Source organism: Microplitis mediator, chromosome 11 (assembly GCF_029852145.1).
Source record: "Microplitis mediator isolate UGA2020A chromosome 11, iyMicMedi2.1, whole genome shotgun sequence".
Classification (NCBI taxonomy): domain Eukaryota; kingdom Metazoa; phylum Arthropoda; class Insecta; order Hymenoptera; family Braconidae; genus Microplitis; species Microplitis mediator.
The window spans coordinates 867,615-939,703 of NC_079979.1; the positions used below are offsets into that span (position 1 = coordinate 867,615).

Here is a 72,089-nt window from a genome sequence, read left to right on the forward strand (position 1 = left end):
AAAATTTAAATAATATTTTTGTTTAATGGCCACATTTTCAATAATAGAAAATTTGAGGTTACCCAGTAAATAAGCATTGACAATTAAATACATTTACTGTGAAAATCTTTAAAGTTTGAACACAGTAATTATTTACTACTTTAAGTATTATGATACCGAAATTTGTTCATATGCATATACATTAGGGTGGCGCAAAAAAACCGACTATTTTTTTTTTTTCAATCTCGCATGAAAATTTGTTGGTTTACGATGTTTTAAGAAGCCTCTCCACAAATCAGCTCGATAAAAAATTTTTAAGAGGTCGCTCACGAATTTTGAAAATATCGAAAATGATCGAAATTAGGATTTTTATTTAAAAAATTTTTTTTTTCTCGTGGCAGCAATAGTTTATATTTGTAAAATCATGACTATGCTGAAAATTTCAGCCCAATATTTAAATATTTAAACGGCGCTCAAGAATTTTGAATGTTTCCGAGCGCAGTCTCTTGGACATTTTTGAGCGACCCTTAAATATTAATAATAAAGCTTCTCGATTTTTTCACCATCAATTTGCATGACAATGAATGAAAATATAACCCGAGAAATAGAAATAATAAGTTATTTACATACTTTTTTATTTTTTAATCCAATTTGTAGGTTTTTTCGCTCATTCAAAACTGACCGAATTTCATTGTTTAAGACTGTTCTGTATATTTTTGGGTATGCAAAAGTTATATTTAAGTGAAATGACAACAATTGAGTTATAAAAACTAATTCAAACTATTAATTACATATTATCAGTAAATATTCGAAATTCTTGAGCGCCGTTTAAATATTTATATTTTGGGCTGAAATTTTCAGCATAGTCATGATTTTACAAATATAAACTATTGCTGCCACGAGAAAAAAAAAATTTTTTAAATAAAAACCCTAATTTCGATCATTTTCGATATTTTCAAAATTCGTGAGCGACCTCTTAAAAATTTTTTATCGAGCTGATTTGTGGAGAGGCTTCTTAAAACATCGTAAACCAACAAATTTTCATGCGAGATTGAAAAAAAAAAAATAGTCGGTTTTTTTGCGCCACCCTAAATATACATTAAACAAAAATAATTATCAACGGCGAGATTAATGTTTTGATGTTCAAATTGTGAACTTACAATTCAAAACTAACTACAACTGACCGAGAAAAACAAGCAAGTACGCTGTTCCCATCGAGGCGCCACCTGGCGTCAAAATGTTCACTTCACTCAAGTAAATCTGTTACTTGGTTTGAGAGTTAGATTTATTGTGTGAAAAAAAATATACTTTTGAACCAAGCATATACAAATCTTGATTTAAAAATCCTGAAACTTCTTGAGCCAAGAAATAAATTCTTGAAGCAAAAAAAATGGAATTTTTCAAACTAGTATCCTTGGTTCAAGAATATTTCACTTGAATCAAGTTAATTTTTTTTTCTGTGTACAAGATTGTCTTGTGTACGTCATCTTGGGCAAATCCTTGTAGTATCTTTCGAATGATTTTTGCAATCAGTGCCTTGACCAACTACTTGTGATAAAAATTTTTACAACAGTATTTTCTCTAAGACTTGTCCAAGACTAATGGTGCAGGCTTGCTGAAGTCTGAAGGTATGTTAGTATTTTCGTAAGGCTTATTTCTTAAGAATACTACTATCCTACTTCAGAGGTTCAATTTACGTCAAAAATAATCAAAACATAGTCAAATTAAATTCTCAGAGCCTTTATTTAATAACAATATTTTTGAAGTATTTTTGGAACGGAAAACAAAATTTTTTTCTTCGGTACAATTCCAACAGCATCGTGTGCCATCTTTGTATTATATAATTTTTTCCTTCCTAGATTACTTGCGGTAAGAAGAAGGTGGAGGATCATCCTGTAATAATAATAATCAAATATTAAAGTAATTAAAACATTAAAAAAAAAAATATCTAGAATTTTTTTTTCATCTAAAAATAAAAAATTTTTCCCTAATAACAATTTGGTTGCGAACTGACATGAAACTGCAAACAAGTTTTGTGACAAATTCTTGTTGCAAGTTGACATCGAACTGTTAGCATAATTTTCTTCCTGTCTGCCGTCAATTTTACTAACTGACAGCAACTTGTTGCTTTATCATTTTTTCGTTAAAATTGACATCCACTTGCGATTACAAATTGGCGTCAAACTGCTTCGCTATTTTACGTCAATCTGACAAAGAATTTTAAATTTTAATCTTTAAAGTCGAATTGACGTCTAAAGGATGGGAATTTTTGAATAGCAGCTATTCCTTCGCAACTCTGGTATTAGGGGTAATTTTATTTCATCAGAAAATGACGTTTAAATTATTATTTTTGTCAACTTACAGAACTATAACTGTATCGGCCTCCGTTCTGTAATAATAATTGAATTTTCAATAATAATAAAATGCATTTAAGAAAATAATTATCTTAAGAATATTTTTTTTTTACATTTTGGGAAGCAGATTCAGCGGCTGAAGGCTCATCCTTTAATAAGAAGAAAATAGTCATACTCATATATATTCTAATTATATAAAAAAAAAAAGTTTCCATTGAAATAATCTTTTTTACTTACGCTAGTAGGAGAAGTAAATGTTGACGAAATCTGTAAAAATAATAAAAAATACTCTTGAATATTTTTAATTTTACTTTAACAATATCCCTGATAGCCAGATTTTATGGTCAGAAACTTGATGTCAATTAGTCACGATCAATGATGACAACTTTGTCACTATTGACATCAAATTACCGTCATATGAACTTTCCCGGAAAGTTGGAACTAATTTGGAGCCACAATATGATGGTAAATTAAACCAAAATTGTGCCGCGACTCCGACAGCTTTTTGCGGTCAACTTGTGTGTTCAACATAGTGACAAAATTGCTGTCAACTGTTGCCCACACCGACAAGTTGAACAAATTTTTTTGTTAGTTGCAAGTTTACATCCATTAGCAGACGAAATGGCTATCAGGGAAAATGGCAGCTGAAATATTTTTATTAACTTACGTCAGCATAAGCCCTAGAGCTGGCAGCCTGTAATAATAATAATACATTAGTCACAAAAGAAAATACTCTTTGATATATTATTCCAATAGCAACTTGGTAATGAACTGGCATGTAAACGTGGACCAGTTTTGCGTAAATCTGATGGGGAAAGTTGACATCAGATAATTAGCAAAAACTGTGAAGCGAAATTTTCCGTCCCTCTATCGTCAATTTGGAAAATTGACAGCAAGTTTTGACTTTACAATTTTTGCTATCAAACTGATATCCACTTGCGACAGCAAATTAACATCAAATTGCCCTGCTGTTATACGTCAATCTGACAAAAACTATTTCAAGCTCAAGCTTTGAGATCAAATAGTTGTCAAAAGAACAGAAATTTTTGAATAGCAACTATTCCTTTGCAACTCTGGTTTTAGGGTCCAATTTATCCACAGAAAATCACTGATAGTCAGACTTTATGGTTAGAAAACTCAAACTGCCGTCATATCAACTTTCCCAGAAAGTTGGCATTATATTGCAGCTGCAATATGATGGCAAATTGAACAGAAAAGTTTCCCGCAACTTTCTGACGATTTGTTGCTAGGAAACTCGTGTGTTCATTTTGACCACAAAGTTGTCGTCAAATTCCTTAATGATCACAGGTTCTCTACAACTAATTAACGTAGATACAGTATCTGTTAATTTACTGTCAAATTGAGGGTAACATTTGACTATCTAACTATTGGTTACGAGTTTGTGTCAACTTTTCCAAAAAACTGCCGTTAACCCACAGCCTGAATGTCAACGCAACTTGACAGCGGAAATTTTAATCTAATTGTTGTCAACTTTTAGCCAACTAAACTTGACGATAAGCTGCCATCAACTGTTGCGCATATAAACGAGTCGCAAAAATTTTTTCGTCAAATTTTAGCTGCGAGTTTACGTCAATTTGCGAACGAAATGGCTGACAAGAATAATGGCCATTGAAAAATTTTCATCGACTTACGGAAGTAGCAGACGACTCCGCGGGTTCCTGTAATAATAATGAAACATTAATCACAAAAGAACATACTCTTTGAAATATTACCCATAGCAAACATTTCTCGACAGAACAATGGTATCAGTTACTTGCAGTCAACTTGACGACAACTGTACAATTTGTTACTATTGACTTCAAATGGCCTTCATATCAACTTCCCAAGAAAGATGGCGACAATAAACTGTCGCAATATGAATGCAATTATTGGTCGCAACTACAGTGGGCGGATGGCCTCCAGTTGTTGTCAACTTTTTGCTCACTCAACTGCTACTGAATTCGCTAAAGTTTCTGAACTTACGTCTTGAGACCGGACATTTTTAATTGACAACAGTCCAATTAACAGAATAAGAGACATCATTTTGAAGTCCATTGTTGAAGTTATGCTCGATAATGATCCGAAATTTTAAGTTATTGAAAATAAAAATTTATAAATATAAAAGCAATTAGAATTGGTATTGCGTTAGAATTTGAGAGTATACTTTAAAAATATTTTACTCTTATGGCTGTTTATAACTTGCGTATATATCTTCACTGCTCAAAATGCTTGAAATTTATATCCACTTTATTATCGATCTTACGAAAATAAAAGTAATTAAAATATTTATTTTCGCCAAAAAATAAATTATGTTTCGTTTTAACAAAATATTTGATTTCACTTAAAAATCCATATCACCTGAATAAACTTATCTTAAAACTTATCAGACATAAAAAAATTTATCGACATTAATAAGATGTTGTTTTTTTAAAAATTAATAATTTGAAAATAAATTTTATATAATACATGCTCAAAACCTTACTAGCATTCTTAAAGAAGTCTGACATATATCTGTACCTAGAGTCTTCAGCAAATCTGCACTATCAGTCTTGAACAAAGTTCAGGCAAAATATATCCGTAACCCGACTAGAATTTTTCATAAGGGCCTGACGAGGTCCTTATCGGGTTAACCTTATTTCAAATAAAGTCCCGATCAGGGTATCCTGACGAGGATCCTGATATGGATGTAACGCTTAAGACCCATGAGGTCCTTATCAGGATTGCCTTATCAGGACCTTACCAGGATATCCTCATCACGTCCTTATCAGGATTGCCTTATCAGGTCCTTACCAGGATATCCTCATCAAATCCTTATCAGGATTACCTTATTAGTAATTATTTTTTAAAAAATCGGTCTGTCAGTTGACCCTGCGGGCCAGCCCCAAAACTTCCCGCTGTTTTCGAGCTCGTTGAGCTCGAAAACATTATTGTGAATACATTTTCGAGCTCTTCGAGCTCGCAAATACTTTTGTATACCATTGTTTTGTAAAAAACCATTTTTTAGCATTTCATTCTCCCACGATATCTCTTGAACGAATGAACCGATTTTGATGGTTGAGGTGGCATTCGACGCGGCTTATAGAGTTTTAGAGCTGATAAGATTTTAGAATCAATCCATCGAGCAAATTAAAAGTTATCCAAATAAAACATTTTCGAAAAAATTTTATTTTTGAAATATCTCTAAACGCACCCTACCGATTAAGTTCAAATTTTTACGGCTTCAAGACATTAACAAGCCGCGTCGAATGACACCTCAACGATCAAAATCGGTTCATCCGTTCAAGAGTTATGAATATTTACATACATACATACATACGTACGTACGTACACACATACATACACTCGGACATCATCGTGAAATTAGTCAGGATGGCTTCCTAGGACCTCGAAATGTCGACATCTGATGGAAATTCGATTTTCGTAAATCGGACCGAAACCAATAACTTCCCTTTTTTTGAAAATTTGAAATTTTCATAGCGGGAAGTTAAAAATCCCACAAATTACGGTAAAATACCGTATTTTGCCGCAGTTTACCGTATATTACGGTAGTTCTGCTGGATAGCGAAAATTACGACAAATTACGGTAAATTCCGGTATTTACCGTAATTCGAATCTGCTAGGGCAGGAAAAATGCTCTTAGGTTATGTGTATATTTTCAATGGTTTTTTAAGTTAAATTGAACATAATCGATTGATCATCTTTAATTGGTACAGATTGATACATATTTGAACAATGTTAAAAAAAAACTTTACAATTATCACAACTCCTAGTCTCTAAACATGAACGAGTGAAACAGGTAAATGTTTACCAATTCTGAGTGCCAACCGAACCACTTTTTGAAATGAGTGGTTCGGTTTGCACTTCCCGTGTAAAAAAAACTCGTTCCAAAAAGATTCCAAAAAAGTTCCGCATATGGAACTTCTAAACATGAGACAGATTAGAACTTCGAATGGAACTTTTTTGGAACGTTAGTCATTTTGATGGTAAAAAAAAAGTTGTTATGAGCAAATTTAGAGTCAAAAAAGGACGTTCTTGGCACTTTTTTGGAATTTTTTATGGACGTTTTTTTTTAGTTCTATAAAAAATTCAAAAGTAGTGATTTTTGAACTATTTTGGCATATTTCTGGAACGTTTTTATTCTACAAAAGATGCAAAAGAAGTGATTTTTGAAAGTTTTTGGAACGCCTTCTTTAGTCCATAAAAAGTCAAAAGTGGTGATTCTGGAACTTTTTTGGAATGTTTTTGGAACATCTACTTTAGTTCTATAATAGGTTGTAAAGTAACGATTTTTGAACCATTTTTGAATGTTTTTGGAACGTCTTTTTTAGCTTTCGAAAAAGGCCAAAAGTGGTGATTATGGAACTTTTTTTGAATGTCCATTTAAAATTCCAAAAATTTCTAAGAACGTTCTTTTTTTACTCTAAATTCACTCATAAAAACTTTTTATTTACCATCAAAATGACTATCGTTCCAAAAAAGTTCCATTCGAAGTTCTAATCTGTCTCATGTTTAGAAGTTCCACATGCAGAACTTTTTTGGAATCTTTTTGGAACAAATTTTTTTCACACGGGTTGAAATTAGTGAATATTCATTCATTTTCACTAATTCATGTTTTTTAATAATTTTGATTTTCAAATTGGCAGACCAAACTCAGAATGATCTTTGCAAGTTCCTTCGGCGAAGAATGAAGAGCATTCATATCCCCTACAACATTGATAACCATTCGAAGGGTAACACTAAAAAAAAAACTTCATTAAAATCGAAAAAATTAATTTTATTTATATTCAGAGTGGAAGTTATTTTTTTCTAATATAAAAAAAATTATTTTATGACGATTACTTACCCAACCACCTTTGCAACCTTCAACTGCACTAGCATATAAGCCAATAATCAAAAAAATCGATAGCAGTAAAATGAATTTCGACATTTTTGTTTTTTTGAGTCTGAAAAAATGAAGTTTATGATTTAAAAGTTGCGCTAAATAATAAAATAAAAATATGATGGAATTACCAGTAATTAGATGAGTAATCTCAGATTCGTGTCTTATCTATGCAAGACTATAATTGATACTGAGCTCGAAATGAATTTCTATCATCAGATATTGCAAGTGAATTAATTGCGTCATCTATTTTTCCTCAGCTCGTAGATTTATGTTTATTTCAACTGAAATTGATTATCGGAATTTTTTATTTCCTTGACATTTTGATCTGCTGATATCAGTTAATTTCCTTGACATTTGGAAATCAAACGCAAGACCTATAAGCAAACTCAGTGATGCTCAATATATAAAGATTACCAAAAAGAATTCAAATTATTGAATCAGAATGGAAACTTTGAAAATTCACAACTTCTAGGATAATTTAGATTAAGGCTCGTTGTTGGGCTCAAATAAAAGGTAAAGCTGTAAGGAAAATTTTTTGTTCATGTTTGATCGTTTCGATTGATAGTTTTCGTGATGTCGATCTATATAGATAGCGGCTGATTTTTGGAAAAGTTAGTTTTAGAATCTGGAAATTTTTAAATTTATAACTTCTAACAAAATTAGAATTAAGGATCGAATTTCGATTAATTTGTTTTTGTCTGATAAGTTTTTACACGGAAAGAAAATTATGGGAAGTTTTCCTATGCATTATGGGAATGGTTCCCATAATGGTATGGGAACAGTACCTATACTACTATAGGGATGGTTCCCATATATTATGGGAATCATTCCCATATATTATGGGAATCATTCCCATACTATTATGGGAATGGTTCCCATATTGGTATAGGAACTATTTCTATAATATTATGGGAACTATTCCCATAATGTTATGGGAACCATCCCTATAATATCATAAAATTTTTTTTTTGCACAATAGTGTAGAAATTTCCCAAAATTTGAATTTTCTTGAATGTTTTGTGCTGACAAAAAATTCTTGTTAAAAATTTTAATGTTTTTTGCCAAATACGATTTTTTTTTCAATGTTTGAATTTTTGTTTTTATGTTTAATAATATTTCTGTGTATTGTAGAAGTGATTACCACACTATTCGTTAAATTAATTTTTTCATGATAATATGGGAACCATTCCCATAATATTATAGGAATGGTTCCCATAATGGTATGGGAACCATTCCAATTGCATTATGGGAATCATTCCCATAATATTATGGGAATAGTTCCCATACTACTATAGGAACCATTCCCATAATATTATGGGAATGGTTCCTATAATTTATGGGAATAGTTCCTATAAATTATAGGAACCATTCCCATAAATTATAGGAATGATTCCCATAATATTATAGAAAGTATTCCTGTAAATTATAGGAACCATTCCTATAATTATAGGAACCATTCCTATAGTGTTATGGGTATCATTCCCATAATTATAGGAACTATTCCTATAACTATTGGAAACATTCCTATAATTATAGAAACCGCTCCCATAATTTATGGTCGTAATTCCTATGATGGTATAGGAAAAAATTTCACAAAATTATGGGAACCGCTGCTATAATTTTCTTTCCGTGTAGATAAATTTACTCAGGTGGTATGGGTATTCAAGTGAAACCAAATATTTTGTTGAAACGAAACATTATTTATTATTCGGGAAAAATAAATATTTTGATTATTTTTATTTTCGTGAGATCGATAATAAAGTGGGTATAAATATCAAGTATTTTGATCAGTGGAGATAAATACGCAAGTTATAAACAGCCAATAGGGTGAATTATTTTTAAAGTATAATCTCAAATTTAACACAATGCCATTTCTAATTGCTTTTATATTTGAAAATTTTGATTATCAATAACATTAAATTTCAGATCATTATCGAGCATTTCTTCAACAATGGACTTTAAAATGATGTCTCTTATTCTGATAATTGGACTGTTGTTAATTGAAAATGTCCGGTCTGAAAACGTAAGTCCAGAAACTCTAGTGAATTCACACTGAGAGAAAAATGCATAGTAGCCTGAACTACGACGTCACAAATATTAAATATTAGTTCTGTAAACTAGTTTTCGTAGTCACTGGTACTACACAGTAGTGATCAAAACTAATACAAAATAGTAACACCAACTATTCTTTGAGAACCGTTTTTACCTGGTTATAACAATTATGAGCAAAATAGTCTTCGCTACTTAAGATGTAATAGCAATCATAACTACGTTTCATAGTCGCGTCAACAAATTAAAATAGTATTAGTAACTACACGGAAAGAAAATTATGGCAGCGGTTCCCATAATTTTGTGAAATTTTTTCCTATACCATCATAGGAATTACGACCATAAATTATGGGAGCGGTTCCTATAATTATAGGAATGTTTCCCATAATTATAGGAATAGTTCCTATCATTATGGGAATGATACCCATAATACTATAGGAATGATTCCTATAATTATAGGAATGGTTCCTATAATTTATAGAAATACTTTCTATAATATTATGGGAATAGTTCCTATAATTTATAGGAACCATTCCCATAAATTATAGGAATAATATAATGGGAATGGTTCCTTTAATAGTATGGGAACTATTCCCATAAAATTATGGGAACTATTCCCATAATATTATGGGAATGATTCCCATAATGCAATTGGAATGGTTCCTATACCATTATGGGAATCATTCCCATAATATGGGAATGGTTCCCATAACACTATAGGAATGATTCCTATAATTACAGGAATGGTTCCTATAATTTATAGGAAACATTCCTATAATTATAGGAATGGTTCCTATAATTTATAGAAATACTTTCTATAATATTATGGGAGTCATTCCTACAATTTATGGGAATGGTTCCTATAATATTATGGGAGTCATTCCGATAATTTATGGGAATGGTTCCTATAATTATAGGAATGGTTCCTATAATTATAGGAATGGTTCCTATAATTTATAGGAATACTTTCTATAATATTATGGGAGTCATTCCTACAATTTATGGGAATGGTTCCTATAATATTATGGGAGTCATTCCGATAATTTATGGGAATGGTTCCTATAATTATAGGAATGGTTCCTATAATTTATAGAAATACTTTCTATAATATTATGGGAGTCATTCCTACAATTTATGGGAATGGTTCCTATAATATTATGGGAGTCATTCCGATAATTTATGGGAATGGTTCCTATAATTATAGGAATGGTTCCTATAATTATAGGAATGGTTCCTATAATTTATAGGAATACTTTCTATAATATTATGGGAGTCATTCCGATAATTTATGGGAATGGTTCCTATACTTTATAGGAACCATTCCCATAAATTATAGGAACCATTCCCATAATATTATGGGAATGGTTCCCATATTATCATGAAAAAATTATTTTAAAGAAGTGTGGTAATCGCTTCTGCAATACACAGAAATATTATTAAACATAAAAACAAAAATTCAAACATTGAAAAAAAAAATCGTATTTGGCAAAAAAACATTAAAATTTTTAACAAGAATTTTTTGTCAGCACAAAACATTCAAGAAAATTCAAATTTTGGGAAATTTCTACACTATTGTGCAAAAAAAAAAATTTTATGATATTATAGGGATGGTTCCCATAACATTATGGGAATAGTTCCCATAATATTATAGGAATAGTTCCTATACCAATATATCTTCTCCCAACAAATTTTTCTCTCAAGTCTCTTACATTAAAAATCAAAGACAATAAAAAAAAAAAAATTGACAAAATGTGGTTACCACCAATCGTCAGCATTTTTTCCGAAACGAATTTCTATTGTATCATCTGAAGACCTTTTTTTTTTTTTTTTTAACTAAAGTTATAAACAAATGGCTTTTTTCAAAGTCCGGTTTGGTTTGAAAAAGGTCGATACCACCGATCGATAGCATTTTTTCTGAATCCAATTTCAATCGTATCGTCCAGACTTTTTTTTTTGTTGACTAATTATAAACAATCGAGGTTCTTGAGCTCGAAAACAGCGGGAAGTTTTAGGGCTGGCCCGCAGGGTCAACTGATTGACCGATTTTTTTTTAATGCCCTAGCGGATCCGAATTACGGTAAATACAGTGATTTACCGTAATTTACGGTGCCTAGGAGAATTACCGTAAATTACGGTAATCTACGGTAAATTACGCTAATCTACGGCAAATTACGCTAATCTACGGCAAATTACGCTAATCTACGGCAAATTACGGTGAATTGCCGTAATTTACGGTAATTCTGCTAGGCGCCGTAAAATTATGGCAATTTACCGTAAATTGCCGTAATTTACGGTAAATTACCGCAATTTACGGTAAATTACCGTAAATCACTGTATTTACCGTAATTCGGATCCGCTAGGGTGATCATCATATTAATTAAGTGTTTCATTCTCATTACAGTACGATTCTATGGGGTCTTCAGCTTCGGCTTCTATGGCCGCTGCAGCTGGTTCCAGCAGTGTAAAAAAAAATATTCTTAAGATTATCATTCTCTAAAAAATATTTTTTTTATTAAATATTCAATTATTATTACAGGGAGGGTCCCAATACGATTCTAATAGCGTAAGTTGATCAAAATAATCAAATAAATGCTGCTTATAATGAAATCCATTCCCCCTCAACGATAGAGTTACAAGGAAATAGTTGATAGTCAAGGATTGCTGTCGTTCCCTAGTGGATCCAAATTACCGTAACTTACCGCAAATTACGGTGTTCTCCCGCAAATTGCGGTAACGCCGTAAATTACGGTAAAATGACGCATCAAACGGTAATTTGCGGCAAAAATGTATTTTGACGGTAATCCTTCTGAATACCGTAAATTGAGGTAGAAAAACCGCAATTTTACGGTAAAATACCGCACTTTTGCCGCCAATTTTACGATGAATTGCCGCAATTTTACCGTAATTTGCCGCTGATTGCGGTAATTTACCATAATCTGCGGGAATTCTCCCGGATAGCGTAAATTACGGTCATTTACGGTAAAGTACGGAGATAAAAATTTTTCGTTGCAAGCGGATGTCGGTCTGACACCACAAATCGTAAAGTATAAAGTTGCTGTCAGTCGGTTAAATTGACGGCAGACAGGGAGGAAATTTCGCTTGACAATTTTTGCTAACAATCTGATGTCAACTTTCGGCAGCAGATTGATATTAAACTGGTCCGCATTTTCATGTCAATTTGCTCCTGAGTTACGATTGGGATAATATTAAAAAAATTATTTCTCTTAGTGATTAATGTTCCATTACTATTATAGGATTCCCCTCGAGAGTCTACTGATTCCGTAAGTCAATAAAAATAACTTATCAGTCATTATCCTTGATAGCCATTTCGTCTGTAAATTGACGTAGAGCTTTTATTTAAAAATGGCAACATTTGTGCCATCATGCAGGTGCAAATTAATGCAAACTTGTTGGGGAAGTTTATATGACGGCATCTTGAACTCAACTGCAGTGACAATGTGTAAAATCGTCGTCAAAATTGATCGCGTGACTGTTCGACTTTAATTTTATGACCGGAAAATCTGGCTATCAGGGATTTCCTCTAAATACATTTTAAATTATCTAAGAGAATTTTTCGTTATTTTGACAGGCTCCTGCTGCATTTCCTGCTACATCTTCCGTAAGTATAAAATGTTTTGATAGATATTTTTTAATAACAATTTAAAGTCAACTTTCGACAACAGATTGACACCAAATTGGTCCGCATTTTCTTGTCAGTTTGCTACTAAGTTGTTATTGGGATAATATTTAAAAAAGTTTTCATCCCTGGCAGACGTATACGGATTTTTACGTGCAGACGAAACTCAATCGGTTAATGATGCGCTTACGCGCTAGTGTCTAGTGGGCTGTGATGAGCTGTATACCCGGGAAAAAATGATCAGACCTGATCAGACATGAACAGGCATGAGTCTTCAGGCCTGATCAGACATGAAAAATGACCATGCCTGACCAGGCATGTTCAGGTCTGATCAGGTATGTTCATGTCTGTTCATGCCCATCCGGGTAAAAAAATTATATATAAAAAATGGCCCTATATAATTATATATAATTATGTATAACTATATTCAATTATACATGTATATAATTATTGCTATAAAAATAAAAAAAATAAAAAATTCGGGCGTGTGCAGGATTTGAACCGTGGACCTTGCGCTCGAAAGTGTAACTCGCTACTCACTGACCTAAGAGATTTAGTTGAAAAGTAAGTTTCGTATGAACTTCAACTAATAAAAATCTTATACGTGATAGATTCTTGGTCAACAAAATTTTAGATCTATGAGCAGACATGAACAGCCATGAACAGACATGAACATATATGACCAGGCATGAACAGGCATGGACAGGTATGATCAGGCATGAGCGTATTTAACGCTTCAGACATGACCAGGTATGAACAGGCATGATCAGACCTGACTGTATTTAACGCTTCAGACATGAACAGGCATGAACAGGCATGAACATATATGACCAGGCATGGACAGGTATGATCAGGCCTGAGTGTATTCAATGCTTCAGACATGAACAGACATGAACAGGCATGGACAGGTATGATCAGGCCTGATCATGTCTAATTTCAGGCCTGATCATACATGAACAGGCATGTTCAGGTCTGATCATTTTTTCCCGGGTATAGTCGAAGAGGAAGTTGCGCATGCGTGGACCAATGTTCATACAGTTGAGTAGCTCTGTTGTCAGCTGTAATTTCAAGAAGTTTGCCGGGCGCATGTTATGCAGAAGAGATATTACAAAATCAAAAGCAAATTCTGACGGTATTTCTTGGTTGGTTAATAAGAAATAAAGTTTTGAAAAATAGATTTGGATAATGATTATTCTGATAGCGAAAACTGCAACATTCCAATTAATCAAAAGTTATTATTTTATTTCTAATCATTAAATAGAATTACGATAGGTAACTTTGTTAAAGAATTTACTTGTCATTAATATATTAATGATTAATATATGTTGACGTTAGAATTTATTCTTATAAAAAGTAAGACCCATACGAAAAAAATATATATCCGGGCAAATCTGGAATATGTTACATATGTGCAACATATGTGTAATACATATTCCAGATTTGCCCGGATATATATTTTTTTCGTATGAGGATTTCTTATTAAGTGATTAGACAGCTAAAAAGTCTAGTTAAAAATATTATTTAAGAAAAAAAAGTTGTTTCCTACTGAAATTTAAATATGTTATTGTTTCTTATTACTTAATTAAATAATAAGAAACAATAAGATGAAACAAGAATAATAAGTCATAAAAAAAAATGTTAAATCTGTGTATTTTTGCGACGTATGCTACTTATTTACCGATCGAGTGACCCCTGCACCTAAAAACCCACATACGTCCACCATAGGATGAAAAATCTTTTAAGCACCATGGGCAAACCTCGCTTGCCAATACGGTCTCAGTGATTAAATTCCGCAGCAGAGATATAAGGCCTCGGCCCTAACAGGCCTCAGCTTCATACTATTCCTGCTGCAAACATTACTCACCTCTACCGTAATGGCGCGAGGTTCGCCCAAGGTATATAAATAACTAATTTCTCATAGTGATTAATATTCCATTACTATTATAGGATTCCCCTCGAATGTCTACTGATTTCGTAAGTCAATAAAAATATCTTAGCATCCATTATCCTTGATAGCCATTCCGCCCGTAAATTGACGAAGGGCGTTTATCTAAAAAATGAAGCCAGAATTTGTGCCATCATGTAGGTACAAATTAATGCAAATTTGTTGAGAAAGTTGATACGAAGGCATCTTGAACTCAACTGCAGTGACAAAGTGTAAAGTTTTCGTCAAATTTATTGTAACTAACTGACATCAATTTTCTGAGCTTAAAAACTGGCTATGAGGGATTTTCTTAAAATACATTTGAAATTATTCAAGAGTATATCTTTATATTTTTACAGGCTTCTTCTGAATCTTCTGATCCATCGTATGTAAGTATAAAATATTTTGATAGATATTTTTTAATAACAATTTGAAGTCAACTTTTGACAACAGATTGACACCAAATTGGTCCGCATTTCCTTGTCAGTTTGCTAATAAGTTGTTATTGGGATATTATTTAAAAAAGTTGTCATCCCCGGCGGACGTGTGCGGATTTTGACGTGCAGACGAAACTCAATCGGTAAATGATGCGCTCACGCGCTAGTGTCTAGTGGGATGTAATGAGCTCTAGATAGTCAAGGAAGAAGTTGCGCATGCGTAAACCGACCTTCATACAGTTAAGTAGCTCTGTTATTAGCTGTAATTTCGAGAAGTTTGCCGGGCGCATGTTATGCAGAAAAGATAATAAAAAATCAAAAGCAAATTCTGACGGTATTTCTTGGTTGTTTAATAAGAATTAAATTTTTGAAAAATAGATTTGGATAATGATTGTTTTGATATCGAAAACTGTAACATTTCAAATAATCAAAAATTATTATTTTATTTCTAATCATAAAATAGAATTACGATAGGCAATTTCGTTAAAGAATTTACTTGTGATTTATATTCTAATGATTAATATATGCTGACATCAGAATTCATTTTTATAAAAAGTAAGACTCATACTGAAAAAATATGGGTCATTCCATGTCAAATCGACAAATTTTTTACCTGACCCCCTTTAATTCCGCTGAAAATTTTCTATCTTTTTCTACCCCCCGAAAGTTATTTTTCAGAATTTTTTCAAATTTTTTTTCCCGACTCAAAAAAAAGTTATGAATTTTTGAAAAAAACCGCTCTTTTATTTTTAAATTGCCAGAACTTTTTCAAAAATTGACCGTTTGGGAACTTTTTTTTTTCAAAATTTTTGTTTTTAAATGTAGTTTTCGAAAAAAAATATGAAAAAATTTTCAGAATCCCAGATATATGAAATATTTTAGTTTTTTTGAAAAAACCGTAATTTTCTCAAAGTCCGACCGTTTTTTTTTTTTTTTTTTCTTTGCTCTAAAAATACTTCAACTAATTCTGCAATGATCCCCGTTAATTAAAAGATGTGACGACAATCGCTTTTAATTTTTTTTCTTGATTATAAAAAAATTTTTGTTGAATTTTTTGCTGATTCTATATAACTTTGTTATTAAATTTTTTTTATTTCCTCGTGAAACCTCAAAAGTTGAAAAATAAAATTTTATTGGAGAATTCCAAGTGATTATCGTCGAAAAAATTGTTATTTTTTAAAAAAAAATAATTTTTTTCTCTCATTGACGTTATTTTTTTACTCTTTTGGACGTTTTTTTTTGGTACTGAAATATGACAACTTCAAAAAACCATTGGAAGATTGTATGGTGCAAGTTAAGATGTGTTAAAAAGTCCTTTTTTTTTACTTTTTTGAAAAAAATAACAATATCTTGGACGATAATTACTTGAAATTCTCCAATAAAATTTTATTTTTCAACTTTTGAGGTTTCACGAGGAAATAAAAAAAATTTAATAAGAAAGTTATATAGAATCAGCTAAAATTCAACAAAAATTTTTTTATAATCAAAAAAAAAAAATTAAAAGCGATTGTCGTCACATCTTTTAATTAACGGGGATCATTGCAGAATTAGTTGAAGTATTTTTAGAGCAAAGAAAAAAAAAAAAAAAAACGGTCGGACTTTGAGAAAATTACGGTTTTTTCAAAAAAACTAAAATATTTCATATATCTGGGATTCTGAAAATTTTTTCATATTTTTTTTCGAAAACTACATTTAAAAACAAAAATTTTGAAAAAAAAAAGTTTCCAAACGGTCAATTTTTGAAAAAGTTCTGGCAATTTAAAAATAAAAGAGCGGTTTTTTTCAAAAATTCATAACTTTTTTTGAGTCGGGAAAAAAAATTTGAAAAAATTCTGAAAACTAACTTTCGGGGGGTAGAAAAAGATAGAAAATTTTCAGCGAAATCAAAGGGGGTCAGGTAAAAAATTTGTCGATTTGACATGGAATGACCCATATATATCCGGATATAACCGGGCAAATCTGGAATATGTTACATATATGCAACATATACGTAACAAATTCCAGATTGGCCCGGATATATATATTTTTCGTATGGGGATTTCTTATTAAGTGATTAGAAAACTAAAAAGTCTAGTTCGAAATATTATTTAAGAAAAACAAGTTGTTTCCTACTAAAGTTGAAATATGTTATAGTTAGAGTTTAAATATGTCATTGTTTCTTATTCCTTAATTAAGTGATAAGGAACAATAAGATGAAACAAGAACAATAAGTCATAAAAAAATGTTAAATCTGTGTACTTTTGCAACGTATGCTAGTTATTTACCGATCAAGTGACCCCTGCACCTAAAAACCCACATACGTTCACCATAGGATGAAAAATTTTTTAAGTACCATGGGCAAACCTCGCCTGCCAATATGGTCTCAGTGATTAAATTTCGCAGCAGAGATATGAAGCCCTAACGGGCCTCGGCTTTATACTATTCCTGCTGCAAATATTACTCACCTCGACCGTAATGGCGCGAGGTTCGCCCAAGGTATATAAATAACTAATTTCTCATAGTGATTAATGTTCCATTACTATTATAGGATTCCCCTCGAGAGTCTACTGATTCCGTAAGTCAATAAAAATAACTTATCAGTCATTATCCTTGATAGCCATTTCGTCTGTAAATTGACGTAGGGCTTTTAGCTACAAAATGACGCCAGAATTTGTGCCATCATGCAGGTGCAAATCAGTGGTAACTTTTTGGGAAAGTTGATATGACGGCATCTTGAAGTCAACAGTGACTAAGTGTAAAGTTGTCGTCAAATCGATTGTAACTAACTGACATAAATTTTCCGAGCCTAAAATCTGGCTATCAGGGATTTCCTTGAAATATATTTTAAATTATCTACGAGAATTTTTCGTTATTTTGACAGGCTCCTGCTGCACTTCCTGCTACATCTTCCGTAAGTATAAAATGTGTTGAGAGATATTTTTTAATAACAATTTGAAGTCAACTTTCGACAACAGATTGACATGAAATTGGGCTGCATTTTCTTGTCAGTTTGCTATTAAGTTGTTATTGGGATCATATTTCTCTTAGTGATTAATGTCCCATTACTATTATAGGATTCCCCTAGAGTCTACTGATTTCGTAAGTCAATAAAATTATCTTAGCATCCATTATCCTTGATAGCCAATTTTGTCCGTAAATTGACGTAGGGTTCTTAGCTAAAAAATGACGCCAGCATTGGAGCCATCATGCAGCTGCAAATTAATGCCAAGTTGTTGGGACAGTTGATATGACGGTATCTTGAACTCAACTGCAGTGACAAAGTGTAAAATTGTCGTCAAAATTGATAGAAACCGTTAAACTTCAATTTCGTGACCGGAAAATCTGGCTATCAGGGATTTACTTATAATAAATCTTGAAGTATCTAACAGTATTTATGTTCATTATTTTCACAGAGTCCTCCAGAATCTTCAATGCCAAATGTAAGTACAGAATATTTGTTCAAAGAATATATTTCATTTTTAGATATTTTTATTTTTTCGAAAATGTTTTAATTTTTTTAATCTTATATTATTACTACAGGAGGAACCTCCATCTCTAGTTGACCGCAAGTAATCCAAAAAGGCGAAATTATATGATAGAAAAATTGCGCACGCTGTTGTTGGAATTATACCGAAATTATTTTTTTCTTTTGTTTGAAGAATACTTCAAAAATATTATTATCAAATAAAGATTCTAAGAATTCACGTAAATTATGCATTAATTATTTTTGGCCAATAGCAGGACAGGTGCTGAGAAACGCCGGTGTCGATGATCCCCAACGTAATATTGGTTTTTAATGATAATCAACTACGTATGTAGTAGTGATAGCTTCTACAAGGAAAGAAAATTATGGCAGCGGTTCCCATAATTTTGTGAAATTTTTTCCTATACCATCATAGGAATTACGACCATAAATTATGGGAGCGGTTCCTATAATTATAGGAATGTTTCCCATAATTATAGGAATGTTTCCCATAATTATAGGAATGTTTCCCATAACACTATAGGAATGGTTCCTATAATTATAGGAATGGTTCCTATAATTATAGGAATGGTTCCTATAATTATAGGAATGGTTCCTATAATTTATAGGAATACTTTCTATAATATTATGGGAATCATTCCTATAATTTATGGGAATGGTTCCTATAATTTATAGGAACCATTTCCATAAATTATAGGAACCATTCCTATAATATTATGAGCTAGCATGGCTACCTTCTCACCAAGGATTGAGCGGGAACGAAAAGCTGATGCAGCTGCAAAAAAAGCTCTAACCGATGGTACCCAAATCAACAACCTACTAGCCACAACTGACGAATTTAAAAACGCTGTTAGAAACTTCATTTGGGCTAAATGGAACATTATGTGGAGGAACTCCAAATCTTTACTACATCGTGTAAGAAATAACATATGGGAAGAAGCTCCATTATCTAACAACCGTACAAATCAAGTAATCTTTACACGGTTAAGAATTGGTCACACTAATATGACACACAATCATCTCATGACACGAGCACCCGCCACTAAATGTCCAAAATGTGAATCAACACTAACAATCCAACATCGTTTAGTAGAATGTCCAAGTACCATAGACAGGATCATCAAGCTACTACCCTAGCAGACCTGATTTACCGTAAATTTACGGCAATTTTACCGTAAATATACCGTAGAATACCGTAAAATTCGAGTAGATTTACCGTAAATTACGGTAAACCCACAGTAAATTACGGTAAATTCACCGTAATTTACGGTAAATCGGCACTTTTCGGTGGATTACCGTAAATTGCGGTGGATTATCGTAAATTACGGCGGTAATACCGTAAATTTACCGTCGAATACGATAAATCTACCGTAAAAAATTCGGGTGGATTACCGAATTACCGGATTACCGTAATTTACGGTGGGTTTACCGTAATTTACCGTAATTTGGGTCCGTTAGAGTAACGGAAATAACAGAATGTTTAAATGACAAAAAAAACCAGATTACAGTTTTGAATCTGTTAAGAAACCTAAAATTGCTCAATAAGATCTAATTCTTAAATTATGTAAAATGTAACTCTTGTATATTACTGAAGTCGCTCATGACCTTTGATGTTTATGCGACTTTGAAATAAATAAAAAAATAAATTAATTAGAAACAAAGGTTGATATTATAAGCTTTATAGCTTTATACGTGCGGATCAACAATAACATCATTTATTTTCAAGTTAGAAAGATGTTTAAAATATCAGAAAATATGAAATTAAAAATATTCATTTAAAACGTCCCGATGAAAAAAGATTTTATACAATTGTATAGAATTATATATCAATTATATATGGACTATATATAATTATATATAGACTATATATAATTCGATAGAAAAAATGGCCCGATCCAATTGTATACCATTTGGATAGAAATTGTATGCAATTCTATACAAATTGCCCGTATGAAAAAAACATATACTCTCGATAATATATAAAAAAATATATGGTAAATAACTGAACATATATGGCGGCAAAATAAATAATATTGATTAATATATGATTTATCATATATAATAATTTATACGTTTAATATTATAATAATCCATATCATTTATAATATATGTAATTATATACATGTGATATTGTATCAAAAATTATATGTCCGCTTTATATATTAATTTATAACGTAAAATATATGTTTCATCTTATAAATTAATTTATAATTTCAATATTATTATAATCCATATAATTTATAATATATGTAATTATATGTAATTATATATGTATATTGTATACATTTGATATTACATCTCAAATTATATTCTCGTTTAATATATAAACTTATAATTTCAATATTATAATAATTTCGATATTATTATACATAAATAATTTAAAAAATACACTCATACCAAAAATTAAAGGAACAAAAAAATTTTAGAAATTTTAGTGATTTTTGCAAGACTGTAACTTCATGAAAAATAATCGTATCGAGATTAAAAAAAAAGCATTTTACAGCTCTTGAAATCTCTAGTTTTATATTTGTGCAAATATATATGAACATATATCTATATAAATATATATTTACATACATTTATACAAATATATGTGAACATATATTTATATAATTATATATTTACATGTATAAATATTATATGTCAGTCATATAACTAAATCATATATCTTATCATATAACTTAAAGTATAGTATAAAATATTATAAGCAATATTTATAAGTTAGCATGTAAAAAAAATATATTACCGATATATATGTTGCAAATTATAAAATCATATAATATTTCGGCAAAATTTTGTATATGGCTCCATATATGACTTCTTATAATTCCATATAATTTATCATATATTTTGAATTATACCGAAGCTCATATATTGCTTTTTCATACGGGTGTATACAATTCTATATAATTATATACAATTTTACATATTGCAATTATATAGAATTGTATATAATTATATAAACTTGTATACAATTTGTATAGAATTGTATACAATTTCTATATAGTTGTATACAATTGGATCGGGCCATTTTTTGTATATAATTTTATACAATTGTATAAAATCTTTATTCATCGGGACATGAGAACGACATAACCCTTTCCAGCTAGATCAACGTGAACAGCTGTTCGAAGCGACGTTGTCAGATCTACATTATGAAAAAAAATACTTGAGTCAAAAGTATTTATTTTTTATCGATATTAATCAAATTAATGAATTGATTAATCCGTTCGAAAATAATGATAAAAACAGTCTAAATTTGAATAATGAATTTATATAATGACATTTTCAATTTTTTTGTCATATTCAATATGTAAAAAATTTTTTTTACATATTCGTCTAGCGCTCAATTATAAGTTATCGTAAAGATAGTACAAGTAAACTAGTTTCTGTTTAACACGTATACGTTCATAAATAATCGCCATTGAAATGATAAAATTAATTGGTCAATTATTATTACCAAAGAAAAAAACCTTTAAAATGAAGGTGATATTCATAGAATCGGTCAGTTTGAATTGTGAATTATTGTTACTTTGCAGTAAAAATATTCAATAAAGACGACATGTATTTATTTGGTATTTTGGTTATTTGCTCATCAATTTCAATGCCAAAAGCGTTTGACTTGCATTCATTAGACTATATCGATGAAATAATATCATTCGTTACCGAGAGTTCTTCGGATGAAACATCCGGTCAACAATTGGATCAATTGAAAATTGATAATGAGAAAAATTATGCCAAGATAATTAATAAATATTTTACAGAAACTCCGCATTTGAATGTAACGGATGAAGATTATGAGGAACTAAAAGGACTGATTGGAAAAATTGATAAAGCTTGGGAACAATTTGGGACCAAAGACTTAACAGATCATGACAAAAATGAACTGAGCGATTTGCCTGAGACTCTTAGTCAGCTGTACGAAATTTATGTAGGGAATGATGGAGATAATTTTCCCACTCGCGTTGCTGAAGTATTTTTTCCGAAATAGTCAAATTCAAAATTTATTATTATGATTTTTTTTGTTCAATTATTGAATTGTTTACAGGATGAACGTCCAGAATTATGTGAAATGAAACGTTATGAACAATTTAGACTACGTAAATTACATCAAGCAGTTGTTCTATCTGAGCTCAGAGGATTTATTTTGAGTCTCAAGTCATCGGATGACGTTGATAAAACTACAGCACGCGCTATTTTACATTCAGAAGAATATATTTTAGCAACGCAAAGTGGGTTCAAAGAAACTACAGATTTGTTACGTCGCTGTGATCCACCTAAACATATTCGTGGTAAGCAAATATTGAAAAAAAATTTATTTATGACCCTAATGGATCAAAGTTATGGTAAATTACCGAAAGCTTCGCGAAATTATTGAAATCTATCGTTAATTGCGACAAGTACTTCAACTTACGGCAACTTATGGTATTCAGATCAATTTCGGCGCCATTTTGTAAAGTATTCTACGGCCATGCACCGCAAAAATCTGTATTTTACAAAATTATACTGAAAAATCCGGTAGTTTACGGTACTAATCCAAAATATTCGAGATTTTACAGCATTTTACAGCAATACTCTGCGGTATGATTCCATATAGGGGAAGGAGGGGCAAAAGGGGGTAGGGTAGGCAAAACGGGGTACCCCCAAAATTTGATAAAAAAAAATTTTATATTTTAAATGGTTTTTAAAGATTCCAAAATCACTTCTGTAAATATAATTAAGCGTTACTTTGAATTTTTTTTGATAAACTTTTTCAAAAATCAATTGTCAGTTGAAAAATATTAATGACGTTTGTTTTATGATAAAAACTATTAAAAATTTTTTTTCTTCTTTTGTATCCAATAAACATGTAAAATATAATTTTTCTTTATGTAAATTACTTAAAAAAAAAATCGGTCTGTCAGTTGACCCTGCGGGCCAGCCCCAAAACTTCCCGCTGTTTTCGAGCTCGTTGAGCTCGAAAACATTATTGTGAATACATTTTCGAGCTTTTCGAGCTCGCAAATACTATTGTATGCCATTGTTTTGTAAAAAACCATTTTTTAGCATTTCCTTCTCCCACGATATCTCGCGAACGAATTAACCGATTTTGATGTTCGAGGTGGCAATCGACGCGTATTATCAAGTTCTGAAGCTGATCAAATTTTGAAATTGATTTATTTAGCCGTTTTTGAGAAATTTCAAAAAAACCAAGGAAAAATTTTTTTTTGAATTCTTTCGTCAACGGTTTCTCTTGAACGAATGAACCGATTTTGATGGTTGAGGTGACATTCGACGCGGCTTATAGAGTTTTAGAGCTGATTAGATTTTGGAATCAATTCATCGAGCAAATTAAAAGTTATCCAAATAAAACATTTTCGAAAAAATTTTATTTTTGAAATATCTCTGAACGCACCCTACCGATTAAGTTCAAATTTTTACGGCTTCAAGACATTAACAAGCCGCGTCGAATGACACCTCAACGATCAAAATCGGTTCATCCGTTCAAGAGTTATGAATATTTACATACATACATACGTACGTACGAACGTACACACATACATACGGACATCATCGTGAAATTAGTCAGGATAGCTTCCTAGGACCTCGAAACGTCGACATCTGATGGAAATTCGATTTTCGTAAATCGGACCGAAACCAATAACTTCCCGAATTTTTGAAAATTTACAATTTTCTTAGCGGGAAGTTAAAAAAAAATTTTTGTTTTTTTTGAAACGCCCTAATATATATACATACAGACACTCGGACATCATACTGAAAATAGTCAGAATAGCTTCCTAGGACCTCAGAACGTCGACATCTGATGAAATTTCGATTTTCGCAAATCGGGGAGAAAACAATAACTTCCCAATTTTTCGAAAATCGTCGATTTTCTTAGCGGGAAGTTAAAAAAAGAAAAAAAAAATTCTTTTCAGAGTTTCAGCAAAATGTTCATAACTTTGTTCGAAATAGAATAAAAGTAAAGTGATCTGATGGTTGAGAGCCACAAAAAATAATAATCAGCTTAGGGGGACCGCCCTGCCCGGGAAAAAATGATCAGACCTGATCAGACATGAACAGGAATGAGTCTTTAGGCCTGATCAGACATGAAAAATGACCATGCCTGACCAGGCCTGATCAGACATGTTCAGGTCTGATCAGGTATGTTCATGTCTGTTCATGCCCATCCGGGTAAAAAAATTATATATAAAAAATGGCCCTATATAATTATATATAATTATGTATAACTATATTCAATTATACATGTATATAATTATTGCTATAAAAATAAAAAAAATAAAAAATTCGGGCGTATGCAGGATTTGAACCGTGGACCTTGCGCTCGAAAGTGTAACTCGCTACCCACTGACCTAAGAGATTTAGTTGAAAAGTAAGTTTCGTATGAACTTCAAGTAATAAAAATCTTATACGTGATAGATTCTTGGTCAACAAAATTTTAGATCTATGAGCAGACATGAACAGCCATGAACAGACATGAACATATATGACCAGGCATGAACAGGCATGGACAGGTATGATCAGGCCTGAGCGTATTTAACGCTTCAGACATGAACAGGCATGAACAGACATGACCAGGTATGGACAGGTATGATTAGGCATGAGCGTATTTAACGCTTCAGACATGACCAGGCATGAACAGGCATGGACAGGTATGAACAGGCATGATCAGGCCTGAGTGTATTCAACGCTTCAGACATGAACAGACATGAACAGGCATGGACAGGAATGATCAGGCCTAATCATACATGAACAGGCATGATCAGGTCTAATTTCAGGCCTGATCATACATGAACAGGCATGGTCAGGTCTGATCATTTTTTCCCAGGTGCCCCTCTTTTCCCCGGTCTCCTCTACTACTTGCAAAAATTTTTTCAGGAAAAACATTTTCGGAATTTTTGGGTCTATTTCAAGGGGTTATTGTCAATGATCAACACACAAGTGCAGGTGATGGTAGGTGTTCAACATCATGCGATGGTCTCGATTTTTCTCGTATCGATAAATGTTACGGTTATTATGATAGGTATGAAGAATACATAACACATTGTCATGAAAAGCGTTGCAATGGGATACTTTATGATTGTGCTCACATCGGGAGGACGTACGCCTGTGAACTGGTAATTTTAACTTTTACTTTTAGTTAACAATAGATCTAATAATCAGACGTATTAATTTACAGAATAAAAAGTCTGATAGACGGTTTCAGTGGGCAGAGCTTCTTGACTACAACAGGAAAATACTAGGCGAATCTGCGGATTCGTGTGAGGGAAAGAAAGTTGTCATAGACGAAATTACTAAATCGAGGGATACTTGTTATACTTGCTCGTGTACTTGCGCTGAACAAGATGGCAAGTCTACTGCTATTAGGACAATTAGTTTGATACCACAATATGCAGACATTGAAAATAATATGTAAATAATTTCAACATGTCTTATATAGCAATTTGCCCAAATCTGGTCACCAGCACACTAGTTGTCCATTTCTTTATATAGGGGAGGGTGGGGCAGAGCGGCCCCCCTGAAATTTTGACCAAAAAAAAAATTTTTTTTTTTTCGATTAATTACTATAAATCCGATATGTTTGCGCATTTTTACCCCTACGCATGACATTTGGGGCAAAATGGACAAGCCCAAAATTTTGAAAAAGTGATTTTTTCATATTTTTATCGTCAAATTAAAAAAAAATTATTATAATTCCACATTTCTAGCCCTACGCATAACACCTGGGGCAAAATGGACCAGCCGAAACTTCCGAAAAAATTATTTTTTCATATTTTTCGGCCGTTTCTTTATGTAAGAGGCAAATTTGGTCACTAAAAATTTATAAAAATTAAATTTTTTTTTTTAGTTGATAAATTTTTGAAATAAAGTAAAATTATAGAATTGATTTTTTTTTTATTAAATAACAATTAGTAATTAAGGTAATCGAGAGTAAACGATTTTTTACGCTTTAAAAAATTTTTTTCGAGTAATATAAAACCAAAAATAGTTGTCAAGAGAAAGAAATACATTCTTAATGATGAAAACAATTAAAAAAAAAAAAACGAAAAAAAAAATTTTTTTTATCACTTTTCGAAGGGGGGCCGCTCTGCCCCACAAAAGAAAAAAAAAATTTTCAGAATTTTGGCAAAATGTCCATAAATTTGTTCGAAATAGGACAAAAGTAAAGTGATCTTATGGTTGAAAGCCACAAAAAATAATAATTGGCTTAGGGGGGCCGCTCTGCCCCACCCTCCCCTAATTATGGATATTATTGCAGACTAGAGTGTCTCAAAAAATCGACTCTTTTTTTTTCTTGAAGAACATTGAAAAATCGGCAGAGTATCTCTAGACAAAGACCCTGTTAAAATATGAGACCTTAATATTAATATTTAAAACTGGCGATTCACGATTTTCTATTTTCCATTTAAATAACATGGGAAAAAAAAAATTTTAATTTTGGAATTTTATACCTCGGCGATGGCTTATTAAACAGATAAGTTCAGGATATATTTTTGTAGGGAATTGAACGCTCTACAAAAAAAGTCTCTTATCATTTTTTGATAAATCCATCTGTTCAAAAGTTATTGGAACTCGAAGTTAAGTTAGAGTAAATTTCGAGATCTTTTTACTTTTCCGGCGAAACTCTCGGACTTATCATAAAATGTCATGAGATCTTTTTTGTAGACAATTTTATTTCCTACAAATTATCATTGATAAATTTTTTTCGAATTTCGCATTGTTCTCTAGTTATTTTTATTTTAATGTCAAGTTCTTAAAATCGATCAGAACACTACTTTTTTAGGAGCTTGGCATTAAAATGGAAATAACTAGAAAAAAATGCAGAATTTGAAAAAAAATTTATCAATGATAATTTGTAGGAAACAAAATTGTCTATAAAAAAGATCTCATAACATTTTATGATAAGTCCGAAAGTTTCGCCGGAAAAGTAAAAAGATCTCGAAATTTACTCTAACTTGACTTCGAGCTCCAATAACTTTTGAACAGATGGATTTATCAAAAAATGATAAGAGACTTTTTTTGTAGAGCGTTCAATTCCCTACAAAATTATATCCTGAACTTATCTGTTCAATAAGCCATCGCCGAGGTATAAAATTCCAAAATTAAAATTTTTTTTTTCCCATGTTATTTAAAAGGAAAATAGAAAATCGTGAATCGCCAGCTTTAAATATTAATATTAAGGTCTCATATTTTAACAGGGTCTTTGTCTAGAGATACTCTGTCGATTTTTCAATGTTCTTCAAGAAAAAAAAAGAGTTGATTTTTTGAGACACTCTATTGCAGACACTACGATTAAGTTATAGATTCCAAGTCCTCCCTTTTAAAAAAAATCTGGGTGACGGTATCTTGTCTGCGAATCTTGCATTAATGTCTTGTGACAAATTAATAGATATATAAAGAAATGGACAACTAGGGGTCCTTCGCAAGATACTTTCGTTAGAATAGTACAAGACTGCTACAAAATTGTCTTGTGTGCATATTGAGCAAGTCTATGTTTTATCTATCGAAAGATTATTGTGATTAGTGCCTTGATTAGCAGCTTGTCATAGAAAATGTTTCGTGCCCTAGCGGATCCGAATTACGGTAAATACAGTGATTTACCGTCATTTACCGTAATTTACGGTGCCTAGCAGAATTACCGTAAATTGCGGTAATTTACCGTAAATTGCCGTAATTTACCGTAATTTTACGGTGCCTAGCAGAATTACCGTAAATTACGGTAATCTACGGTAAATTACGGTAATATACGGTAAATTACGGTAATATACGGTAAATTGCCGTAATTTACGGTAATTCTGCTAGGCGCCGTAAATTACGGTAAATTACCGTAATTTACGGCAATTCCGATAGTCGCCGTAAAATTACGGTAAATTACCGCAATTTACGGTAAATTACCGCAATTTATGGTAAATTACCACAATTTATGGTAAATTACCGTAATTTATGGTAAATTACCGTAATTTATGGTAAATTACCGTAATTTATGGTAAATTACCGTAACTTATGGTAATTCTGCTAGGTGCCGTCAAATTACGGTAAATTACGGCAATTTACCGTAATTTGCCGTAGATTGCCGTAATTTGCCGTAGATTACCGTAATTTACGGTAAATTACCGTCATTTACGGTAATTCTGCTAGGCACCGTAAATTACAGTAAATCTCTGTATTTACTGTAATTCGGATCCGCTAGGGTGGGTTTCGGATTTATCATAATTGAATTTTTTTTAAACATGTTTTTATGTTTCACACTAGGGTAGTTACTGGAGTAAGTTTCGTGGAAAAAAATGAAGTATTCCATATTCAAATTGAGCAAAGTAAATTAGGACCTTATGGTGAAATAGTACCAGGGACATCAACGTGGAAAAAATTACCCCGATTTTCTTATAATTCAGAGGACAGTGGCGGCTTTGTCATAAAGAATAATAATAAAAAAATTAAAAAAATATTAGTCAATGAGGAAGATTTTAAATTTATTACCCATGATAGCAGAACAATAAATATCGATCAATTAAAAACACCAAAGGGTGAAATAATTGTTGAAGTTACTTTTGCTTATAATAAACGAGCAGAAGCTGTTGAATTAGAAATTCTTTCTTGGCCGTTTGATTACAAAACTGGTAAACTAGAAGATCCCATTGATTTGGATGACGAGGATGCTGATTTCGATATAGAATGGATAAATTGGCAAAATACACCAAGACGTTCAAGTGAATACGATAGAAAGAGGTAACATCAAATTACGGTAAATCGGTACTTTACGGTGGATTACCGTAAATAACGGCGGGTATACCGTAAATTTACCGTCGAATACGATAAATCTACCGTAAAAAAATTCGGGTGGATTATCGTATTACCGTAATTTACGGTGGATTACTGTATTTCCGTATTTTACGGTAAATCCACCGTAAATTACGGAAAATCCACCGTAATTTACGGTAAATCGGTACTTTACGGTGGATTACCGTAAATTACGGCGGGTATACCGTAAATTTACCGCCGAATACGATAAATCTACCGTAAAAAAATTCGGGTGGATTACCGAATTACCGTAATTTACGGTGAATTACCGTGTTTCCGTATTTTACGGTAATTCCACCGTAAATTACGGAAAATCCACCGTAATTTACGGTAAATCGGTATTTTACGGTGGATTACCGTAATTTAAGGTGGGTTCACCGTAATTTACCGTAATTTGGGTCCGTTAGGGAGGGATTGTACACTAGCTCCTATTGTAAAAAATTATAATTTACATTTTTGCTAATTACAGACGTCTTTTAAGTTTGTTGAAATTGGATGATCCCGTAAAAGCAACAAGTGAAAATGTGCAATATTCATATCCCAATGAAGCACTTAAAATACGAGCTACTGGTTATGGATTAGACATGGCCCAACACACTATTCCTTATATTGATTTACAGCCGGTAGCATTATCAGATCTAAAAGCACCGCTCAGTGGATTGGAATTTATTTACCGAAGAAAGAAAGGTTATGGAGGTTTTTTGGGTTTTAAAATACGTGGGTACGATTTTTATGATTTTTTCGGTAGTGAAATGTCACAAGATGATTTAGACAAATATAAAAATGATTTCGATGAAAATATTGTTATTGATATACCAACTAAATCCGATTAATTATATAATAATTATATTTTTCTTTGACTATATATTAGTTTATAATCATTTCAACTTTGTTTATTATTATTATAATTAATTTCAATAAATTCATAAACAAAATTCTGTAATAATTTTTGGTTGAATATAAATCAATTGTTTCGAAAAAATATGAAGTTTATTTCAATGCATTTCTTGCTGAACCCCAAAACTTCCCGCTGTTTTCAAGCTCGGGGAGCTTCAAAATATCACTACCCTAACGGACCCAAATTACGGTAAATTACGGTAAACCCACCGTAAATTACGGTAATCCACCGTAAAATACCGATTTACCGTAATTTACGGTGGTTTTCCCGTAATTTACGGTGGATTTTCCGTAATTTACGGTGGATTTACTGTAAAATACGGAAATACGGTAATCCACCGTAAATTACGGTAATTCGGTAATCCACCCGAATTTTTTTACGGTAGATTTATCGTATTTGACGGTAAATTTACGGTATACCCGCCGTAATTTACGGTAATCCACCGTAAAGTACCGATTTACCGCAAATTACGGTGGATTTACCGCAATTTACGGTGGGTTTACCGTAATTTACAGTAAATCTACTCGAATTTTACGGTATTCTACGGTAGATTTACGGTAAAAATACCGTGAATTTACGGTAACTCAGGTCTGCTAGGGTATGAATATATTTTCAAGCTCAAAAATGCTATTACATGCAAGTATTTTTTTGTGAGCTTTTCAAGCTCTAACAAGTTACGTTTTATACTAGAGTTTAAAAAGTTAAGAATTGAAAATCACTAATGAAGAAGCGGCTTTTAAATTTTTATTTTCGATTATGTTCTCTGAAGTACATGTATTGAGGCAGAAATCAATTTCAGTGATCAAAATCAATATTTGAATCAGTTTTGACTTCGGTCAGAGCAATAATACACTAGTGGAAAAAATTAAAGGATCAAAAAAAAATTCTAAATTTTTAGGCGATTTTCAACAGGCTCTAACTTTGAGAGAAATGGTCGTACAAGAAAAAAAAAAAAGGAAATTGTAACTCCAAGTGTCTACTTTTTGGATTAGGACTTAAAAATTTTTCAGCGTCAGCAGTTTTTGAGTAATCTTAGAAAAACCAGCGACAAAAAAATTTTCAAATTTTTTTAATTTTTTTTTTTTGGTCTCCGGGCGTGGAAAAAATTATTTTTGCTTAACCACTATGAGGATCGGATACCTTATCGATCGAAAACCATATTTTCAACATTTTTTGATTCCATTAAAATTATCAAGGCTATCAAATTATTTGAAGAAATGGCCAAAACATCAAGTTTAAGCTCATAAATTAAAGCTTATTAGACAAGCTTTCAAATACTTTTTACGGAAATTATCTATGAGTTTTAGTTTTAAAGTTATATGAACTTGAAAGTGGATAAAATTTTTTTTTTTTGAAAAATCGTGGGAATTTGAAACAGCTATATCTTCTAAACTAATCGAACGATTTAGTCTATCTTCGAACTTAACCGTGGTAATCGCCCATAGAATAAGTGTAAAAAAAAATTTGGAAAATCCAAAAGTGCACGCCTCGAAAGCTCATGTTATGTTTTTTTTTTAAAAGTTAAATTTCGAATAAAATTGAACATCCCGCTCTTTTCCCATAGAAATTTCCATGGTAAATATACGGTAATAAAAGTGAAAAAAAAAAAATTTGCAAAATCCAAAAGTGCGCGACTCATAATGCTCATTTATTATGAAATAATAAAATAATCATAAAAAAATGGCGGGAAGCACGAATAAATTTAAAATATAAAAAATTTTCTTTCCTTAAATATTTTTTTTTTTTTTTTTTAAAATTATATTAGTATTTTTTATATAATTATGAAAGAACCTACTCAAAATATCTCGATTAATAACAAAAGCAAAAAAAATATATGTAAATAAAAAAAAATTGAACTGAAACAATTCAGGCTTACCAATTAGCAAAAAAAAAAAACAGCTACACTAGGATGGTAATTCGCAAGCGCCCCTGGTGGGATAAATGTTCGTATAATGTATAGGTATAGATATATCGGCATCCATGTTAATTTGACATCGATATATATAGATATAGTTATACAGCCTTTTTATTCTTTTATTAATTGTCATTAAACGACACTGAATTACCTAGCCAGTAGCAATAGGGGATCTACAAATCTTTTAAAGAATTAAAAAAAAAAAAATTTGATTCAATTACTGCATTTTTTCGTAAGTTATTGTGTCTACGGGTTTCATACTTGACGGACAGGAAATTTTTTTAGACTATTTTGATGTTTTTTCCTTTTTTATTGAACTAAATAAATTTTTGAAAAGTATGGAACTAATCTCCATTAAATTATCTTCAAAATAGTATGCAACATATCTCAATTCCGTAAACTAACAAGGGTATAATAATTGAAATAGTTGCCGAAGTGAGGCGAATTAAATTTTTCGATCATAAAGCACATCTCAGATGCTTCGCATCATGAGTCGTGCAATAGCTAATTTTCGAAAAAAAATCAGAATCAAAAGATGGAGTGAAACGGCAAGACCTGAATTATTTCTATCTTCCGAGGCATTTTGATTGATTCTGACGAATCTAGGGACTGCTCAGCTAAACTACTTTCCTGATCGTGTTCCTCGGGAAATTTCCTATGGGAAACTAGAGTCGAATAGCTAATTTTCGAAAAAAATCAGAATCAAAAGACGAAGTGAAACGGCAAGACCTGAATTATTTCTATCTTCCGGGGCATTTTGATTGATTCTGACGAATCTAGCGACTGCTCAGCTAAAGTAGTTTCACGATCGTGTTCCTCGGGAAATTTCCGATGGGAAACTAGAGTCGAATAGCTAATTTTCGAAAAAAATCAGAATCAAAAGACGAAGTGAAACGGCAAGACCTGAATTATTTCTATCTTCCGGGGCATTTTGATTGATTCTGACGAATCTAGGGACTGCTCAGCTAAACTACTTTCCTGATCGTGTTCCTCGGGAAATTTCCGATGGGAAACTAGAGTCGAATAGCTAATTTTGGAAAAAAATCAGAATCAAAAGACGAAGTGAAACGGCAAGACCTGAATTATTTCTATCTTCCGGGGCATTTTGATTGATTCTGACGAATCTAGCGACTGCTCAGCTAAAGTAGTTTCACGATCGTGTTCCTCGGGAAATTTCCGATGGGAAACTAGAGTCGAATAGCTAATTTTCGAAAAAAATCAGAATCAAAAGACGAAGTGAAACGGCAAGACCTGAATTATTTCTATCTTCCGGGGCATTTTGATTGATTCTGACGAATCTAGCGACTGCTCAGCTAAACTACTTTCCTGATCGTGTTCCTCGGGAAATTTCCGATGGGAAACTAGAGTCGAATAGCTAATTTTCGAAAAAAATCAGAATCAAAAGACGAAGTGAAACGGCAAGACCTGAATTATTTCTATCTTCCGGGGCATTTTGATTGATTCTGACGAATCTAGCGACTGCTCAGCTAAACTACTTTCCTGATCGTGTTCCTCGGGAAATTTCCGATGGGAAACTAGAGTCGAATAGCTAATTTTCGAAAAAAATCAGAATCAAAAGACGAAGTGAAACGGCAAGACCTGAATTATTTCTATCTTCCGGGGCATTTTGATTGATTCTGACGAATCTAGCGACTGCTCAGCTAAACTACTTTCCTGATCGTGTTCCTCGGGAAATTTCCGATGGGAAACTAGAGTCGAATAGCTAATTTTCGAAAAAAATCAGAATCAAAAGACGAAGTGAAACGGCAAGACCTGAATTATTTCTATCTTCCGGGGCATTTTGATTGATTCTGACGAATCTAGGGACTGCTCAGCTAAACTACTTTCCTGATCGTGTTCCTCGGGAAATTTCCGATGGGAAACTAGAGTCGAATAGCTAATTTTGGAAAAAAATCAGAATCAAAAGACGAAGTGAAACGGCAAGACCTGAATTATTTCTATCTTCCGGGGCATTTTGATTGATTCTGACGAATCTAGCGACTGCTCAGCTAAAGTAGTTTCACGATCGTGTTCCTCGGGAAATTTCCGATGGGAAACTAGAGTCGAATAGCTAATTTTCGAAAAAAATCAGAATCAAAAGACGAAGTGAAACGGCAAGACCTGAATTATTTCTATCTTCCGGGGCATTTTGATTGATTCTGACGAATCTAGCGACTGCTCAGCTAAACTACTTTCCTGATCGTGTTCCTCGGGAAATTTCCGATGGGAAACTAGAGTCGAATAGCTAATTTTCGAAAAAAATCAGAATCAAAAGACGAAGTGAAACGGCAAGACCTGAATTATTTCTATCTTCCGGGGCATTTTGATTGATTCTGACGAATCTAGCGACTGCTCAGCTAAACTACTTTCCTGATCGTGTTCCTCGGGAAATTTCCGATGGGAAACTAGAGTCGAATAGCTAATTTTCGAAAAAAATCAGAATCAAAAGACGAAGTGAAACGGCAAGACCTGAATTATTTCTATCTTCCGGGGCATTTTGATTGATTCTGACGAATCTAGCGACTGCTCAGCTAAACTACTTTCCTGATCGTGTTCCTCGGGAAATTTCCGATGGGAAACTAGAGTCGAATAGCTAATTTTCGAAAAAAATCAGAATCAAAAGACGAAGTGAAACGGCAAGACCTGAATTATTTCTATCTTCCGGGGCATTTTGATTGATTCTGACGAATCTAGCGACTGCTCAGCTAAACTACTTTCCTGATCGTGTTCCTCGGGAAATTTCCGATGAGAAACTAGTGTCAAATAGCTAATTTTCGAAAAAAATCAGAATCAAAAGACGAAGTGATACGGCAAGACCTGAATTATTTCTATCTTCCGGGGCATTTTGATTGATTCTGACGAATCTAGGGACTGCTCAGCTAAACTACTTTCCTGATCGTGTTCCTCGGGAAATTTCCGATGGGAAACTAGAGTCGAATAGCTAATTTTCGAAAAAAATCAGAATTAAAAGACGAAGTGATACGGCAAGACCTGAATTATTTCTATCTTCCGGGGCATTTTGATTGATTCTGACGAATCTAGCGACTGCTCAGCTAGAGTACTTTCACGATCGTGTTCCTCGGCAAATTTCCGATGGGAAACTAGAGTCGAATAGCTAATTTTCGAAAAAAATCAGAATCAAAAGACGAAGTGAAACGGCAAGACCTGAATTATTTCTATCTTCCGGGGCATTTTGATTGATTCTGTTGAATCTAGCGACTGCTCAGCTAAACTACTTTCCTGATCGTGTTCCTCGGGAAATTTCCGATGGGAAACTAGAGTCGAATAGCTAATTTTCGAAAAAAATCAGAATCAAAAGACGAAGTGAAACGGCAAGACCTGAATTATTTCTATCTTCCGGGGCATTTTGATTGATTCTGACGAATCTAGGGACTGCTCAGCTAAACTACTTTCCTGATCGTGTTCCTCGGGAAATTTCCGATGGGAAACTAGAGTCGAATAGCTAATTTTGGAAAAAAATCAGAATCAAAAGACGAAGTGAAACGGCAAGACCTGAATTATTTCTATCTTCCGGGGCATTTTGATTGATTCTGACGAATCTAGCGACTGCTCAGCTAAAGTACTTTCACGATCGTGTTCCTCGGCAAATTTCCGATGGGAAACTAGAGTCGAATAGCTAGTTTTCGGAAAAAAATCAGAATTAAAAGACGAAGTGAAACGGCAAGACCTGAATTATTTCTATCTTCCGGAGCATTTTGATGGATTCTGACGGATCTAGCGTTTGCTCAGCTAAAGTACTTTCACGATCGTGTTCCTCGGAAAATTTCCGATGGGAAACTAGTGTCCAATAGCTAATTTTCGAAAAAAATCAGAATCAATAGACGAAGTGATACGGCAAGACCTGAAATATTTCTATCTTCCGGAGCATTTTGATTGATTCTGACGGATCTAGCGACTGCTCAGCTAAAGTACTTTCACGATCGTGTTCCTCGGGAAATTTCCGATGGGAAACTAGTGTCAAATAGCTAATTTTCGAAAAAAATCAGAATTAAAAGACGGAGTGAAACGGCAAGACCTGAATTATTTCTATCTTCCGGGGCATTTTGATTGATTCTGACGAATCTAGCGGCTGCTCAGCTAGAGTACTTTCACGATCGTGTTCCTCGGGAAATTTCCGATGAGAAACTAGTGTCAAATAGCTAATTTTCGAAAAAAATCAGAATTAAAAGACGAAGTGAAACGGCAAGACCTGAATTATTTCTATCTTCCGGGGCATTTTGATTGATTCTGACGAATCTAGCGTTTGCTCAGCTAAAGTACTTTCACGATCGTGTTCCTCGGGAAATTTCCGATGGGAAACTAGTGTCAAATAGCTAATTTTCGAAAAAAATCAGAATCAATAGACGAAGTGATACGGCAAGACCTGAATTATTTCTATCTTCCGGAGCATTTTGATTGATTCTGACGGATCTAGCGACTGCTCAGCTAAAGTACTTTCACGATCGTGTTCCTCGGGAAATTTCCGATGGGAAACTAGTGTCAAATAGCGAATTTTCGAAAAAAATCAGAATTAAAAGACGAAGTGAAACGGCAAGACCTGAATTATTTCTATCTTCCGGGGCATTTTGATTGATTCTGACGAATCTAGCGGCTGCTCAGCTAGAGTACTTTCACGATCGTGTTCCTCGGGAAATTTCCGATGGGAAACTAGTGTCAAATAGCTAATTTTCGAAAAAAATCAGAATCAAAAGACGAAGTGATACGGCAAGACCTGAATTATTTCTATCTTCCGGAGCATTTTGATTGATTCTGACGGATCTAGCGACTGCTCAGCTAAAGTACTTTCACGATCGTGTTCCTCGGGAAATTTCCGATGGGAAACTAGTGTCAAATAGCTAATTTTCGAAAAAAATCAGAATTAAAAGACGAAGTGAAACGGCAAGACCTGAATTATTTCTATCTTCCGGGGCATTTTGATTGATTCTGACGAATCTAGCGGCTGCTCAGCTAGAAAACTTTCACGATCGTGTTCCTCGGGAAATTTCCGATGGGAAACTAGTGTCAAATAGCTAATTTTCGAAAAAAATCAGAATCAAAAGACGACGTGATACGGCAAGACCTGAAATATTTCTATCTTCCAGTGCATTTTGATTGATTCTGACGGATCTAGCGACTGCTCAGCTAAAGTACTTTCACGATCGTGTTCCTCGGGAAATTTCCGATGGGAAACTAGTGTCAAATAGCTAATTTTCGAAAAAAATCAGAATTAAAAGACGAAGTGAAACGGCAAGACCTGAATTATTTCTATCTTCCGGGGCATTTTGATTGATTCTGACGAATCTAGCGGCTGCTCAGCTAAAGTACTTTCACGATCGTGTTCCTCGGGAAATTTCCGATAGGAAACTAGAGTCGAATAGCTAATTTTGGAAAAAAATCAGAATCAAAAGACGAAGTGAAACGGCAAGACCTGAATTATTTCTATCTTCCGGGGCATTTTGATTGATTCTGACGAATCTAGCGGCTGCTCAGCTAGAGTACTTTCACGATCGTGTTCCTCGGGAAATTTCCGATGGGAAACTAGTGTCAAATAGCTAATTTTCGAAAAAAATCAGAATCAAAAAACGAAGTGATACGGCAAGACCTAAAATATTTCTATCTTCCGGGGCATTTTGATTGATTCTGACGAATCTAGCGACTGCTCAGCTAAAGTACTTTCACGATCGTGTTCCTCGGGAAATTTCCGATGGGAAACTAGTGTCAAATAGCTAATTTTCGAAAAAAATCAGAATCAAAAAACGAAGTGATACGGCAAGACCTGAAATATTTCTATCTTCCGGGGCATTTTGATTGATTCTGACGAATCTAGCGACTGCTCAGCTAAAGTACTTTCACGATCGTGTTCCTCGGGAAATTTTCGATGGGTAACTAGTGTCAAATAGCTAATTTTCGAAAAAAATCAGAATCAAAAGACGGAGTGATACGGCAAGACCTGAATTATTTCTATCTTCCGGGGCATTTTGATTGATTATGACGAATCTAGCGACTGCTTAGCTAAAGTACTTTCACGATCGTGTTCCTCGGGAAATTTCCGATCGGAAACTAGTGTCAAATAGCTAATTTTCGAAAAAAATCAGAATCAAAAGACGAAATGATACGGCAAGACCTGAATTATTTCTATCTTCCGGGGCATTTTGATTGATTCTGACGAATCTAGGGACTGCTCAGCTAAAGTACTTTCACGATCGTGTTCCTCGGGAAATTTCCGATGGGAAACTAGTGTCAAATAGCTAATTTTCGAAAAAAATCAGAATCAATAGACGAAGTGATACGGCAAGACCTGAATTATTTCTATCTTCCGGGGCATTTTGATTGATTATGACGAATCTAGCGACTGCTTAGCTAAAGTACTTTCACGATCGTGTTCCTCGGGAAATTTCCGATGGGAAATTAGTGTCAAATAGCTAATTTTCGAAAAAAATCAGAATTAAAAGACGAAGTGAAACGGCAAGACCTGAATTATTTCTATCTTCCGGAGCATTTTGATTGATTCTGACGGATCTAGCGACTGCTCAGCTAAAGTACTTTCACGATCGTGTTCCTCGGCAAATTTCCGATGGGAAACTAGTGTCAAATAGCTAATTTTCGAAAAAAATCAGAATCAAAAGACGAAGTGATATGGCAAGACCTGAATTATTTCTATCTTCCGGAGCATTTTGATTGATTCTGACGAATCTAGCGACTGCTCAGCTAAAGTACTTTCACGATCGTGTTCCTCGGGAAATTTCCGATGGGAAACTAGTGTCAAATAGCTAATTTTCGAAAAAAATCAGAATCAAAAGACGAAGTGATACGGCAAGACCTGAATTATTTCTATCTTCCGGGGCATTTTGATTGATTCTGACGAATCTAGCAACTGCTCAGCTAAAGTACTTTCACGATCGTGTTCCTCGGCAAATTTCCGATGGGAAACTAGAGTCGAATAGCTAATTTTCGAAAAAAATCAGAATCAAAAGACGAAGTGATACGGCAAGACCTGAATTATTTCTATCTTCCGGGGCATTTTGATTGATTCTGACGGATCTAGCGACTGCTCAGCTGAAGTACTTCCACGATCGTGTTCCTCGGGAAATTTCCGATGGGAAACTAGTGTCAAATAGCTAATTTTCGAAAAAAATCAGAATCAAAAGACGAAGTGATACGGCAAGACCTGAATTATTTCTATCTTCCGGAGCATTTTGATTCATTCTGACGAATCTAGCGACTGCTCAGCTAAAGTACTTTCACGATCGTGTTCCTCGGGAAATTTCCGATGGGAAACTAGTGTCAAATAGCTAATTTTCGAAAAAAATCAGAATCAAAAGACGAAGTGATACGGCAAGACCTGAATTATTTCTATCTTCCGGGGCATTTTCATCGATTCTGACGAATCTAGCGACTGCTCAGCTGAAGTACTTCCACGATCGTGTTCCTCGGGAAATTTCCGATGGGAAACTAGTGTCAAATAGCTAATTTTCGAAAAAAATCAGAATCAAAAAACGAAGTGATACGGCAAGACCTGAATTATTTCTATCTTCCGGAGCATTTTGATTCATTCTGACGAATCTAGCGACTGCTCAGCTAAAGTACTTTCATGATCGTGTTCCTCGGGAAATTCTCGATGGGTAACTAGTGTCAAATAGCTAATTTTCGAAAAAAATCAGAATCAAAAGACGAAGTGAAACGGCAAGACCTGAATTATTTCTATCTTCCGGGGCATTTTGATTGATTCTGACGAATCTAGCGACTGCTCAGCTAAAGTACTTTCACGATCGTGTTCCTCGGGAAATTTTCGATGGGTAACTAGTGTCAAATAGCTAATTTTCGAAAAAAATCAGAATCAAAAGACGGAGTGATACGGCAAGACCTGAATTATTTCTATCTTCCGGGGCATTTTGATTGATTCTGACGAATCTAGCGACTGCTCAGCTAAAGTACTTCCACGATCGTGTTCCTCGGGAAATTTCCGATGGGAAACTAGTGTCAAATAGCTAATTTTCGAAAAAAATCAGAATCAAAAGACGAAGTGATACGGCAAGACCTGAAATATTTCTATCTTCCGGAGCATTTTGATTGATTCTGACGGATCTAGCGACTGCTCAGCTAAAGTACTTTTACGATCGTGTTCCTCGGGAAATTTCCGATGGGAAACTAGTGTCAAATAGCTAATTTTCGAAAAAAATCAGAATCAAAAGACGAAGTGAAACGGCAAGACCTGAATTATTTCTATCTTCCGGGGCATTTTGATTGATTCTGACGAATCTAGCGACTGCTCAGCTAAAGTACTTTTACGATCGTGTTCCTCGGGAAATTTCCGATGGGAAACTAGTGTCAAATAGCTAATTTTCGAAAAAAATCAGAATCAAAAGACGAAGTGATACGGCAAGACCTGAAATATTTCTATCTTCCGGAGCATTTTGATTGATTCTGACGGATCTAGCGACTGCTCAGCTAAAGTACTTCCACGATCGTGTTCCTCGGGAAATTTCCGATGGGAAACTAGTGTCAAATAGCTAATTTTCGAAAAAAATCAGAATCAAAAGACGAAGTGATACGGCAAGACCTGAAATATTTCTATCTTCCGGAGCATTTTGATTGATTCTGACGGATCTAGCGACTGCTCAGCTAAAGTACTTCCACGATCGTGTTCCTCGGGAAATTTCCGATGGGAAACTAGTGTCAAATAGCTAATTTTCGAAAAAAATCAGAATCAAAAAACGAAGTGATACGGCAAGACCTGAATTATTTCTATCTTCCGGAGCATTTTGATTCATTCTGACGAATCTAGCGACTGCTCAGCTAAAGTACTTTCATGATCGTGTTCCTCGGGAAATTCTCGATGGGTAACTAGTGTCAAATAGCTAATTTTCGAAAAAAATCAGAATCAAAAGACGAAGTGAAACGGCAAGACCTGAATTATTTCTATCTTCCGGGGCATTTTGATTGATTCTGACGAATCTAGCGACTGCTCAGCTAAAGTACTTTCACGATCGTGTTCCTCGGGAAATTTTCGATGGGTAACTAGTGTCAAATAGCTAATTTTCGAAAAAAATCAGAATCAAAAGACGGAGTGATACGGCAAGACCTGAATTATTTCTATCTTCCGGGGCATTTTGATTGATTCTGACGAATCTAGCGACTGCTCAGCTAAAGTACTTCCACGATCGTGTTCCTCGGGAAATTTCCGATGGGAAACTAGTGTCAAATAGCTAATTTTCGAAAAAAATCAGAATCAAAAGACGAAGTGATACGGCAAGACCTGAAATATTTCTATCTTCCGGAGCATTTTGATTGATTCTGACGGATCTAGCGACTGCTCAGCTAAAGTACTTTTACGATCGTGTTCCTCGGGAAATTTCCGATGGGAAACTAGTGTCAAATAGCTAATTTTCGAAAAAAATCAGAATCAAAAGACGAAGTGAAACGGCAAGACCTGAATTATTTCTATCTTCCGGGGCATTTTGATTGATTCTGACGAATCTAGCGACTGCTCAGCTAAAGTACTTTTACGATCGTGTTCCTCGGGAAATTTCCGATGGGAAACTAGTGTCAAATAGCTAATTTTCGAAAAAAATCAGAATCAAAAGACGAAGTGATACGGCAAGACCTGAAATATTTCTATCTTCCGGAGCATTTTGATTGATTCTGACGGATCTAGCGACTGCTCAGCTAAAGTACTTCCACGATCGTGTTCCTCGGGAAATTTCCGATGGGAAACTAGTGTCAAATAGCTAATTTTCGAAAAAAATCAGAATCAAAAGACGAAGTGATACGGCAAGACCTGAAATATTTCTATCTTCCGGAGCATTTTGATTGATTCTGACGGATCTAGCGACTGCTCAGCTAAAGTACTTCCACGATCGTGTTCCTCGGGAAATTTCCGATGGGAAACTAGTGTCAAATAGCTAATTTTCGAAAAAAATCAGAATCAAAAGACGAAGTGATACGGCAAGACCTGAAATATTTCTATCTTCCGGAGCATTTTGATTGATTCTGACGGATCTAGCGACTGCTCAGCTAAAGTACTTCCACGATCGTGTTCCTCGGGAAATTTCCGATGGGAAACTAGTGTCAAATAGCTAATTTTCGAAAAAAATCAGAATCAAAAGACGAAGTGAAACGGCAAGACCTGAATTATTTCTATCTTCCGGGGCATTTTGATTGATTCTGACGAATCTAGCGACTGCTCAGCTAAAGTACTTTCACGATCGTGTTCCTCGGCAAATTTCCGATGGGAAACTAGAGTCGAATAGCTGATTTTCGAAAAAAATCAGAATCAAAAGACGAAGTAAAACGGCAAGACCTGAATTATTTCTATCTTCCGGGGCATTTTGATTGATTCTGACGAATCTAGCGACTGCTCAGCTAAAGTACTTTCACGATCGTGTTCCTCGGGAAATTTCCGATGGGAAACTAGAGTCGAATAGCTAATTTTCGAAAAAAATCAGAATTAAAAGACGAAGTGAAACGGCAAGACCTGAATTATTTCTATCTTCCGGGGCATTTTGATTGATTCTGACGAATCTAGCGACTGCTCAGCTAAAGTACTTTCACGATCGTGTTCCTCGGGAAATTTTCGATGGGTAACTAGTGTCAAATAGCTAATTTTCGAAAAAAATCAGAATCAAAAGACGGAGTGATACGGCAAGACCTGAATTATTTCTATCTTCCGGGGCATTTTGATTGATTCTGACGGATCTAGCGACTGCTCAGCTAAAGTACTTTTACGATCGTGTTCCTCGGGAAATTTCCGATGGGAAACTAGTGTCAAATAGCTAATTTTCGAAAAAAATCAGAATTAAAAGACGAAGTGAAACGGCAAGACCTGAATTATTTCTATCTTCCGGGGCATTTTGATTGATTCTGACGAATCTAGCGACTGCTCAGCTAAAGTACTTTCACGATCGTGTTCCTCGGGAAATTCTCGATGGGTAACTAGTGTCAAATAGCTAATTTTCGAAAAAAATCAGAATCAAAAGACGAAGTGAAACGGCAAGACCTGAATTATTTCTATCTTCCGGGGCATTTTGATTGATTCTGACGGATCTAGCGACTGCTCAGCTAAAGTACTTTTACGATCGTGTTCCTCGGGAAATTTCCGATGGGAAACTAGTGTCAAATAGCTAATTTTCGAAAAAAATCAGAATTAAAAGACGAAGTGAAACGGCAAGACCTGAATTATTTCTATCTTCCGGGGCATTTTGATTGATTCTGACGAATCTAGCGACTGCTCAGCTAAAGTACTTCCACGATCGTGTTCCTCGGGAAATTTCCGATGGGAAACTAGTGTCAAATAGCTAATTTTCGAAAAAAATCAGAATCAAAAGACGAAGTGAAACGGCAAGACCTGAATTATTTCTATCTTCCGGGGCATTTTGATTGATTCTGACGAATCTAGCGACTGCTCAGCTAAAGTACTTTCACGATCGTGTTCCTCGGGAAATTCTCGATGGGTAACTAGTGTCAAATAGCTAATTTTCGAAAAAAATCAGAATCAAAAGACGAAGTGAAACGGCAAGACCTGAATTATTTCTATCTTCCGGGGCATTTTCATTGATTCTGACGAATCTAGCGACTGCTCAGCTAAAGTACTTTCACGATCGTGTTCCTCGGCAAATTTCCGATGGGAAACTAGAGTCGAATAGCTGATTTTCGAAAAAAATCAGAATCAAAAGACGAAGTAAAACGGCAAGACCTGAATTATTTCTATCTTCCGGGGCATTTTGATTGATTCTGACGAATCTAGCGACTGCTCAGCTAAAGTACTTTCACGATCGTGTTCCTCGGGAAATTTCCGATGGGAAACTAGAGTCGAATAGCTAATTTTCGAAAAAAATCAGAATCAAAAGACGAAGTGAAACGGCAAGACCTGAATTATTTCTATCTTCCGGGGCATTTTGATTGATTCTGACGAATCTAGCGTTTGCTCAGCTAAAGTACTTTCACGATCGTGTTCCTCGGGAAATTTCCGATGGGAAACTAGTGTCAAATAGCTAATTTTCGAAAAAAATCAGAATCAATAGACGAAGTGATACGGCAAGACCTGAAATATTTCTATCTTCCGGAGCATTTTGATTGATTCTGACGGATCTAGCGACTGCTCAGCTAAAGTACTTTTACGATCGTGTTCCTCGGGAAATTTCCGATGGGAAACTAGTGTCAAATAGCTAATTTTCGAAAAAAATCAGAATTAAAAGACGAAGTGAAACGGCAAGACCTGAATTATTTCTATCTTCCGGGGCATTTTGATTGATTCTGACGAATCTAGGGACTGCTCAGCTAAACTACTTTCCTGATCGTGTTCCTCGGAAAATTTCCGATGGGAAACTAGAGTCGAATAGCTAATCTTCGAAAAAAATCAGAATCAAAAGACGAAGTGATACGGCAAGACCTGAATTATTTCTATCTTCCGGGGCATTTTGATTGATTCTGACGAATCTAGCGACTGCTCAGCTAAAGTACTTTCACGATCGTGTTCCTCGGGAAATTTCCGATGGGAAACTAGTGTCAAATAGCTAATTTTCGAAAAATATCAGAATCAAAAGACGAAGTGATACGGCAAGACCTGAAATATTTCTATCTTCCGGGGCATTTTGATTGATTCTGACGAATCTAGCGACTGCTCAGCTAAAGTACTTTCACGATCGTGTTCCTCGGGAAATTTCCGATGGGAAACTAGTGTCAAATAGCTAATTTTCGAAAAAAATCAGAATTAAAAGACGAAGTGAAACGGCAAGACCTGAATTATTTCTATCTTCCGGAGCATTTTGATTGATTCTGACGGATCTAGCGACTGCTCAGCTAAAGTACTTTCACGATCGTGTTCCTCGGGAAATTTTCGATGGGTAACTAGTGTCAAATAGCTAATTTTCGAAAAAAATCAGAATCAAAAGACGAAGTGAAACGGCAAGACCTGAATTATTTCTATCTTCCGGGGCATTTTGATTGATTCTGACGAATCTAGCGACTGCTCAGCTAAAGTACTCTCACGATCGTGTTCCTCGGGAAATTTCCGATGGGAAACTAGTGTCAAATAGCTAATTTTCGAAAAAAATCAGAATTAAAAGACGAAGTGAAACGGCAAGACCTGAATTATTTCTATCTTCCGGAGCATTTTGATTGATTCTGACGGATCTAGCGACTGCTCAGCTAAAGTACTTTCACGATCGTGTTCCTCGGGAAATTTCCGATGGGAAACTAGTGTCAAATAGCTAATTTTCGAAAAATATCAGAATCAAAAGACGAAGTGATACGGCAAGACCTGAATTATTTCTATCTTCCGGGGCATTTTGATTGATTCTGACGAATCTAGCGACTGCTCAGCTAAAGTACTTTCACGATCGTGTTCCTCGGGAAATTTCCGATGGGAAACTAGTGTCAAATAGCTAATTTTCGAAAAATATCAGAATCAAAAGACGAAGTGATACGGCAAGACCTGAAATATTTCTATCTTCCGGGGCATTTTGATTGATTCTGACGAATCTAGCGACTGCTCAGCTAAAGTACTTTCACGATCGTGTTCCTCGGGAAATTTCCGATGGGAAACTAGTGTCAAATAGCTAATTTTCGAAAAAAATCAGAATCAATAGACGAAGTGAAACGGCAAGACCTGAATTATTTCTATCTTCCGGAGCATTTTGATTGATTCTGACGGATCTAGCGACTGCTCAGCTAAAGTACTTTCACGATCGTGTTCCTCGGGAAATTTTCGATGGGTAACTAGTGTCAAATAGCTAATTTTCGAAAAAAATCAGAATTAAAAGACGAAGTGAAACGGCAAGACCTGAATTATTTCTATCTTCCGGAGCATTTTGATTGATTCTGACGGATCTAGCGACTGCTCAGCTAAAGTACTTTCACGATCGTGTTCCTCGGGAAATTCTCGATGGGTAACTAGTGTCAAATAGCTAATTTTCGAAAAAAATCAGAATCAAAAGACGGAGTGATACGGCAAGACCTGAATTATTTCTATCTTCCGGGGCATTTTGATTGATTCTGACGAATCTAGCGACTGCTCAGCTAAAGTACTTCCACGATCGTGTTCTTCGGGAAATTTCCGATGGGAAACTAGTGTCAAATAGCTAATTTTCGAAAAAAATCAGAATCAAAAGACGAAGTGATACGGCAAGACCTGAAATATTTCTATCTTCCGGAGCATTTTGATTGATTCTGACGGATCTAGCGACTGCTCAGCTAAAGTACTTTTACGATCGTGTTCCTCGGGAAATTCTCGATGGGTAACTAGTGTCAAATAGCTAATTTTCGAAAAAAATCAGAATCAAAAGACGAAGTGAAACGGCAAGACCTGAATTATTTCTATCTTCCGGGGCATTTTGATTGATTCTGACGAATCTAGCGACTGCTCAGCTAAAGTACTTTCACGATCGTGTTCCTCGGCAAATTTCCGATGGGAAACTAGAGTCGAATAGCTGATTTTCGAAAAAAATCAGAATCAAAAGACGAAGTAAAACGGCAAGACCTGAATTATTTCTATCTTCCGGGGCATTTTGATTGATTCTGACGAATCTAGCGACTGCTCAGCTAAAGTACTTTCACGATCGTGTTCCTCGGGAAATTTCCGATGGGAAACTAGAGTCTAATAGCTAATTTTCGAAAAAAATCAGAATCAAAAGACGAAGTGAAACGGCAAGACCTGAATTATTTCTATCTTCCGGGGCATTTTGATTGATTCTGACGGATCTAGCGACTGCTCAGCTAAAGTACTTTTACGATCGTGTTCCTCGGGAAATTTCCGATGGGAAACTAGTGTCAAATAGCTAATTTTCGAAAAAAATCAGAATTAAAAGACGAAGTGAAACGGCAAGACCTGAATTATTTCTATCTTCCGGGGCATTTTGATTGATTCTGACGAATCTAGCGACTGCTCAGCTAAAGTACTTTCACGATCGTGTTCCTCGGGAAATTTTCGATGGGTAACTAGTGTCAAATAGCTAATTTTCGAAAAAAATCAGAATCAAAAGACGAAGTGAAACGGCAAGACCTGAATTATTTCTATCTTCCGGGGCATTTTGATTGATTCTGACGGATCTAGCGACTGCTCAGCTAAAGTACTTTTACGATCGTGTTCCTCGGGAAATTTCCGATGGGAAACTAGTGTCAAATAGCTAATTTTCGAAAAAAATCAGAATTAAAAGACGAAGTGAAACGGCAAGACCTGAATTATTTCTATCTTCCGGGGCATTTTGATTGATTCTGACGAATCTAGCGACTGCTCAGCTAAAGTACTTCCACGATCGTGTTCCTCGGGAAATTTCCGATGGGAAACTAGTGTCAAATAGCTAATTTTCGAAAAAAATCAGAATCAAAAGACGAAGTGATACGGCAAGACCTGAAATATTTCTATCTTCCGGAGCATTTTGATTGATTCTGACGGATCTAGCGACTGCTCAGCTAAAGTACTTTCACGATCGTGTTCCTCGGGAAATTTCCGATGGGAAACTAGAGTCGAATAGCTGATTTTCGAAAAAAATCAGAATCAAAAGACGAAGTAAAACGGCAAGACCTGAATTATTTCTATCTTCCGGGGCATTTTGATTGATTCTGACGAATCTAGCGACTGCTCAGCTAAAGTACTTTCACGATCGTGTTCCTCGGCAAATTTCCGATGGGAAACTAGAGTCGAATAGCTGATTTTCGAAAAAAATCAGAATCAAAAGACGAAGTAAAACGGCAAGACCTGAATTATTTCTATCTTCCGGGGCATTTTGATTGATTCTGACGAATCTAGCGACTGCTCAGCTAAAGTACTTTCACGATCGTGTTCCTCGGCAAATTTCCGATGGGAAACTAGAGTCGAATAGCTGATTTTCGAAAAAAATCAGAATCAAAAGACGAAGTAAAACGGCAAGACCTGAATTATTTCTATCTTCCGGGGCATTTTGATTGATTCTGACGAATCTAGCGACTGCTCAGCTAAAGTACTTTCACGATCGTGTTCCTCGGGAAATTTCCGATGGGAAACTAGTGTCAAATAGCTAATTTTCGAAAAAAATCAGAATTAAAAGACGAAGTGATACGGCAAGACCTGAAATATTTCTATCTTCCGGAGCATTTTGATTGATTCTGACGGATCTAGCGACTGCTCAGCTAAAGTACTTTTACGATCGTGTTCCTCGGGAAATTTCCGATGGGAAACTAGTGTCAAATAGCTAATTTTCGAAAAAAATCAGAATTAAAAGACGAAGTGATACGGCAAGACCTGAAATATTTCTATCTTCCGGGGCATTTTGATTGATTCTGACGAATCTAGGGACTGCTCAGCTAAACTACTTTCCTGATCGTGTTCCTCGGAAAATTTCCGATGGGAAACTAGAGTCGAATAGCTAATCTTCGAAAAAAATCAGAATCAAAAGACGAAGTGATACGGCAAGACCTGAATTATTTCTATCTTCCGGGGCATTTTTATCGATTCTGACGAATCTAGCGACTGCTCAGCTGAAGTACTTTTACGATCGTGTTCCTCGGGAAATTTCCGATGGGAAACTAGTGTCAAATAGCTAATTTTCGAAAAAAATCAGAATTAAAAGACGAAGTGATACGGCAAGACCTGAAATATTTCTATCTTCCGGGGCATTTTGATTGATTCTGACGAATCTAGGGACTGCTCAGCTAAACTACTTTCCTGATCGTGTTCCTCGGGAAATTCTCGATGGGTAACTAGTGTCAAATAGCTAATTTTCGAAAAAAATCAGAATCAAAAGACGAAGTGAAACGGCAAGACCTGAATTATTTCTATCTTCCGGGGCATTTTGATTGATTCTGACGAATCTAGCGACTGCTCAGCTAAAGTACTTTCACGATCGTGTTCCTCGGCAAATTTCCGATGGGAAACTAGAGTCGAATAGCTGATTTTCGAAAAAAATCAGAATCAAAAGACGAAGTAAAACGGCAAGACCTGAATTATTTCTATCTTCCGGGGCATTTTGATTGATTCTGACGAATCTAGCGACTGCTCAGCTAAAGTACTTTCACGATCGTGTTCCTCGGGAAATTTCCGATGGGAAACTAGTGTCAAATAGCTAATTTTCGAAAAAAATCAGAATTAAAAGACGAAGTGATACGGCAAGACCTGAAATATTTCTATCTTCCGGAGCATTTTGATTGATTCTGACGGATCTAGCGACTGCTCAGCTAAAGTACTTTTACGATCGTGTTCCTCGGGAAATTTCCGATGGGAAACTAGTGTCAAATAGCTAATTTTCGAAAAAAATCAGAATCAAAAGACGAAGTGATATGGCAAGACCTGAAATATTTCTATCTTCCGGAGCATTTTGATTGATTCTGACGGATCTAGCGACTGCTCAGCTAAAGTACTTTTACGATCGTGTTCCTCGGGAAATTTCCGATGGGAAACTAGTGTCAAATAGCTAATTTTCGAAAAAAATCAGAATTAAAAGACGAAGTGATACGGCAAGACCTGAAATATTTCTATCTTCCGGGGCATTTTGATTGATTCTGACGAATCTAGGGACTGCTCAGCTAAACTACTTTCCTGATCGTGTTCCTCGGAAAATTTCCGATGGGAAACTAGAGTCGAATAGCTAATCTTCGAAAAAAATCAGAATCAAAAGACGAAGTGATACGGCAAGACCTGAATTATTTCTATCTTCCGGGGCATTTTTATCGATTCTGACGAATCTAGCGACTGCTCAGCTGAAGTACTTCCACGATCGTGTTCCTCGGGAAATTTCCGATGGGAAACTATTGTCAAATAGCTAATTTTCGAAAAAAATCAGAATCAAAAGACGAAGTGATACGGCAAGACCTGAATTATTTCTATCTTCCGGGGCATTTTGATTGATTCTGACGAATCTTGCGACTGCTCAGCTGAAGTACTTTCACGATCGTGTTCCTCGGGAAATTTCCGATGGGAAACTAGTGTCAAATAGCTAATTTTCGAAAAAAATCAGAATTAAAAGACGAAGTGAAACGGCAAGACCTGTATTATTTCTATCTTCCGGAGCATTTTGATTGATTCTGACGGATCTAGCGACTGCTCAGCTGAAGTACTTCCACGATCGTGTTCCTCGGGAAATTTCCGATGGGAAACTAGTGTCAAATAGCTAATTTTCGAAAAAAATCAGAATCAAAAGACGAAGTGATACGGCAAGACCTGAATTATTTCTATCTTCCGGGGCATTTTTATCGATTCTGACGGATCTAGCGACTGCTCAGCTAAAGTACTTTCACGATCGTGTTCCTCGGGAAATTTCCGATGGGAAACTAGTGTCAAATAGCTAATTTTCGAAAAAAATCAGAATCAAAAGACGAAGTGATACGGCAAGACCTGAATTATTTCTATCTTCCGGGGCATTTTTATCGATTCTGACGGATCTAGCGACTGCTCAGCTAAAGTACTTTCACGATCGTGTTCCTCGGGAAATTTCCGATGGGAAACTAGTGTCAAATAGCTAATTTTCGAAAAAAATCAGAATTAAAAGACGAAGTGAAACGGCAAGACCTGAATTATTTCTATCTTCCGGAGCATTTTGATTGATTCTGACGGATCTAGCGACTGCTCAGCTAAAGTACTCTCACGATCGTGTTCCTCGGGAAATTTCCGATGGGAAACTAGTGTCAAATAGCTAATTTTCGAAAAATATCAGAATCAAAAGACGAAGTGATACGGCAAGACCTGAAATATTTCTATCTTCCGGGGCATTTTGATTGATTCTGACGAATCTAGCGACTGCTCAGCTAAAGTACTTTCACGATCGTGTTCCTCGGGAAATTTCCGATGGGAAACTAGTGTCAAATAGCTAATTTTCGAAAAAAATCAGAATTAAAAGACGAAGTGAAACGGCAAGACCTGAATTATTTCTATCTTCCGGAGCATTTTGATTGATTCTGACGGATCTAGCGACTGCTCAGCTAAAGTACTCTCACGATCGTGTTCCTCGGGAAATTTCCGATGGGAAACTAGTGTCAAATAGCTAATTTTCGAAAAAAATCAGAATTAAAAGACGAAGTGAAACGGCAAGACCTGAATTATTTCTATCTTCCGGGGCATTTTGATTGATTCTGACGAATCTAGCGACTGCTCAGCTAAAGTACTCTCACGATCGTGTTCCTCGGGAAATTTCCGATGGGAAACTAGTGTCAAATAGCTAATTTTCGAAAAATATCAGAATCAAAAGACGAAGTGATACGGCAAGACCTGAAATATTTCTATCTTCCGGGGCATTTTGATTGATTCTGACGAATCTAGCGACTGCTCAGCTAAAGTACTTTCACGATCGTGTTCCTCGGGAAATTTCCGATGGGAAACTAGTGTCAAATAGCTAATTTTCGAAAAAAATCAGAATTAAAAGACGAAGTGAAACGGCAAGACCTGAATTATTTCTATCTTCCGGGGCATTTTGATTGATTCTGACGAATCTAGGGACTGCTCAGCTAAACTACTTTCCTGATCGTGTTCCTCGGGAAATTTCCGATGGGAAACTAGTGTCAAATAGCTAATTTTCGAAAAAAATCAGAATCAAAAGACGAAGTGATATGGCAAGACCTGAAATATTTCTATCTTCCGGAGCATTTTGATTGATTCTGACGGATCTAGCGACTGCTCAGCTAAAGTACTTTTACGATCGTGTTCCTCGGGAAATTTCCGATGGGAAACTAGTGTCAAATAGCTAATTTTCGAAAAAAATCAGAATCAAAAGACGAAGTGATATGGCAAGACCTGAAATATTTCTATCTTCCGGAGCATTTTGATTGATTCTGACGGATCTAGCGACTGCTCAGCTAAAGTACTTTTACGATCGTGTTCCTCGGGAAATTTCCGATGGGAAACTAGTGTCAAATAGCTAATTTTCGAAAAAAATCAGAATTAAAAGACGAAGTGATACGGCAAGACCTGAAATATTTCTATCTTCCGGGGCATTTTGATTGATTCTGACGAATCTAGGGACTGCTCAGCTAAACTACTTTCCTGATCGTGTTCCTCGGAAAATTTCCGATGGGAAACTAGAGTCGAATAGCTAATCTTCGAAAAAAATCAGAATCAAAAGACGAAGTGATACGGCAAGACCTGAATTATTTCTATCTTCCGGGGCATTTTTATCGATTCTGACGAATCTAGCGACTGCTCAGCTGAAGTACTTCCACGATCGTGTTCCTCGGGAAATTTCCGATGGGAAACTATTGTCAAATAGCTAATTTTCGAAAAAAATCAGAATCAAAAGACGAAGTGATACGGCAAGACCTGAATTATTTCTATCTTCCGGGGCATTTTGATTGATTCTGACGAATCTTGCGACTGCTCAGCTGAAGTACTTTCACGATCGTGTTCCTCGGGAAATTTCCGATGGGAAACTAGTGTCAAATAGCTAATTTTCGAAAAAAATCAGAATTAAAAGACGAAGTGAAACGGCAAGACCTGTATTATTTCTATCTTCCGGAGCATTTTGATTGATTCTGACGGATCTAGCGACTGCTCAGCTGAAGTACTTCCACGATCGTGTTCCTCGGGAAATTTCCGATGGGAAACTAGTGTCAAATAGCTAATTTTCGAAAAATATCAGAATCAAAAGACGAAGTGATACGGCAAGACCTGAAATATTTCTATCTTCCGGGGCATTTTGATTGATTCTGACGAATCTAGCGACTGCTCAGCTAAAGTACTTTCACGATCGTGTTCCTCGGGAAATTTCCGATGGGAAACTAGTGTCAAATAGCTAATTTTCGAAAAAAATCAGAATTAAAAGACGAAGTGAAACGGCAAGACCTGAATTATTTCTATCTTCCGGGGCATTTTGATTGATTCTGACGAATCTAGGGACTGCTCAGCTAAACTACTTTCCTGATCGTGTTCCTCGGGAAATTTCCGATGGGAAACTAGTGTCAAATAGCTAATTTTCGAAAAAAATCAGAATCAAAAGACGAAGTGATATGGCAAGACCTGAAATATTTCTATCTTCCGGAGCATTTTGATTGATTCTGACGGATCTAGCGACTGCTCAGCTAAAGTACTTTTACGATCGTGTTCCTCGGGAAATTTCCGATGGGAAACTAGTGTCAAATAGCTAATTTTCGAAAAAAATCAGAATCAAAAGACGAAGTGATATGGCAAGACCTGAAATATTTCTATCTTCCGGAGCATTTTGATTGATTCTGACGGATCTAGCGACTGCTCAGCTAAAGTACTTTTACGATCGTGTTCCTCGGGAAATTTCCGATGGGAAACTAGTGTCAAATAGCTAATTTTCGAAAAAAATCAGAATTAAAAGACGAAGTGATACGGCAAGACCTGAAATATTTCTATCTTCCGGGGCATTTTGATTGATTCTGACGAATCTAGGGACTGCTCAGCTAAACTACTTTCCTGATCGTGTTCCTCGGAAAATTTCCGATGGGAAACTAGAGTCGAATAGCTAATCTTCGAAAAAAATCAGAATCAAAAGACGAAGTGATACGGCAAGACCTGAATTATTTCTATCTTCCGGGGCATTTTTATCGATTCTGACGAATCTAGCGACTGCTCAGCTGAAGTACTTCCACGATCGTGTTCCTCGGGAAATTTCCGATGGGAAACTATTGTCAAATAGCTAATTTTCGAAAAAAATCAGAATCAAAAGACGAAGTGATACGGCAAGACCTGAATTATTTCTATCTTCCGGGGCATTTTGATTGATTCTGACGAATCTTGCGACTGCTCAGCTGAAGTACTTTCACGATCGTGTTCCTCGGGAAATTTCCGATGGGAAACTAGTGTCAAATAGCTAATTTTCGAAAAAAATCAGAATTAAAAGACGAAGTGAAACGGCAAGACCTGTATTATTTCTATCTTCCGGAGCATTTTGATTGATTCTGACGGATCTAGCGACTGCTCAGCTGAAGTACTTCCACGATCGTGTTCCTCGGGAAATTTCCGATGGGAAACTAGTGTCAAATAGCTAATTTTCGAAAAAAATCAGAATCAAAAGACGAAGTGATACGGCAAGACCTGAATTATTTCTATCTTCCGGGGCATTTTTATCGATTCTGACGGATCTAGCGACTGCTCAGCTAAAGTACTTTCACGATCGTGTTCCTCGGGAAATTTCCGATGGGAAACTAGTGTCAAATAGCTAATTTTCGAAAAAAATCAGAATTAAAAGACGAAGTGATACGGCAAGACCTGAAATATTTCTATCTTCCGGGGCATTTTGATTGATTCTGACGAATCTAGGGACTGCTCAGCTAAACTACTTTCCTGATCGTGTTCCTCGGAAAATTTCCGATGGGAAACTAGAGTCGAATAGCTAATCTTCGAAAAAAATCAGAATCAAAAGACGAAGTGATACGGCAAGACCTGAATTATTTCTATCTTCCGGGGCATTTTTATCGATTCTGACGAATCTAGCGACTGCTCAGCTGAAGTACTTCCACGATCGTGTTCCTCGGGAAATTTCCGATGGGAAACTATTGTCAAATAGCTAATTTTCGAAAAAAATCAGAATCAAAAGACGAAGTGATACGGCAAGACCTGAATTATTTCTATCTTCCGGGGCATTTTGATTGATTCTGACGAATCTTGCGACTGCTCAGCTGAAGTACTTTCACGATCGTGTTCCTCGGGAAATTTCCGATGGGAAACTAGTGTCAAATAGCTAATTTTCGAAAAAAATCAGAATTAAAAGACGAAGTGAAACGGCAAGACCTGTATTATTTCTATCTTCCGGAGCATTTTGATTGATTCTGACGGATCTAGCGACTGCTCAGCTGAAGTACTTCCACGATCGTGTTCCTCGGGAAATTTCCGATGGGAAACTAGTGTCAAATAGCTAATTTTCGAAAAAAATCAGAATCAAAAGACGAAGTGATACGGCAAGACCTGAATTATTTCTATCTTCCGGGGCATTTTTATCGATTCTGACGGATCTAGCGACTGCTCAGCTAAAGTACTTTCACGATCGTGTTCCTCGGGAAATTTCCGATGGGAAACTAGTGTCAAATAGCTAATTTTCGAAAAAAATCAGAATCAAAAGACGAAGTGATACGGCAAGACCTGAATTATTTCTATCTTCCGGGGCATTTTTATCGATTCTGACGGATCTAGCGACTGCTCAGCTAAAGTACTTTCACGATCGTGTTCCTCGGGAAATTTCCGATGGGAAACTAGTGTCAAATAGCTAATTTTCGAAAAATATCAGAATCAAAAGACGAAGTGATACGGCAAGACCTGAAATATTTCTATCTTCCGGGGCATTTTGATTGATTCTGACGAATCTAGCGACTGCTCAGCTAAAGTACTTTCACGATCGTGTTCCTCGGGAAATTTCCGATGGGAAACTAGTGTCAAATAGCTAATTTTCGAAAAAAATCAGAATTAAAAGACGAAGTGAAACGGCAAGACCTGAATTATTTCTATCTTCCGGAGCATTTTGATTGATTCTGACGGATCTAGCGACTGCTCAGCTAAAGTACTCTCACGATCGTGTTCCTCGGGAAATTTCCGATGGGAAACTAGTGTCAAATAGCTAATTTTCGAAAAAAATCAGAATTAAAAGACGAAGTGAAACGGCAAGACCTGAATTATTTCTATCTTCCGGGGCATTTTGATTGATTCTGACGAATCTAGCGACTGCTCAGCTAAAGTACTCTCACGATCGTGTTCCTCGGGAAATTTCCGATGGGAAACTAGTGTCAAATAGCTAATTTTCGAAAAATATCAGAATCAAAAGACGAAGTGATACGGCAAGACCTGAAATATTTCTATCTTCCGGGGCATTTTGATTGATTCTGACGAATCTAGCGACTGCTCAGCTAAAGTACTTTCACGATCGTGTTCCTCGGGAAATTTCCGATGGGAAACTAGTGTCAAATAGCTAATTTTCGAAAAAAATCAGAATTAAAAGACGAAGTGAAACGGCAAGACCTGAATTATTTCTATCTTCCGGGGCATTTTGATTGATTCTGACGAATCTAGGGACTGCTCAGCTAAACTACTTTCCTGATCGTGTTCCTCGGGAAATTTCCGATGGGAAACTAGTGTCAAATAGCTAATTTTCGAAAAAAATCAGAATCAAAAGACGAAGTGATATGGCAAGACCTGAAATATTTCTATCTTCCGGAGCATTTTGATTGATTCTGACGGATCTAGCGACTGCTCAGCTAAAGTACTTTTACGATCGTGTTCCTCGGGAAATTTCCGATGGGAAACTAGTGTCAAATAGCTAATTTTCGAAAAAAATCAGAATCAAAAGACGAAGTGATATGGCAAGACCTGAAATATTTCTATCTTCCGGAGCATTTTGATTGATTCTGACGGATCTAGCGACTGCTCAGCTAAAGTACTTTTACGATCGTGTTCCTCGGGAAATTTCCGATGGGAAACTAGTGTCAAATAGCTAATTTTCGAAAAAAATCAGAATTAAAAGACGAAGTGATACGGCAAGACCTGAAATATTTCTATCTTCCGGGGCATTTTGATTGATTCTGACGAATCTAGGGACTGCTCAGCTAAACTACTTTCCTGATCGTGTTCCTCGGAAAATTTCCGATGGGAAACTAGAGTCGAATAGCTAATCTTCGAAAAAAATCAGAATCAAAAGACGAAGTGATACGGCAAGACCTGAATTATTTCTATCTTCCGGGGCATTTTTATCGATTCTGACGAATCTAGCGACTGCTCAGCTGAAGTACTTCCACGATCGTGTTCCTCGGGAAATTTCCGATGGGAAACTATTGTCAAATAGCTAATTTTCGAAAAAAATCAGAATCAAAAGACGAAGTGATACGGCAAGACCTGAATTATTTCTATCTTCCGGGGCATTTTGATTGATTCTGACGAATCTTGCGACTGCTCAGCTGAAGTACTTTCACGATCGTGTTCCTCGGGAAATTTCCGATGGGAAACTAGTGTCAAATAGCTAATTTTCGAAAAAAATCAGAATTAAAAGACGAAGTGAAACGGCAAGACCTGTATTATTTCTATCTTCCGGAGCATTTTGATTGATTCTGACGGATCTAGCGACTGCTCAGCTGAAGTACTTCCACGATCGTGTTCCTCGGGAAATTTCCGATGGGAAACTAGTGTCAAATAGCTAATTTTCGAAAAATATCAGAATCAAAAGACGAAGTGATACGGCAAGACCTGAAATATTTCTATCTTCCGGGGCATTTTGATTGATTCTGACGAATCTAGCGACTGCTCAGCTAAAGTACTTTCACGATCGTGTTCCTCGGGAAATTTCCGATGGGAAACTAGTGTCAAATAGCTAATTTTCGAAAAAAATCAGAATTAAAAGACGAAGTGAAACGGCAAGACCTGAATTATTTCTATCTTCCGGGGCATTTTGATTGATTCTGACGAATCTAGGGACTGCTCAGCTAAACTACTTTCCTGATCGTGTTCCTCGGGAAATTTCCGATGGGAAACTAGTGTCAAATAGCTAATTTTCGAAAAAAATCAGAATCAAAAGACGAAGTGATATGGCAAGACCTGAAATATTTCTATCTTCCGGAGCATTTTGATTGATTCTGACGGATCTAGCGACTGCTCAGCTAAAGTACTTTTACGATCGTGTTCCTCGGGAAATTTCCGATGGGAAACTAGTGTCAAATAGCTAATTTTCGAAAAAAATCAGAATTAAAAGACGAAGTGATACGGCAAGACCTGAAATATTTCTATCTTCCGGGGCATTTTGATTGATTCTGACGAATCTAGGGACTGCTCAGCTAAACTACTTTCCTGATCGTGTTCCTCGGAAAATTTCCGATGGGAAACTAGAGTCGAATAGCTAATCTTCGAAAAAAATCAGAATCAAAAGACGAAGTGATACGGCAAGACCTGAATTATTTCTATCTTCCGGGGCATTTTTATCGATTCTGACGAATCTAGCGACTGCTCAGCTGAAGTACTTCCACGATCGTGTTCCTCGGGAAATTTCCGATGGGAAACTATTGTCAAATAGCTAATTTTCGAAAAAAATCAGAATCAAAAGACGAAGTGATACGGCAAGACCTGAATTATTTCTATCTTCCGGGGCATTTTGATTGATTCTGACGAATCTTGCGACTGCTCAGCTGAAGTACTTTCACGATCGTGTTCCTCGGGAAATTTCCGATGGGAAACTAGTGTCAAATAGCTAATTTTCGAAAAAAATCAGAATTAAAAGACGAAGTGAAACGGCAAGACCTGTATTATTTCTATCTTCCGGAGCATTTTGATTGATTCTGACGGATCTAGCGACTGCTCAGCTGAAGTACTTCCACGATCGTGTTCCTCGGGAAATTTCCGATGGGAAACTAGTGTCAAATAGCTAATTTTCGAAAAAAATCAGAATCAAAAGACGAAGTGATACGGCAAGACCTGAATTATTTCTATCTTCCGGGGCATTTTTATCGATTCTGACGGATCTAGCGACTGCTCAGCTAAAGTACTTTCACGATCGTGTTCCTCGGGAAATTTCCGATGGGAAACTAGTGTCAAATAGCTAATTTTCGAAAAAAATCAGAATCAAAAGACGAAGTGATACGGCAAGACCTGAATTATTTCTATCTTCCGGGGCATTTTTATCGATTCTGACGGATCTAGCGACTGCTCAGCTAAAGTACTTTCACGATCGTGTTCCTCGGGAAATTTCCGATGGGAAACTAGTGTCAAATAGCTAATTTTCGAAAAAAATCAGAATTAAAAGACGAAGTGAAACGGCAAGACCTGAATTATTTCTATCTTCCGGAGCATTTTGATTGATTCTGACGGATCTAGCGACTGCTCAGCTAAAGTACTCTCACGATCGTGTTCCTCGGGAAATTTCCGATGGGAAACTAGTGTCAAATAGCTAATTTTCGAAAAATATCAGAATCAAAAGACGAAGTGATACGGCAAGACCTGAAATATTTCTATCTTCCGGGGCATTTTGATTGATTCTGACGAATCTAGCGACTGCTCAGCTAAAGTACTTTCACGATCGTGTTCCTCGGGAAATTTCCGATGGGAAACTAGTGTCAAATAGCTAATTTTCGAAAAAAATCAGAATTAAAAGACGAAGTGAAACGGCAAGACCTGAATTATTTCTATCTTCCGGAGCATTTTGATTGATTCTGACGGATCTAGCGACTGCTCAGCTAAAGTACTCTCACGATCGTGTTCCTCGGGAAATTTCCGATGGGAAACTAGTGTCAAATAGCTAATTTTCGAAAAAAATCAGAATTAAAAGACGAAGTGAAACGGCAAGACCTGAATTATTTCTATCTTCCGGGGCATTTTGATTGATTCTGACGAATCTAGCGACTGCTCAGCTAAAGTACTCTCACGATCGTGTTCCTCGGGAAATTTCCGATGGGAAACTAGTGTCAAATAGCTAATTTTCGAAAAATATCAGAATCAAAAGACGAAGTGATACGGCAAGACCTGAAATATTTCTATCTTCCGGGGCATTTTGATTGATTCTGACGAATCTAGCGACTGCTCAGCTAAAGTACTTTCACGATCGTGTTCCTCGGGAAATTTCCGATGGGAAACTAGTGTCAAATAGCTAATTTTCGAAAAAAATCAGAATTAAAAGACGAAGTGAAACGGCAAGACCTGAATTATTTCTATCTTCCGGGGCATTTTGATTGATTCTGACGAATCTAGGGACTGCTCAGCTAAACTACTTTCCTGATCGTGTTCCTCGGGAAATTTCCGATGGGAAACTAGTGTCAAAAATTTGGAAAATCCAAAAGCGCGCGACTCATAATGCTCATTTATTATGAAATAATAAAATAATTATAAAAAAATGGCGGGAAGCACGAATAAATTTAAAATATATAAAATTTTCTTTCCTTAAATATTTTTTTTTTTTTCTTTAAATTATATTAGTATTTTTTATATAATTATGAAAGAACCTACTCAAAATATCTCGATTAATAACAAAAGCAAAAAAAATATATGTAAATAAAAAAAAATTGAACTGAAACAATTCAGGCTTACCAATTAGCAAAAAAAAAAAAAACAGCTACACTAGGATGGTAATTCGCAAGCGCCCCTGGTGGGATAAATGTTCGTATAATGTATAGATATAGATATATCGGCATCCATGTTAATTTGACATCGATATATATAGATATAGTTATACAGCCTTTTTATTCTTTTATTAATTGTCATTAAACGACACTGAATTACCTAGCCAGTAGCAATAGGGGATCTACAAATCTTTTAAAGAATTAAAAAAAAAAAAATTTGATTCAATTACTGCATTTTTTCGTAAGTTATTGTGTCTACGGGTTTCATACTTGACGGACAGGAAATTTTTTTAGACTATTTTGATGTTTTTTCCTTTTTTATTGAACTAAATAAATTTTTGAAAAGTATGGAACTAATCTCCATTAAATTATCTTCAAAATAGTATGCAACATATCTCAATTCCGTAAACTAACAAGGGTATAATAAATGAAATAGTTGCCGAAGTGAGGCGAATTAAATTTTTCGATCATAAAGCACATCTCAGATGCTTCGCATCATGAGTCGTGCAAAATAAATAAGGAGAACATTCCTACTGAAAAATGGCGGCAGTGTGTGTTTGTTTACATGTAAGATTGCCGGATTTAACCGTAATGATTTATTTTTAAAAAAACGAGAAGGCCAACAGTAGTGATTTTCGAAAGGAACCTTCTTAGCTTATTTCTGAAAATTTTGAAAAAAAAATTAAGTCGTTTCGTCAAGTCGTTCTCGAGATATCCGTACCACGCCGTTTTTTTTAACCACAGACTAATGGACGTCCACGATAAATTTTTTTTAATGAACTTTTTTTTTATATTAATACATATTAGACAAATTAAAAACAGTATCAGGATTATTTATTAGTGTTTCAGCTTTATATTGATGTGTTTTTCATAATGTGTAAGAGTAATAGAAAAAAAATATATGCACTTTAATGAGTGGAAATCGTGTGACCTTGACAGGTTGGTTATAAAGCACAACCTCTCCGCTTCGCTTCCGAGGCGTGCAAAATTTCATTAGGATCCGATAAGGATTCTAAGCGCAATCGTGTTCTCAAAACTTGGTTCTATTACATATATATATATATATATACATACATACATAAATATTTCAACGAATGGTATTTTCGAACTCTACTCAACTAATTATGATAGGTTGTGACAAAATTCCTTGAAAAATCGACCATGAGGACAGATACAATACCTAAATTTTTTAAAAAAATCTACCTTATAATGTTGAATCGAAGAAATATATCAATTTATTAAGCGTAATTAATCGGAAACGGCTTGTCTGAAGAAAATTTCCAATCAGACCTTTTTTGTAAGAAATTTAATTTTATATAAGAAAAAATGGAAATTAATTTTTTTTACTCCAACGTTTCAGCAGTTCTGACGTAAAACATCAAATTATGAATTAAAATTAAAAATAGCGATGATAGAACTCTTAAAATGAATATTAAGGGCTCAAACTTTCATGAAATTTTTATTTGTCATTCTGAATAATATTTTCGATATAGCTATGAAAAAAAAAATAGTCAATTTTTTGGCCCAGTCTATTATTATATTATTATAATTTTTTGACCCAGGTGTATTGTAATGCATATCAAAAAAATACTGGGAAAATACCGTAGAAATACCATTGTGGCAATTGTGCAAGGGAACATATATATCATAAATTTCGAGTAATTTGTTTCTGTCTGATGAGTTTTTTAAACAAATTTACTCAGGTGATATGGGTATTTAAGTGAAACCAAATATTTTGTTAAAACGAAAAATTATTCATTTTTCGGCGACAATAAATATTTTGATTATTTTTATTTTCGTGACATCGATAATAAAATGGGTATAAATATCAAGCATTTTGAGCAATAAAGATATATATCCAAGTTGTGATCAGCCAAAAAGGTGAATTATTTTTTAAGTGTAGTCTCACTTTTTAACGCGATACCATTTCCAATTGCTTTTATATTTAAAAATTTTGATTATCAATACTCGTAAAAAAAATCATACATGGCCATATATGGTTCATACATGGAGTATTTATGGCCATACATGGAGCATTTATGGCCATACATGGACATACAAACTTTTTTAATACAGTCATGCATGGCCATATATGAATCATACAAGGCCATGTATGACTATATATTGCCATGTATGTTCGTGATTAATTGAACATATATGGCCATATATGGACCATACAAGGCCATGTATGACTATATATTGCCATATATGTCCGTGATTAATTGAACATATATGGCCATATATGGACCATACAAGGCCATGTATGACTATATATTGCCATATATGTCCGTGATTAATAGAACATATATGGCCATATATGGATCATACAAGGCCATGTATGATTATATATTGCCATGTATGTCCGTGATTAATTAAACATATATGGCCATATATGAATCATACAAGGCCATATATGGCCGTATATAGCTCATGTATGCAGCATATATGACCATACATAGACATACAAACTTTTTTAATACAGTCATGCATGGCCATATATGAATCATACAAGGCCATGTATGACTATATATTGCCATGTATGTCTGTGATTAATTGAACATATATGGCCATATATGGACCATACATGGCCATGTATGGCTATATATTGCCATGTATGTCCGTGATTAATAGAACATATATGGCCATATATGGATCATACAAGGCCATGTATGATTATATATTGCCATGTATGTCCGTGATTAATTGAACATATATGGCCATATATAAATCATACAAGGCCATGTATGGCCGTATATAGCTCATGTATGCAGCATATATGACCATACATAGACATACAAACTTTTTTAATACAGTCATGCATGGCCATATATGAATCATACAAGGCCATGTATGACTATATATTGCCATGTATGTCTGTGATTAATTGAACATATATGGCCATATATGGACCATACATGGCCATGTATGGCTATATATTGCCATGTATGTCCGTGATTAATAGAACATATATGGCCATATATGGATCATACAAGGCCATGTATGATTATATATTGCCATGTATGTCCGTGATTAATTGAACATATATGGCCATATATAAATCATACAAGGCCATGTATGGCCGTATATAGCTCATGTATGCAGCATATATGACCATACATAGACATACAAACTTTTTTAATACAGTCATGCATGGCCATATATGAATCATACAAGGCCATGTATGACTATATATTGCCATGTATGCCTGTGATTAATTGAACATATATGGCCATATATGGACCATACATGGCCATGTATGGCTATATATTGCCATGTATGTCCGTGATTAATAGAACATATATGGCCATATATGGATCATACAAGGCCATGTATGATTATATATTGCCATGTATGTCCGTGATTAATTAAACATATATGGCCATCTATAAATCATACAAGGCCATGTATGGCCGTATATAGCTCATGTATGCAGCATATATGACCATACATAGACATACAAACTTTTTTAATACAGTCATGCATGGCCATATAGAGTCATACAAAACCATATATGGCCATACATGACCTTGTATGGCTCATATATGGCCATGCACGACTTATTGAAAAAGTTGGTATGTCCATGCATGGATATATATGCTCCATGTATGGCTACAAATAGTCATGCATGGCCATGTATGATTCATTTTTCACGGATATAAAAAATTTAAGCTGACGATTACAATTACTTATAAACAGGATGTTTTAGTGTAAAAAAAATAGGAAATTTTTTTGATATCACTAACAGCATATTGATTATATTTTGCTTTTTCGAAAGTTATTATATTCTTTTAACCTTACGTAGCACAACTAAACTTCGTTGTAACTGTCGGTCGTATAGCCTAGTTGTCAAAGCGTCGGTCTCTTGTACGGAAGGTCCCGGGTTCGAATCCGACTAAAGCGGGTGCGGTCATTAGTGAGTCTAGCGTTTTTTCTCTGAATTAAAAATTTCCAGTTCGATTAAGAATTCAATTATTCGCATATCTGATAATCTCTGCGTCGCCAAAATAATTAAAAAAAAAAAATTTTTTTTTTAATTTAGTTAAAATTTCTAAACCTAGTCATATCAAGTCATATATGGCCGTATCAAGTTATGCATGGTCATACATGGTCATCTATGGGCATATATGGCCATGTATGGAACATAAATACATGGCCATGTATGATTCATTTTTCACGGGTAAATCTTAAAGTTTCAGATTATTATCGAGCATTTCTTCAACAATGGACTTCAAAATGATGTCTCTTATTCTGTTCATTGGACTGTTGTCAATTACAAATGTCCAGTCTGAAGACGTAAGTACAGAAACTTTAGCGAATTCAGTAGCAGTTGAGTGAGCAAAAAGTTGGCAACAACTGGAGGCCATCTGCCCACTGTAGTTGCGACCAATAATTGCATTCATATTGCGACAGTTGATTGTCGCCATCTTTTTTGGGAAGTTGATATGAAGGCCATTTGAAGTCAATAGTAACAAATTGTACAGTTGTTGTCAATTTGACTGCAAGTAACTGATACCATTGTTCTGTCGAGAAATGTTTGCTATGGGTAATATTTCAAAGAGTATGTTCTTTTGTGATTAATGTTTCATTATTATTACAGGAAATCGCGGAGTCGTCTGCTACTTCCGTAAGTCGATGAAAATTTTTCAATGGCCATTATCCTTGTCAGCCATTTCGTTCGCAAATTGACGTAAGCTCGCAGCTAAAATTTGACGCAAAAATTTTTGCGACTCGTTTATATGCGCAACAGTTGATGGCAGCTTATCGTCAAGTTTAGTTGGCTAAAAGTTGACAACAATTAGATTAAAATTTCCGCTGTCAAGTTGCGTTGACATTCAGGCTGTGGGTTAACGGCAATTTTTGGAAAAGTTGAGACTAACTCGTAACCAATAGTTAGATAGTCAAATCTTACCCTCAATTTGACAGTAAATTAACAGATACTGTATCTACGTTAATTAGTTGTAGAGAACCTGTAGTCATTAAGGAAGTTGACGACAACTTTGTGGTCAAAATGAACACACGAGTTTCCTAGCAACAAATCGGTAGAAAGTCGGGGAAAATGTTCTTCTCAATTTGCCATCATATTGCAGCTGCAAAGTAATGCAAATTTTCTGGGAAAGTTGATATGACGGCAGTTTGAATTTTCTGACCGTAGAGTGGGTTAACGGCTGGCAGGGATTTCCTCGAAATACATTTTAAATTATCTAAGAGAATTTTTCGTTATCTTTACAGGACGCTTTTTCATCTTCTTCTGGTCACGCATATGTAAGTAATAAACATTGTTTTAATAAATGTTTTTTGTAAATTGACGGCGGACAAAGAGGAAATTAGGCTTTACAGTTTTTGCTAACAATCTGATGTCAACTTTCGACAACAGATTGACACTAAACTGATCCGCATTTCCTTGTCAGTTTGCTACTGGGATAATATTTAAAAACGTATATCTCCTTATAGTGATTAATATTCTCTTACTATTATAGGGTCCCCGTGGAGAGTCAACCGATCCCGTAAGTCAATACAAATATCTTAGCAGCCATATTCCTTGATAGCCGATTTTGTCCGCGAATTGACGTCAGCTTTTAGGATCAAAAGAACGCCAAAATGTTTGCGGCTTGTTTGAAAACGCATCAGTTGAGATCAACTAGTCTCAAAGTTACATGGAATAAGTTTGGTTAGCTAAAAGTTGACAACAATCTGATGGAAACTTCCGCTGACAAGTTGCATTAACAATAATGCTGCAAATTGACCGCAACTTTCCGGAAAAGTGAAAGCCACCACATGAGTTGGCTCGTAAAAAATTGTCGGAAAGTTGCGGGAAATTTTTGTTTGGGTGTCGAAGTAAAGTTGTCGTCAAATTGACTGTCACTAATTGACATCAATTTTCTGAGCATAAAATCTGGCTATCGGGGATTCACTTAATATTCATTTTAAATTATTTAAGAGTATTTTACGTTATATTTACAGGCTTATGGAGCTTCTCTGCCCCCTGTAAGTATTTAATATTCTTTTAATAGATTCTATTTTTCAATAATCATCAGATGATTTAAGTGTTTCATTCTCATTACAGCCTGACGAGCCTTACCAATCTACTGCCGGGGTAATAAAAATATTATAAAGATTATCTTTTTCTAAAATATATTTTTATTTATTAAATATCCAATTATTATTACAGAGAGGGGCCCAATTCTAATTTAATAGGGTAAGTTGATCAAAATAGTCATGTAAATGCTGCTTCTAATGAAATCGATTCGCCTTCAACACCAGAGTTGCAAGGAAATAGTTGATACTCAAAGATTGCTGTCCTTCTGACAACAATTTGACATCGAAGCTTCACAGAAAAAAAAAATAGGTGCTGCAACAGAACAAAATACTGTGGTAGCAACAGGACAAAAATCGTGCAATTTTATCTTGTTGCTACCACAGGATGTGTCCTGTTGCTGTAACAGGAAAATCCTGTTGTCACAACAGGATTTTGTCCTATTGCAGCACCTATTTTTTTTTAAGTGTTGTATTTTAAAAAATTTTCGTCGGATTGATGCATAACAGTGAGGCAGTTAGATTAAAATTTTTTATTGCATTTTGTTCGTAAATTGACGTACACGGAAAGAAAATTATGGGAAGTTTTGCTATACATTATAGGAATGGTTCCCATAATGGTATAGGAATAGTACCTATATTACTGTAGGGATGGTTCCCATATATTATGGGAACCATCCCCATAATAGTATGAGAATAGTTCCCATACCATTATGGGAATGGTTCCCATAATGATATGGGAATGGTTCCCATACCATTATGGGAATGGTTCCTATAATGATATGGGAATGATTTCTATAATGATATGGGAATGGTTCCCATACCATTGTGGGAATGGTTCCCATACTATTATGGGAATGGTTCCCATAACATTATGGGAATGGTTCCTATAATAATATGGGAATAGTTCCCATACCATTGTGGGAATAGTTCCCATACTATTATGGGAATGGTTCCCATACTATTATGGGAATGGTTCCCATACTATTATGGGAATGGTTCCCATACTATTATGGGAATGGTTCCCATACTATTATGGGAATGGTTCCCATATTGATATGGGAATGGTTCCCATAATGATATGGGAATGGTTCCCATACCATTATGGGAATGGTTCCCATGCCATTGTGGGAATAGTTCCCATACTATTATGGGAATGGTTCCTATAATGATATGGGAATGGTTCCCATACCATTGTGGGAATGGTTCCCATACTATTATGGGAATGGTTCCCATACTATTATGGGAATGGTTCCCATACTATTATAGGAATGGTTCCCATACTATTATGGGAATGGTTCCCATACCATTATGGGAATGGTTCCTATAATGATATGGGAATGGTTCCCATGCCATTGTGGGAATGGTTCCCATGCCATTGTGGGAATGGTTCCCATACTATTATGGGAATGGTTCCCATAATGATATGGGAATGGTTCCCATACCATTATGGGAATGGTTCCTATAATGATATGGGAATGGTTCCCATGCCATTGTGGGAATGGTTCCCATACTATTATGGGAATGGTTCTTATGATGATATGGGAATGGTTCCCATACCATTGTGGGAATGGTATATAGCTAATTTCGGTTAACCGGCTAAGCCGAGCAGCCAACCAGCTAATTAGCCAGGTTAACTTTTTTAACCGGCTTGACCGGCTAAATTTTACAGCCCTACTTAAAATACATCTTGAAGTATCTAACAGTATTTATGTTCATTATTTTCACAGGCTCCTCCTGAATCTTCAATGGTAAACGTAAGTATAGATGTTATTTCAAAGAATGTTTTTCATTTTTACATATTTTTTTTCGAAAATTTTTTAACATAATATTATTACTACAGAATATACCTCCATATCTTTGATTTACCGCAAGTAATCCAGGAAGGCGATAATTATATGATACAAAGATTGCGCACGATGTTGTTGGAATTGTACCGAAATTATTATTTTTTTTGTTTGAAGAATACTTTAAGAATATTGTTATCAAATAAAGATTCTAAGAATTAACTTAAATTATGCATTAATTATTTTTGACTAATAGCAGGACAGGAGCTGAGGAACGCCGGTATCGGTGTTTCCTCATGTAATATTGGTTTTTAATGAAAATTAACTACGTACGTAGTAATAATAGCTTTTACTGCTCAAAGCACAAACAAAGAGTAAGGGCCAAGTCAACGTAAATTTTGATCAGATTCCTTGACATAGACAATACATATATGCTATGCCGATTTCATAGTTATAGGTGGCGCACAATCTTTAGAACTGCCTCGATTTCGCTAGCTAGCGCCTAGTTGAAAAAGGGGCAGCCCTCGTTTATTTTCACTAGGTATACGTATACGAATGTAGATGCACACATAAATACACTCGGATATCATCTTGAAATCAGTCAGAATAGCTTCCGAGAACCTCAAAATATCGAGATCTGTTAGAAATTCGATTTTCAAAAATCGGACTGAAAAAAATAATAAAATTTCACTTTTTTGGAAAATTTTCAATTTTCTTAATGAAAAGCTACAAAATAGATAGTCATCTACTATTAATAAATGCTCAGCGAAGCAAGCGGGTAAACAGCTGATCATATATCGCGTGCCAAAAGGTAAAAGGGCGCATTCCCTTGTAGGAAAAAAAATATTGACAACGGGGCCAGTCTTGGCACAATACTGGGTACCGAGGCTCGGCCTCCCAAGGTTGGTCCGAAATCCAACCAACGTTCAAGTGACGAGTCTTGGTTTGCCAGTCTTGGGCCAATATTCAGTCAATGCTCAAGTGACAACCCTTGGTTTGCCAGTCTTGGGACAAGATTCAGCCAATGCTCAAGTGACAAGCATTCGTTTCCCAGTCTTGGGACAAGGTTCAGCCATTATACAAGTGACAAGCCTTGGTTTACCAGTCTGAATAACAAATGGTACCTAAAAACCCCTGGCTTCTGTGAATAGCGTAACAGCCTAGTGGATAAGACGCTTGTGTAGCAGTTATGAAGGACCAGGTTCGAGACCCAGCAAATGCAAAAAAAAAATTAGTTTCATCGATCCACCTGATTTTTCTGTGTACAAATTTATTTCCATATGTTACCATCACGCACATGTCTACTAATATTTTTTTTTATTTATTTTTAATAAGCATAGGTGCTTATTTAGCAACAGTCTTGGCACAATACTGGCTCTCGATATTGGGCCAATACTTAGATGCAATCTTGGCACAATACTGGCATTGGTTATTGGACCAATACTAAGATGCAGTCTTGGCACAACACTGTCGCTCAAGCTTGGCTGGGTGTTATCATTTCGATGCTTAGACAGACTTGGGCCAAGCTTGGATTTCAAGCTTTCCCCAGAGTTAATAAGTCTTGCGCCAAGCCTCGGCCAAGCTTGGGCCTATTGTTTCTTCCTATAAGGGTTGCTACAGGTTAGTAGGGAATTATGCTGAAAGGGCGCATAAAAAAATTTTTTTTTGCCATTCGCTTTGAAATTTTTCGAAACGCAAAGATCTGCGAAAAAAAATTTGGGCATCCTTGGGCTAAAAGGGCGTATCTCAAGACATACGCCCTTTTAGCTTTTGAAAAGTAGTGCCTAAAGGTAAAAGGGCGCATAAAAACGAATTTAAGTATTAATACAAAATACTGACAAAATTTTTGGATTCCTAAAGCTAAAAGGGCGCATAATCAAAGACATACGCCCTTTTACCTTTGGGAAAACAATGTTTGATTTTCAAGCGTAGAAAATGTTTACTAATCGATTGGCGATGAAAAAAAAATTTATGCGCCCTTTTACCTTTTGGCACGCAATATGATTATGTATAATTTTTTTACCCGGGCGAAGACTACCTTAAGCCCTTATTAAAAGAAACAATTAAAAAAAAAAAAAACTTTAAATACATTTTAATGCTTTCGAATACTTTGAATACTTTCGAATCGCCCTTCTTATGGGCATTTCAGATTGCAAATCGTCCCAGAGAGGAAAGTACCACGGGCCCAGGCTTGGCCCAGACTTGGCCCAACTTTGTAGAACCTTGGGCCAGGCTTGTAAGCCAGTCTTGGCCCAACTTTGGTAGAAGCCTGGAATGATAATCTCGGGCCAAGCCTAGTTGCCAGACCTGGCCCATGCTTGGTTGCCAGACCTGGCCCAGGCTTCCAGGAAACGAATAAATTTAATTTAAAAAAAATTATTATTATTAACCTCGTAGAATTCATGATCATTAACGTTTTAATTATCTAAGGGAGGTAAATGATGTGAAAAAAACTCGGTGGAAATTCTGTTGGACTCTGGACGCGAACTGCCGTCTTTCTGATTACTGGGTCCGAACGGTAGCTACTGGACGAACCTACTAACGTTGAACTGGTACATTTATATGATCTACTTATATAAACCATAGGTATATCCAAACTTGGGTAATCCTATCTTGGCCCGAGCCCGGGTAATCATTGTAACGGCCAAGGCTAGGTTACCCAGTCTTGGCCCAAGTCTGGCTTGCCATTGGATAGCCAACGCTAGGTTACCCAGTCCTGGTCCAAGCCTGGGCCAATATAGGTGTGCCAAAGCTAGGTTCCCCAGTGCTGGGCCAAGTAGGGGCCCGTTGTTCAACTCTGGCAGCTCCTGTATGGGGTTTCGGATTGTTTCTTTTAATCAGGAAGAATGCTCTTAGGTTATGTGTATATTTTCAATGGTTTTTGAAGTTAAATTGAACATAATTGATTGATCATTTTTTATTGGTAAAGATTGATACATATTTAAACAATGTTCATGAAAAAACTTTACAACTATCACAACTACTATGTTAATAATTTTGATTTTCAAATTGGCACACCATTCTTACCAAGATCTTGGCAAGTGCCTTCACCAAAGTATGAGGTGCAATCAAATCCCTTACAACAATCATAACCATTCGAAGGGTGACACTAGAAAAAAAATTCAATTAAAATCGAAAAAAATAATTTTATTTATATTCAGAGTGGAAGTTATTTTTTTCTAATATAAAAAAAACTATTTTATCATGATTACTTACCCAACCATCTTTGCAACCTTCAACTGCACTAGCATATAAGCCAATAATCAAAAAAATCGATAGCAGTAAAATGAATTTCGACATTTTTGTTTTTTTGAGTCTGAAAAAATGAAGTTTATGATTTAAAAGTTGTGCTAAATAATAAAATAAAAATATGATGGAATTACCAGTAATTAGATGAGTGATCTCAGATTCGTGTCTTATCTATGCAAGACTATAATTGATACTGAGCTCGAAATGAATTTCTATCATCAGATATTGCAAGTGAATTAATGGCATCATCTATTTTTCCTCAGCTTGTAGATTTATGTTTATTTCAACTGAAATTGATTATCGGAATTTTTTATTTCCTTGACATTTTGCTCTGCTGATATCAGTTAATTTCCTTGACATTTGGAAATCAAACGCAAGACCTATAAGCAAACTCAGTGGTGCTCAATATAGAGGAGGGTGGGGCAGAGCGGCCCCCCTAAGCCAATTATTATTTTTTGTGGCTTTCAACCATAAGATCACTTTACTTTTGTCCTATTTCGAACAAATTTATGGACATTTTGCCAAAATTCTGAAAAAATTTTTTTTTTTTTTGTGGGGCAGAGCGGCCCCCATTCAAAAAGTGATAAAAAAATTATTTTTTTTCGTTTTTTTTTTTTTTAAATTGTTTTCATTATTGAGAATGTATTTCTTTCTCTTGACAACTATTTTTGGTTTTATATTACTCAAAAAAAATTTTTTAAAGCGTAAAAAATCGTTCACTCTCGATTACCTTAATTACT

At 35.1% G+C, this 72,089-nt stretch overlaps 2 protein-coding genes and 2 long non-coding RNA genes across 12 annotated transcripts in view; 2 read left to right on the top strand and 2 right to left on the bottom strand.

Annotated features, from left to right (window-relative positions):
- Window positions 1-6,316: 6,316 nt before the first annotated feature.
- LOC130677597 (uncharacterized) lies at window positions 6,317-7,496 on the bottom strand. Its single transcript, XR_008991636.1, has 3 exons — window positions 7,344-7,496; window positions 7,177-7,276; window positions 6,317-7,069 (listed from the first exon to the last, which is right to left on the bottom strand). It is a non-coding gene; the product is annotated as an uncharacterized LOC130677597 (long non-coding RNA).
- An 82-nt stretch (window positions 7,497-7,578) lies between these two features.
- LOC130677596 (uncharacterized) lies at window positions 7,579-19,151 on the top strand. Of its 4 annotated transcripts, none has more exons than XM_057484435.1 (13): window positions 7,579-7,728; window positions 9,142-9,238; window positions 11,666-11,725; window positions 11,801-11,827; window positions 12,519-12,545; window positions 12,854-12,883; window positions 14,849-14,875; window positions 15,185-15,214; window positions 17,790-17,816; window positions 18,123-18,152; window positions 18,316-18,340; window positions 18,655-18,681; window positions 18,782-19,040. In XM_057484435.1, the coding sequence occupies exons 2-13, from the start codon at window positions 9,222-9,224 to the stop codon at window positions 18,812-18,814; spliced, it is 360 nt and encodes a 119-aa protein (XP_057340418.1). In that variant the 5' UTR covers window positions 7,579-7,728; window positions 9,142-9,221; the 3' UTR covers window positions 18,815-19,040. The 4 variants fall into 4 exon arrangements, with proteins under 4 accessions (XP_057340418.1, XP_057340419.1, XP_057340420.1 ...); XM_057484434.1 differs by lacking the exon at window positions 7,579-7,728 and adding an exon at window positions 8,994-9,058 and having other exon boundaries at window positions 18,782-19,039; XM_057484436.1 differs by lacking the exons at window positions 7,579-7,728; window positions 12,519-12,545 and adding an exon at window positions 8,967-9,058 and having other exon boundaries at window positions 18,782-19,151.
- Window positions 19,152-22,223: 3,072 nt separating this feature from the next.
- On the top strand, window positions 22,224-30,411 carry LOC130677610 (uncharacterized). Its single transcript, XM_057484454.1, has 6 exons — window positions 22,224-22,698; window positions 22,774-23,017; window positions 25,602-25,840; window positions 25,903-26,135; window positions 28,977-29,450; window positions 29,992-30,411. Exons 1-6 carry the CDS (start codon window positions 22,288-22,290, stop codon window positions 30,353-30,355), a joined length of 1,965 nt encoding a protein of 654 aa, XP_057340437.1. The 5' UTR covers window positions 22,224-22,287; the 3' UTR covers window positions 30,356-30,411.
- Window positions 30,412-71,002: 40,591 nt separating this feature from the next.
- The window catches only part of LOC130677623 (uncharacterized), a 68,694-nt gene continuing 67,607 nt past the window's right edge, over window positions 71,003-72,089 (bottom strand). For 4 of the 6 annotated variants that reach the window (XR_008991654.1, XR_008991653.1, XR_008991651.1 and 1 more), the window contains 3 exons: window positions 71,484-71,636; window positions 71,317-71,416; window positions 71,003-71,209 (listed from right to left, as the gene is read on the bottom strand). This is a non-coding gene — a long non-coding RNA (uncharacterized LOC130677623). Of the gene's footprint in view, window positions 71,210-71,316; window positions 71,417-71,483; window positions 71,730-72,089 lie in introns of all 6 variants that reach the window. The other 2 variants (XR_008991652.1, XR_008991655.1) reach the window with 2 other exon arrangements.

Coding starts and splice junctions, on each gene's coding strand:
- LOC130677610 (XM_057484454.1), top strand. CDS start 22,288: ATGTATTTATTTGGTATTTTGGTTATTTGCTCATCAATTTCAATGCCA. Junction 26,136..28,976: donor GCAGACATTGAAAATAATAT/GTAAATAATTTC, acceptor GTTTCACACTAG/GGTAGTTACTGGAGTAAGTT. Junction 29,451..29,991: donor AGTGAATACGATAGAAAGAG/GTAACATCAAAT, acceptor TGCTAATTACAG/ACGTCTTTTAAGTTTGTTGA.
- LOC130677596 (XM_057484435.1), top strand. Junction 11,828..12,518: donor CCCAATACGATTCTAATAGC/GTAAGTTGATCA, acceptor TTACTATTATAG/GATTCCCCTCGAGAGTCTAC. Junction 14,876..15,184: donor CTCGAATGTCTACTGATTTC/GTAAGTCAATAA, acceptor ATATTTTTACAG/GCTTCTTCTGAATCTTCTGA.